This window comes from Glandiceps talaboti, chromosome 13 (assembly GCF_964340395.1).
Source record: "Glandiceps talaboti chromosome 13, keGlaTala1.1, whole genome shotgun sequence".
NCBI classification, from domain to species: Eukaryota; Metazoa; Hemichordata; class Enteropneusta; family Spengelidae; genus Glandiceps; species Glandiceps talaboti.
The window spans coordinates 13,792,834-13,864,922 of NC_135561.1; the positions used below are offsets into that span (position 1 = coordinate 13,792,834).

Sequence of the window (72,089 nt, forward strand, 5' to 3'; positions counted from 1 at the left end):
CCAATGATAACAAAGAGCACATTTATTACAATTTTTGACAGTATTAAATTATTTGCATAATTAATTAACGATGTTTGACCATATCTTAGAATGCAAGTTTTCATTTCTGTTTCATATATCTGGTAAATCATAAATCAAACATAACAAAGAACACATGTACCATAAAGCTCTTTGGTGTAAATTGTAGTTTTAATGACAAGTTGCATAATTAATGATTTTAGGTAATTAGGCAAAACTTCAAATTTCCTATAATATAGTGCATTCGTCAATCTTAACAAAGCACACGTGTTTCATGTAGGTTGTATGGAGTTTTTAACTATGGCTGTTTAATTTGCATATTAACACAATCTATTTTGATAATTAGGCAATATCTTTAATAGAACGCAGCCTTTAAATTTCAGGTAATTTAGTAGATACTTCGGGTAATTTAGTAGATACAATGATGGTAAGTGCATGTGTCCTTTAAAGTACTATTGATGTACCTTATAATCTTAATGGTTCTTCGATAATTTGGCAATATCTTAGGTATATATAGGGTCAAATTAATTTTCCAATTAAGGGGTATACCATGTATGATACCTATAACACAGAATTTGTCATTCCGAAAATGTGTGTAGGACCAAATATCTATGGTTTGCCCTTACAGGAGGCATTTTATATCAACTTTGAGTTACCTAACTTTTAGCCAATACATGGACCCCAAGTTCAACTTTTATTGCAAATTGGTAAAGTACACACATTTCATTTTTCAGGACAAAAGTATAAAAAAGAAAATGATGGTAGAAATTATACTATATAACTACCTTAAACAGTCTTCCATTGTGTTGCTTTCAGATAAGTAATGACAATAAGTGTTATTTAGATTTATTCTAAGTTATTCGTTCGTTTGTTCGTTCGTTCGTTCAATTGGTTGTTCGTCCATTCATTCATTCCTCCAAAATGAATACCCATTCTTACCCATATAACCACTTTACACTAACTGAAATTGATTGATTTATAAAGTATGGAGGTAAGTGGTGTGTTGTCTGCCTTAAACTTTAATACTGGTTTAACTTGAAATAATTCAATTCATTAAATTCTGTTCTGTTCAAATACTTAATTGGACTACTTTGACCTACTTTGATTATTCCCGCCCTGCTGACCCAAGCATCGAGCACTCTATTCTACGAGTTTGATACTATTTACTATATATATATATATAGTTTTGGTAGTACTGGAACTCTTTCTTGGGTGTAACTCGGAGTTTCACGCATATTGCGATCATCAGACACTCTGAGTGTCTGATGATCGCAATATGCGTGAAACTCCGAGTTACACCCAAGAAAGAGTTCCAGTACTACCAAAACTATTACGCTCTGCCACTGCGGTATAGAGCACTGTCTTAGCAGATTGATACTCACCGAGTTATATATATATATATATATATATATATATATATATATATATATATATATATATATATATATATATATATATATATATATATATATATAGGTGTGTGTGTATGTATAAATAAGGAAGTAAGGAAATAAGTAAGGAAACGCAGATACTATATTCCATTCTACCCCTGATGAGTGAGGACTACGCACCTCACGAAACAGTTCTGTAGGGTCTATAGCATATAATTTGGTTCAAATTTTCAAAACCTGTATATATATATATATATATATATATATATATATATATATATATATATATATATATATATATATATATATATATATATATATATATATATATATATACGCTACAAGGAGACGAAGTGCGGAAATGCCTTGGAAAGTCCTATATAAACATGTTTTCATGTCTTACACAGCCTGCTTTGTACATTGATGTATCAATGAATTATGAAAAAAGGTTCCAATTATTCATTTTACCATCTCTGGTGAAAATATCGAAAATGTAAATAAATTATAATGTAAATTAAATCCTTGCGAAAATTACTTTTACCTTAAATAAGAATATATTGTTCCTTTGATAAAGAGCACCAGCCATGGGTTCTTCTTGTTAGGTAAAATATGTTATGCAATATCATTCTTAAGCTTGATGTAATGCCAAACGGAAAACATCGTATACCAAGCCACCGTCCACGGAAAACAAACAAAAGTATATATCGGTCTAACAGAGAACAACTTCAAACAGAGATACGCCAACCACAAACAGTCATTCAAACATGAAAAACACGAAAACAGCACAGAACTATCAAAACACATTTGGAAACTGAAAAGAAACAATGAGCCTTTTTCCGTATCCTGGTCCATCAGCAAGAAAGCCCAAGCATACACCAATAAAACAAAACGATGCAACCTGTGTTTAACCGAAAAACTAACTATTATTAAAGCAGACAAAAGCTCCACACTAAACAAAAGAACTGAGTTGATATCCAAATGCCGACACGAGAATAAGTTTTATTTGTCCAACTTCAATAGAGCATCTATCACCTAAACTAAACCCGTTAACTAACGGAACATCAAAGCCCAACATGTAACAACCCGCCAACACTTACTTGTCCGCACCCAATAACCCACACAATAACAACCAACACCTCCACACATACAACACCTACCCACCGACACAGACAATAGTGATGGTATTTCTATTGTCTACACTCTATATATACAGCACACCCAGAGAGTAGGCCTCAGAGTGTCTGATGATCGCAATATGCGTGAAACTCCGAGTTACACCCAAAAAAGAGTTCCAGTACTACCAAAACTATTACGCTCTGCCACTGCGGTATAGAGCACTGTCTTAGCAGATTGATACTCACAGAGTTATATATATATATATATATATATATATATATATATATATATATATATATATATATATATATATATACTCACATATATATATACTCACATATATATAAGTGTGTATTTATTTATTCCTACTATTAGTATTTAGCCATAATATTGCGATCTTCAAACGACTATAATTAAATTGGGATATATGGAGCTTCAGGCAATTGCTGCTGAGTGGACACAAAACGATACACAGCATGGCATTGATAAATTCTGATAGTTAAGAAAATTCCTGTGCTCAAATTCCCTTTGATGTCATTTATAGAAATAGGCATACAACAAAATCGCTCTGAATCTATTATAGAGGACCTCTCTGTATTGCACCACAAAATGGCTAAATCTAGATTATTAAAACCTATTCATATTGAGTACTAAGATAGCGTACGCAATGGTTACTTGTCGGCCAATGTTTGTGGGCTGAAGATATTGTGTGATACCCAAACTTCCCTTAAAACAATTTAAACTAAAATCTAGCTGTAGCAATGCAATAGTGGATATGTTTTATACTGATATGTGTGTGTGTGTGTGTGTGCGTGTGTGCGTGTGTGTGTGTGATGAAATTTAAAACATTTCGTATTTGATTTTTGTAATTTCTTCAAGGTTGGATTTTCTTTTTTCTTTTAAATATAATAGATATATGGTTATCTATTAGGTCTTCTTTATGATAACAACGCAAGTGGTAAAGTGCACAACATGGGAACATTCCCTGATGAGACAGGGGCAACATTTCTTTCACTGCGGTTAAAAGATCATTAGCTGTTTGTACCAGTCGCGCGCATAGTCGAATAGACGGTATTCACATGACGTCACTATTAGACGGCCGCCATCTTGTGGGGCAACGGCATGCACACGTGATACTTAGACCCGGGAATCCCCGCATACATTACACATGCTAATCTAAGTCATTAATAATTAACATGGTAAATACGTGTTCCGTTGTTGGCTGCCATAGTCGTGGTGGTGGTACGAAGCTTTCTCGGAGTCTCTCCTTTTACTCTATACCCAAAGTCATTCAAAATCAGGGTGATTTAACTGAAGAATTAACTAAAAGGAGACGGAACTTATGGCTGGCACAAATCGGTCGGAAGGAATGGACGCCTTCGGTGTATTCGAAAGTTTGCGCCGATCATTTCGTAACGGGTAAATATTGTCTTCGTATTTTATTCTTAGCTCCATTTGCTTGATTTGATTTCAGGTTTTACGGTAGTGATATTTTTTTTGCGTTTCTGTGATAATTATTGCAAGCAAAGTGAAAATATGTGTAGTATATTGAAACTAACCTGATGCTGATGCAGTAATAAACCACTCCTTCAAAGTACAAGCTCAACTGTGTTGTGATAGAGTTTAATAATAATACGCTACGATAATATAACTAGTACATGTCTAAAGCCTCGAAATGTTGACCTCGTGACTCTGACACTGACTTGCCTATCACAAAATCGTGTGTACTTTCGTGGAGCGATTGAACTTTACAAATCATGTGACCTTTGATTAGGAAAATTAATTAACGCCGCCTAGAGTTTGCATGGAGACAACCTCATCAAACAACTTGTAAGTTGTAACGATCCCAAACATGAAAGTAATAATTTAGTAGCATAGTACATAACTAACGTTGATTTCCTTTGAAAATATTGATAGTATTTTTCTTTTCAACCTCAAACTAGCAAGTTTACTTGCATGTTTTTCAAACATAATTCTGCTGTTACATGTACATTAGTAATATATTATATATCTATGTGCCTACCTTTCACCTAGGAAAACCAGCAAAGTTGTATGATGACACTCATCCTGATTGGGCCCCGTCCTTAAAATTAGGTTATGACCAGTTCATTAATACAGATGAACATGGAGGAACTAAGAGTGCTTCGATGGAAAGGTAAGAATGGGTATTATTTATTTTCATAATAATATTTTTGTTACTTTACTTGGAAATTAAAAAATGTTGAATGATATTTTAGTATTTTGCTGGCATGTTGTAGTATTAAAAAATATAGACAGTATTACGGTACATGTAGAATAGGTGGAGTAGGTAGATTTCTTATTTTCTTATCATTATGATAATATATATATATATATATATATATATATATATATATATATATATATATATATATATTAATAATAATAGTACAGTATCAAGTAAGATACACAGAAGCCATTACACAATGTTTCATGCTTTCACAATCATCAGACGACTAAAAATACAGTCAGTGATGTTCTCCTATCAAAAATTATAAGATTCAATTTCACATGATATGGGTGCCAAAGTGGAAGTTGGTCAATACATATCTATTTTGATGTCGGCACTTTGATATTAATTACGGATCATTTGTTTAATAAATTGGATTTGTCAGCGTAGATGATACATAGCTTTTCTGCCAGACAGAGATCACATCGCTTTGAAACATTAGAATAGGATGGTGCGCGTGTGATGACAGACCAGTCGATGGTATACTCTTGACCTTTCCTTTACAAGTTCCAGATATGTTTTGATAGCTCAGTACAGCTGTGATATCTCTCATTGGTGATGATCGTTTGTGGTTTGCATGTCAGAGTTTGAAACTGTTATAACATCACTGACTGTATCGTTAGTCGTCTGATGATTGCAAAAGCATGAAACACTGTGTAACGGCTCCTGTGTATCTTTCCACATTTCACACAATGTATACTGTATATCAATATAATGTTGTTTTTTTGTGTGATTTGTGTATAATGTTAAGGTATTTTTTCAGGGTCTGTGGTAACTCTGGAAATGCGTTGAGTGTATGTTAGAGGTAAAATTAGTCTTCCTTCATGCTTATTGATTCGTTTTGATGTAGATCTTGTCTGTTCAAGTTGTATATTATAAATATAGTACAAATCTACCCTTTATACCGACCTTATACTCTTATCTATGCTTTTTTTCAGATATTGCAGGAAACATGACAGAAGACAGATTAAGAATGAGGATAACCCACCTTTACCTCAGGAAGGAGAATCCCTTGAAACACGTAGTGATCCATCTTTTAGCCAACCTCTGTTTGAGCAGTTACAAAGTGAATGTAAACAACTTAGAAAGGAAAATGAACAATTACGTTGTGAATGCCAACAACTAAGAGAGGAAAACAGACTGATCAAACGGAAGTTGGACAATTACTTAATTTCAGAGGAGTCGTTCAAAAATGATGAAAACAAAGTCAAATACTACACAGGACTGCCAAATTTTATGACTGTTGTGACCCTTTTAAATTTTTTAGAACCTTATATTTCAGTTAGTAACAGGATTTTACTCACAAAATTTCAAAAACTAATGATAGTGTTGATGAAGTTGAGGCTTAATTTACCTGTTCAAGATTTAGCTTACAGGTTTGGTGTTTCTCAAGCAACAGTATCAAGAACATTTCTCTGTGTCCTACATGTAATGTTTGTTCGTCTCAAAAAGTTTATTTTCTGGCCAACAAGAGAAGTTCTTCGTATGACAATGCCAATAGAATTCCGTACACATTTTGGTGTCAAAGTAGCAGTTATTATTGATTGTTTTGAGATCTTCATAGAAAGACCTTCGAATCTCCTTGCTAGAGCTCTTACATGGTCTTCATATAAACACCATAACACCGTGAAATTTCTTATTGGTATAGCACCTCAGGGTGCTATTACGTTTCTGTCAAAAGCTTGGGGGGGGGGGAGGGCTAGTGACAAATGTATAACAGAGAACAGCGGACTACTGAACAATCTGCTTCCAGGGGATATAGTATTAGCTGATAGAGGATTTGATATTGGCGAAAGTGTTGGGCTCATGTGTGCTCAGGTTAAAATACCAAGCTTCACAAAGGGGAAATCACAGTTACACCCACTAGAAATTGAGAGTACAAGAAAGATTGCGCATGTTAGAATACACGTTGAGAGGGTTATAGGTCTAGTTCGAAACAAGTATTCTATTTTATCAGGAATAATGCCAATCGATTATTTAATCAGCGAACCAAATGATGTCCCTACTATTGATAAAATAGTTACAGTGTGTTGTTGTTTGACAAATATCTGTGATTCGGTCGTTCCGTTTGATTAAACAACATCCAGGTAAAATCGCCTCAGTAAAACCAAACTACGGATAACCAGAGAACATCAATAGGCATGTTGGGTTGTTGACAATCTCTAAATCTGTTTGCAATATCAACTGTAATAGGATTATAAAAGTTGTAACAGCTGATAACGTCCCTTGACTCAAACGATTCACTCCTTGAAAGTAACCTTGCAGTTGGAACTACAGTTTTTCTCGTTCCATAGTTAGTTAAATAATTTTTTGAAAAATTAATCACAGAGATACTTAAATAGAAAATTCTCAATCTTTCTAGTACTCTCAATTTCTAGTGGGTGTAACTGTGATGTCCATATACCACATGTAACATCGTCATTGTACGATGCACGATGTATCCTAATGTTATGATCGCGATCGGATCGTGACCTTTCACCAAAGCCAGTTGTGCCTCGCGGCGGAGTAACACACTCACTAGTACTTGCACACATTCGTTCGACAGCATTTCAGTCTTGACCTAGTACCTGTAACAGCAACGTCTCCGAAGTACGGCAGCGTTCAATCTTGCATTTGACTTTCCCCATATCTCGTTCACGTTTCTGATGACTTTCTAAATTCATCGTTTCATCTAGTATGGCCAGTTTCACATTAATGTTGACTCAGGCTTATCAGATGTAATTACAAAAAGCAAACACTTAGCTAAATCTTGAACAGGTAGATTAAGTCTCAAGCTGATAAGGATTGATAAGAAAATGCAAGAATTGCACTTTGCTGGTAAAGGCAATGTTCCCCTCATGATAATATTCATTTGATACTGCTTTTTTGACTGTTAGGACTGCACTGATCTGCAAATGTCAAACGAGGACTCCGCCTCCAGTTAGTTTTTAAACTAAAATAACGTGGGGAAGCCACAACGTCAACATGTTTTTATGAACACGAATGGGGGCAAAACAGAATTCTGTGTTCAAACAATCGTCATGACTAAACTGTGTTAAAGTAATGAAGTTTTTAAAAAGTAATTTACTGTACCAGTTTAGAATTCTAGATTATGTTTTTCTTGAAATGATAGCCTTTACTACATATTGGGATCCAAAATAAACTTTGGAGAAAACTCGGATATTGTTGGTGTATAAATTAATTACACTATATATGCCACCAAGATATTCATGTACTGTACTTAGTGACCTTCACATGACCATTCCACTCGACATGCTAAAAATGTACGACTACTATAGCTCATCTGTATAATAAAACCTCAGTAAATATTATACAAACTAAATGTGATGCTTTGGTGAATTCTATATTGAGTGAAAAGTGGTACAGTTATAGTGCTGTGACCTAATACACACATGCATATTTACCTCTCCAGCTGTTTAAGATTTACAACTTGTATCCAATATGTTGTACATCTCAAACAGCAAGAGAGGTGTTATCAGCAAAACAAAGACACACTGCAGTATGGGTCTTCATGAGTTTATTATTTGTTTCATACTTGTTCACTCTACAATAACATATGTACTAAACTTTCTTTTTTGATACATGTCCCTTATTTTTTAAATTAACTTTCCTGCATGTGGGACACAACCAATTACCCTTTGGCACTCGTCTGATGTTAACACAGCTAAAATGAAACCACATGTATGGACAGTTTTCATTGTCACATCCAATGACAGATTCTCCATGTACATCATATACACTTTGACATGTACATATGACCATGTTTTCTTTATCTTTACTTGTTACAGCAGTTGTGTCTGTGCAGGTAGGTTTCGAGTTGGTGGGAATAGCAACTGCCAATGGTCTTGAAAATAATTTTCCGACTAACTCAGGCAAAATTACATCAATAAAAAAAAGTTTGGACTTGTTAACCATTTCTGAACAAAATTCAACATCTATACTAATTCTCTCTACATGAAAATCATTATTTGTCCACACAACAAAGTCACAAAACTCTTTTTCACAAATTAACATTTGGCACTGAACCTGATAATAATACTGATGTGACCTTTTAAGTCTCAAATTACCATTGTACATCTCTAAACAGGATCTGTTATCAAGTGTTGTTTCAAGCTTTGAGTCTCTTGAGCAATATGGGCACTTGGCTTCGAAGCACAATTCACCGCAACAGTCACACACACTTATACCATCTGGTGATGCACCCATGAATGGATACTTTGGATTCATTACAAATCCAACATCCTTTAAAAAAAAGTTATCATGACTTTCTTGCATCTTTTTAATGTATTCCAACTTTGCTTCTTTTTCGTGTTGGCAACCCCACTGTGTTGCTTTGGAACCAAATTTCTTTAGGCTGGGGTAGCACATACCTTTAACTAAACTTACTGAGGGATTGATTGGTGATGTATGACAAACAGCTTTTGCTTTTGAAGCAGTAATGCGTCCAAGTCGAAAAGAATACCACTGTCTACATTCAGATTGAGTCCTAGTTGCTTTTTCCACATTTTCCACTTCCTCAGCAGTAACACTGATATTTTCAAATAATTGTTTACAGTGTTCTTGTAATTCTTCTTTCTCAGAGTTAATGTAATTTTCATCCCTTAATTCAGATAAAACTTGTGGGAATTTAGTGTTCATTACTTTGGGTTCATAGAATTGGGCATACTCATACTGGAGAGAGAGCATGGCTGGTTTGGTACCCGGAATTTGGTGTAATTCTCTGAACACTCCACATACTTCTTCATCACTAGGTGTTGGTACGTCAGGAAGCAACGATTTTTTTAATTTTGTTGGAGTTGGGGAGATCAGGTTACATGTATCTAACTTTCTCTTTTTTGCCTTGGCTGAAGTGAAGTCAATGTCTTCGATTGGGGTACCTGTAACTTTTTTGATTGCCGATGGCAATACCCAACTGGATTTTGCCTCAGTTACTGTTTTAGAACGTTCTAATTTTACAGCTGCCTCAACAAAGAAAAGCACAGCTGCAACATGGCTACAACATTCTCCGAGGCCAGCCATGCAATTGCAATGAGCTGCACGTATTGTGCCATCTTCATCTGCGATAACCCATGGGTGTAAGGGAGTGTCATTCATGCGCTGGGAATGTTTGACACGGCCTGACATAACACATTTACCATTCACACGAACTTCACCAACCTGTTGTACCCAACCACTGATAAAATAATTATAGGCATCTAGTGATTTGTATGCTTTCAGTTCTGTCAATGTGTACGGACTTACGGTGTTAATAAGGTAGTTGACGATATCAGGGTACGTTATGTCTGGCCATTTACCAACATCCTGGCGCCAATCTTTTTTCAGCACTTTGTACGGATCAACGTTGCCGATTATGGATATTTTTTGGGCATATCGTTGCTGGCAGGTAACGTCAAGACAATCGCCACGGTCCATGGTACAAGTAAATGTAAACAATGATGAAATTGAGTTCAGAGGTTACAACATACAGTTCATAAGTTCACCAGTTCACTGACCGTTACGCGTGTAAACTGTCTACATACACATTCAAATGAGATTTAAATTTTGCCCCACAAGATGGCGCCCGCCCACAAAAGCCCGGATGTAATGACGTAAGTGAATACTATCTATACGCATGTTGCGTGTCGCTGTCATGACTTGCCGGTCTCCCATCAAACCATATACGGTGTAGGTTTATTATGAAAGAATTATTTGCAAATTTATGCGATTGACCCATATATTACAAAACGTAGACTCTGACACACACACACACACACACACACACACACACACACACACACTCTCTCTCTCTCTCTCTCTCTCTCTCTCACACACACACAGACAGACAGACAGACACACACACACACGCATTTCAATTTCTCATGAACATTCCATACGAATAAAAACGTTTACATAACCATGATAACAATCACATTGACGTCCATGTTCTAGTACACACAGTGTTGACTATTGTTCAATGATGAAGGCGTCCTTGAAATCCCAATGCCTGTGTATACGTATCTGATAAACAATGTACACGTGTGCCATCAAAGATATCACATTAACATAACCTCGTTGTCAAGATGACCAGGGATCACGCGATCAACCTGCCGTCCAAACTACGTATCCAGCCAACCTGGACTTTACTTTGGGGAGGATCGTCGACAGCAACTGGAAATGTAACAAAGATGATCGGCTTTGTGAAAATCATCGTATTTGCCGTTTTCTACGTTATTTTGATGGGATTAACGTCAAACAATGGGGCGCCACTGATAGGCATATCCAGTGTACCACGTGCAAGTGATTCTTCCACTGTCACTTTTCAGGGAGAGCTTTCAAGCGCTCCGTCATGGTTGACTTGTGACCTATGTAAATTCGGTATAACTTTGGTTCAAGCCAAACTGGCAAAAAATGCTTCAATAGACGAGATAGCAGGAATAGTTGTTAAGATCTGTACCGATTTACACCTGGAAGACGATCGAGTATGCAAGTATGCCGTACAGGAGTACAAGGTAATGATTGTGTACATACATACATACATACACTGTGCATACATACATACATACATACATACATACATACATACATATGTTTATTGCATTAGTTCAACTGACCCAGGAGCTTACAAGTCAAGAATAAATAGACAATAACTATATATTGGTTACATAACTTAGTAAAGAAGATACAAATTTGTGATTACATGTGCATACATACATACATACATAATAATAATAATAATAATAATAATGTTTATTTTCGCCAGAAAAAAAGACAATATCTCGTACAAAGAGCTCGACATTACAAATAAATTTACAGAGCTTAATGTTATAAATTATTCAGATTAGAAAACACACACACACACACACACACACACACACACACACACACACACATGTAAGGTGAACATTTCTGGCGGGGATCACAAATAGTTCATTCGAACTAGTCTGAATGTGACCCTCAGACACAATGCGAAAAATACTTTTAAAGGTGAACGTCTGTGAAAGATGGTCGAACGGTATAAGAAGTATAACAGCTGTATATGCCGATGGGTAGATTAATTAACAGTAAATGATATCTACATAACATAACAGTGGAATAGCACTGAAAAGAGACATACATACATACATACATACATAAATAAATAGAGATAGAGATAGACAAGTATGATCGAACATACACATTCAAATTGTTACAGACAGATGAGATATAGTACTGACTTTCCGTTAATAATAAACAATTACCGAGATTAGAATTAGATATTTTGTGAGTCCTGGCGGCAACGTTTTGCTATTCCTTCTTGAGTTGCCACCCCCATTAACCTGTTGTTGTTTTTTAATTCCATCGTAGAACTGACGTATCTGTGTAAGATACCGACCTGTATCTTCCCTATATATGTGCCAATCAAACTTGTTCGTGCTATCTTTTGTATTATCAGTGTATGTTGGAACTAGTACATACATGTTAATCCCTGTAACTGCGTTGAACATACACGAATGGTAAAATTACACTGATTGTCTGTCTATCATACATTGTATGCGTTTTATTTACTTATTTCCTTTTTGCCAAAAAACGGCTAATGTTCATGAATTATTTTTGTTTTATATGGTTCTAGATTTATTTTTACAATTTCTAATTAATCATTTTAATGTGTAGATTTATTTCAGATAATTTATACAAATTTATAGTGATTTTATTCGTCAAATCATGGATTCACGTCGATCTGAGGACATTTCTCTCGGTCTCCGTTTATATATTTATCATTTATTTGTTTCGTTCCTCAAGCCTGTTCCTCTGTGAATGGGATACAATACAGTACGACAGCATAAACCACGATTTTTAGCTTTAGTAAGTTGGATAGGCACAGATTAAACCATATGATACCCACTCTTTTGTGGACTTCCTTTGTTTACATTATCGTGATTCCGAGGGGATGGGGGTTATATCCGCTATCGCCGGACTCTGTAATCTACCACTGACATCAAAGAACAATAATTTCTGTTTGTGTCAATATAAATATGTTATTAATTTGAAAAGCATAGTTTTACTGTGGGTGTGTTGTCGGATGTGTCGTAACTATATATGACGGCTTAAGCTGCTTCCTTAAACTCAAGTTTCAATTTGTGGTTATTTTACTCATCACATATTTACAAATGTCGACATCAGACTGTGGACGAACAGTACCTGTTACAAACAAACAAACGAAGAAGGTAAACAAATGATTTGGATTAATAACACTTTACACAACACTTGGAAGTACAACTACTTGTATTACATCCCCTCATTTGGTAACAGTCTTATGGCCACTTTACATAATAGTTAACTTCACACAAAAATTTCCAGTTTGTAATATAAATGTCTGCTGTTCCAACCTACTGTACCAATTGTTATTAATGCAGTTTATTTGTTTACTGTCCCTGTTTGTAACATATTCTTTTTGTCCACGGTCTGATGTCGACTGTTGTACTTCATCACTTCTTTTTGAATCACTCTTAAATTTATTTTGTAAATATGATTCGATGAAACAGGAATGGGTTATAACGGTGGTTGACAACTTGATCTTCGGACCCGATGAATTCTGCGGACTTATGCTTGGTCCTACCTGTGCCAAGCCGTACGATCCGATGTCAGACTGGAATATAACCCTACCTGATACACCCAAACCCCCGGTTGTAACACCAAAGCCACCAAGGGTAAGGTTAGACTCTCTCACAGCTTCGCTACTTTTGCTAGCCTATTTACGGCGCTGGTGGTACTCCGTATATCTCACACACCCGTATGTTATGAGAGGTAAAATCAGTACCACTAGCGCCGTAAACAGGTTATACTTTCGCTAAGGCCTGATAAAAAAATTGTGTGGTGTGCAACGATTTGACAACAACATTTGTCAATGCCGCATGTATAGCCGTGTGACGTCATGCACTTCGTCTATTTGATAAAATACAGGGACTGTTTCACACGTCATGACGTTGGGTCGTCGATCACTGTTAGTTATCAATCCGTATCAACTGCTCGAAATAAAGGACGGGTTAACGAACTCTACAGTAAACACAGAAACCTGTTCTTCTGTACCACAACAAAATTGAACTTTGAATCTTGAACCAAATGTTGACAATTTGAAATGATAGAAAAGAGAAACATTGAGCAACATTAATTTTGCAAAAATTGTCGTCAGGCAAAATGTAATGAATTGTGTTAGACATTCATTCATATCTTACAGACAAGAAAAAACAGATTACTCACTCACTCACTCACTCACTCACTCACTCACTCACTCACTCACTCACTCACTCGCCAAAACACCCGTACCACCGTTCCTCAATCATTGAAGAATACGGCATTTGAATGATTAATAATTGGATGTATATATGCCACTAGGAATACTTACAACATGCATAAAAATATCGAATTGCACAAACTAATTTTTCCTCATGTTTTTATCGTTAGCCAAGAGCTCCTACAGAAACAGTTCTACATATATCGGATATCCACTTTGATAAGTACTACTCCGCAGGTTCGAATGCAGAATGTGGCGAACCTATATGTTGTCGTAAAAACGATGGGGAACCAGGTAGGAGAGTTTCAAGTCTTTTCCAATGTTAAATTCAATTTTAGATATTCTCTCTGTGCATTTAAATTCAAATGACCCTTTAATAGGGTTTGAAAATTAGCGTATTTAGCGCGACAGTATGTGAATATGACACGATATTAACGGGTCTATTTTCTACAGCAAGCATAATTACACTATCACGTACAACACCGTCACAACTATAAGGGGCGATCGCACAATGTTACACCAGCTCAATAAGCGAGCTTCGCGTCAATTCGCGATTCTGAACTTCATTTTCACACTTCTAACCAAATTTCGACTTTAACCTTTGCCTCCTTCAATGATAACAGCTTTTTATTTACTACTGAGATGTTGATAAGTTGAAAATTTACTTGAAATATGAGATATGGTGCTGGGTTTCTGGTAGTATTTTTATCATTTATCTGTAATATATGCAATCGTCCCTAACACAGCGAAACGAGTTGGTTCTAATCAATTCTTCAACATTCATTCTTCAATACAAGACGCTATAATACGCATAGTGAACATTAGACAACATATTGTTACAACGTATGCATTCTGCATGTACATGTATATTACCGGAGACTTTGATCCACTCTTTGCAAATGACAAAATGTTCATCACTTGAGGTTATATACGAGCCATCTTTTCCTGTGTCGCTATTAAAGAGGGCTGGTGGTTTCAATGATGATCGACCATCGCCAATAAAAGTATGACATGACATGTTACATGACACAAGCTGCTACAGTATTGTCCGTCATTTTTTTCTCATTTTGATAAAATTTATACCATTTTTCTATGCGATTTTGTAATCAGGCCTAAAAAATTGCGCGGTTCCGATTACACTCAATTTTAGAATAGGTGGGTTAAGTAGATTTTTTATTTTATTTTATTTTCAAGTGTGAGTGTCTAGTTCAGGTAGTTACGTGTTCCGTTGTTTTCCATATAGTCTCTGTGTTAGTGGTTTCTTCTCACCAGATGTACAGCCATTACAGATTGGAAGAACAGTTTTATATTGTCTTTTTAGGATGATGTCAGTTTCAGCACACACTATTTCTCGCGAGACTTCACGATTTTCGCAATTTTATTATTTTTTCTCAAATACATAAAAAATAAGTTTATGGTCGGCAGTGAAAAAACTAGGTGGGGTCGGGTAACAGAAACCAAACAATTTGTATCGGCCTCACCCCACATGGTATTTTAATACATGTATTCGCTTATTACGATCACTGTTGGGGCCAATGAAACACAATAAGTGTATAACACCATACCACAATGGTAGAAATGTCGCCCCTCGGCCCTGCACTGGCGTATACGTACCCATTTGTCAGTTGACCTATTTTGATGTCATAGTTCCAGGTCACGAAGGTGCAGGAAAATACGGCGATTACAGGAATTGCGACGCCTCCCACTTACTGTTGGATCACTTGTTCAGACATCTGGGTGAGAAAGAGGTAACTACAATTAAAACCACGAAACCTGAAACAAAATGTTTTCTGGTTTGACAAAAATCTTACATTTAGAGATATTTAACGAGCAAGACGATATGTACAAAGTAGAGTTAGTGAGATTTTAGTTCAGAAAGCTCATAAGATTTAACAATTTTTAAAAGATTTTGTTGAGCCAGGAGATAAAATGTGGCACTGTCACTGAGATTTTTGTCAAACCAGTTTTGTTTTCAGGCTTTGTGATTTTAATTGTTAATACACGTATGAACTATCGTAGACGCTATGAATGCGCGTCATTTTAGCCCTATTAGATTTCTCAAACCACAGTGGCATGACACATCGTATTCACATGTGCATCTTACGTCATAGGACTACCATATCCATGATACAACTTACAAACTTAATGTTATTAGTACTCGTGAGTCTACCAGTTGAGTTTACATCAGTGTACGTACAAGCTTAATATATAATATACCACATTCGAATATTATAATGTAGCTATCATCACCCATCATTTGACAAACTAAAAATCAGATGTGGGTCTGAAGGGCCGCGCCCTCTGTAGTCCATCATTATAGACTAGCGGCACTAGCTTTTATTAATTTTTTCCCTATTTTGGTTGATATTTATATCATTAGCTTCATAGTGATGTACTTAATTTTCATGGAATATTAGAGCGAGGTAGGTGTGATTTTAGTGGCACAGCGTTTTAGTACAACAAAAACGAAAGCAACGTTGTAGGTATATGATATGTAGGCACATCTCATTTGGGTATGCGTTGGTTTGGATTCACTACTGTCAATAAAGACGCACTCATTGCATTGCAACTCGAACATATAATAGTTTGTCCCAGTGTTTTTAATTCAAGACTTTGATCATTGTTTATCAAGTTCGACTACGCATTTTTGACTGGTGACCTACCTGCCCATGACGTATGGAACCAAACTGAAGACAACCAACTTGAAGCACTCCGAACTGTGACACGGCATGTGAAGAAATACCTTCCAAAGACTCCAATCTTTCCAGCCGTTGGAAATCACGAAAGCGCTCCTGCTGATAAGTAAGAAATTCCATTTTCCAAAACTGTCTATTAATCACTTGAAAAATTAATGTGCAACAATGTTGCTGTTTTATCGTAATTTCGAGATGTTAATCAGTAAAACAGGCAGAAGTAATAGATAGTCAACGAGTTCGGGATGGTTATCTACCAATGGACGAGGGGGGCGTAGCCCCCGAGTTTTTGGCACATAACCCTACCGAACGAGTTGGCTATCTTACTTAAACTACGGCGTGATTGGCTCAAACGATTTTTTTTCAAAATTTTGTGTAATTTGTTGCATGCAAATTGAGTGCTGGGCGTAATTTGATTTAGGTCACACTGCTAAGAAAGAGTGGGCTATTGCTCCATAACCCTCCCGAACTCGTTGACTATCTATTACGAAATTACGGAAAGCCAACCTTGGGCGAGACAATATTTGTAACAGTTTAAATGTTGAAAATGTGGTTGTATTTATCTCTCCGGATTGCATAGGGCTTTGCCTGTGTCGACGGGTATGTGTCACTACTACCAAACCATAAAGACTATAGAGTTTCAATCAGTCGACGCCATGTTTATGTTATTGTTACATCTTGCACAGCATTTGTTGTTGTTACAAATTACACAAATAAAGACAGACACTGATAGCGGGCAGACAAATAAATTGTTACATTTTACCTCACTTTTGTCCATGGTTTTGTGTTTAAATCTTTGATTCCTTGTTCCACACGTCAGTAATGTTGAGGTAAAATGTGTCATTTCATATGCTTGCGCACTATCAGTGTCTGTACACTGTCGTTGAACAACAAAAAACTTAAGACGTAAAAAAAATATACTGCCTAACTCTATAGTCACTCAGGTTTCTTAGTAACTTTGATAATGCATTTATGTTATTCAGATCTGTAAAAAAAGTCTTACATGTTTATGCCAAGTACACATCCATGTCATTATTATCGTGTTATATTTAGCTTTCCACAGCCCTTTGTTGATGAAAAGTTTTCCATTCGATGGTTGTACGAAGCATTAGCAGATACTTGGATTTATAAAATGGATTGGTTACCAGAGAGAACAAGAGACACCATCGAAAAGTAAGAAACAGTTTGTTGAAAGTGAAATATTAAATGTGTGACTCAGTTAGTGAGGATAGTCACTTGTTTACAAAACAACAATTCTTTGAGTTGTTACATATCATGTTATTTCACAATTTAATAGTAAGTTGTACACAAATAGCTTTCAGCAAGGTGTCAACTGTGAACAATGTGTACTAAGTGTTATTTCTGTTTTCCAATCATGGCAGTACTACATAACCTTAACATTGATACCCTAATACTGACATGCGCAATTGTGTTATATAACAATTGCAAATCATATTTGACTTGGAACTTGGAACGTTGCCTAATCTGTACATGTGACCTCACTCCAGTACATTTCTGTTCAGTATTTCTTTTTTCAACACCCCACGCCCTCCATTTATATTAAGTTGTCTGTTCTCTCTCTTTTATCAGAGGAGGGTACTACACAACGATGATCAAGCCTGGCCTACGAGTCGTGTCAATGAATACTATGTTTTGTTACAATCTAAATTTGTAAGTCTTACAAATCAATGCATTCCATATAACCCTATCTATCTGTATATCATGATAATTAGATGCCATTCCCCAATAGTTTCTTTCTTTCAGCCAATGAAATTACAAGTGACCTAAGGGCCATTGTCACTACGAGTCGCTAGACGAGTAGTGACAACCCTTAGTTAATGCGTACTTTCCGGCTGATTGAAGAAAAATATTGGGAAATGATTATATAATTATACCATCACCAGTAATATTTTTTTTTAAATCGGGGGCAAGTAATGGCAATTTTGAGCGTTTTGACTCATATTTCGAACACAGCTGAATAAATTACGTAGACACACGTTGTCGTGACGTAGAACAACCAGAGTATACTGTATATATTCTATATACTTTTTGAACCTGGCTCGTGCATGGTATAAGGATCATTATACTATACTCAAACCAAGTTATTGTTGTTGAACAGAAAATATGTAGTATATGCCCGGTCGTTCTACATCACGACAACCCGTGTCTACGTCTGTTTTTGAGGTGTTCGAAATATGAGTCAAAACCTTCCAAATCGCTATTTGTGAAGTATCGAGGACAATGACAATTATATATCGGTTCTATTTTAGGAAGTATTTTTATGGTCGTTTAAATATATATTTACATGCTTTAAATACATGTTGAGATGCACTGTTTTGTTCTATAGCATAGCATACAGCACGTTGCAGGTTAGTGTCCACTCTCTTTGTTCGATACCCTCACTCAGAAATCAATGAGAAACTGCACACTCTACATTGTAAGACAGCGAGAACACAATTTCTTGCTACATTTCATTTAGTCTGATATGAATGAAATCAACCATTCAAACATATAACAACTATGTACTTCAACTAGAGGCAGACACGCGGGCGCCAATGTTTTGATCTGCACATTTTAGCACATTAATTCATTCATTTAGATACAATGTAGCAAGAAACTGGTCCAGTATATCCTGCTATCTTATTAAAGTGTTGCCTGTACTACAATTTCTTAATGCTTGTATGAAACAGGGCGAGTGAACATTAACATGCACATTGCTGTACATGTAATGGTGTTTGGTTAGGCTATTGTCAACTGAAAGCTAGTCACGTTCAGAGATGTTATTTTCTCCTTTTCTTCCCTCTTCAATTACTTTCAACTCTTCAAATTTTGTACAAACCGACAAGTTGGTTATATTTGAACACAACTGACCCAGCTGACCAGCTGCAATGGTTAATATCCGTTCTCCAATCCGCTGAAGATAACGAAGAGAAAGTATATATAATTGGACACATACCCCCTGGTATAGGTGACTGTTTGAAAAGATGGAGCTGGAACTATTACACGATTATTAATAGGTATGGGATTGTAACCACCATTACCACCTACACCGTCATCAATGTCGTCGTCTCCCTCATCCTCCCCTCCTCCTCATCGTCATCATCATCATCACCGTCACCGTCACCATCATCATCATCATCATCATCATCCTCATTATCATCATCATCATCATCATCATCATCATCATCATCATCATCATCATCATCATCATCATCATCATCATCACGATTATCATCATCATCACCACCACCACCACCACCACCACCACCACCACCACCACCATCATCATCATCATAACCATCATCATTGCGTAAATTCATGGGCCTGGTGTATCCTGACGCAAACATTGGTAAAATTCACATTTGCTCTGTACGTTGTATTTGTATATATGATTCGATTCCTTGTTAACCTGTCGTTTTCCCTTCAATATAGGTATGAGAGTACCGTAGCCGGTCAGTTCTTTGGTCATACCCATACAGACTCCTTTGAGATATTCTACGATGAAGACACATTTAGCAGACCATTATCAGTTGCTTACATAGCAGGAAGTGTTACTACACAACCGACCATGAACCCTGCATACCGTGTATATGACATCGATGGTGACTATGCTGGTAGCTCCAGGGTAGGTCAAAGAGATTTGTCAATGTGGTTAAATTATTTTCAGCTATATATTCTGTTCAGTCATCAAGTTTCTCTACCGATAAGCAACCCCTGATCTTTACATTATACCTATATCTTCCATTTGCAACCACGTAATGATTTACTTCTCTCTCTCTCTCTCTCTCTCTCTCTCTCTCTCTCTCTCTCTCTCTCTCTCTCTCTCTCTCTCTCTCTCTCTCTCTCTCTCTCTCTCTCCCCCCCCCTCTCTCTCTCTCTCCCCCCCCCCTCTCTCTCTCTCTCTCTCTCTCTCTCTCTCTCTCTCTCTCTCTCTCTCTCTCTCTCTCTCTCTCTCTCTCTCTCTCTCTCTCTCTCTCTCTCTCTCTCTCTCTCTCATGCTTCACCCCCTCGCATTGCTGCTCCCCCCCTGCACTTATCCCGTTTGTTTTCTAAAGGGACGACCTATAGCCTTAGGCGTCTAGATTTTACCATTGACTAATTATTTCAAACTTGACTTCTTTGTGTAGATGGTTATCGACCACCACACTCATATCATGAACATATCACATGCCAATCTACATGACAAACCAAGATGGACCAAAGAATACAGTGCAAGGGTAAGTATAATTAACGCTGTTTTCGTGAGGACATTGTGTGTTTGAACTATAAAAAAATGTGCGTTTCCAATAACCCGATCGACCCTAGTTTAAGCTGCCAACTCAAAACATTTTTGTTATACATTTAAAACAAAAACATGAGAAAGTCGTTGTGTTCACCTTGATATATGTCTGTTTTCATTTCCCCAGTCATGTCTGTTCATCAAACTATATCACAGAAGGAGTATTCTGACCAAATTTCGTTAAAAAAATGTTTGGTCAAAGTAATATTTTTTTTTTAAATAGAAGCAAATAAATGAAATACTTTAAAAAGGAAATTCCGACCTACCTGCCCTATTTTCTGAAGCCATGTTATCGGACACACACAGTTATATTTTGTTGCCTAGCAACCAGACCCTTTATTTGTCTTGCACCAAACACTCTCAAATTAGACACAACCTCTCTCTTGCGAACCAGATGTTTTCCAGCTGACAATCACGTAACATCTTGATGCCGTAAAGAGGCCTATGGGTTTTGCGACGATAACATACCAGTAACCTTAGTATTTACGACTGCGTTATCTGAATAATTGGTATCATACCTGAGAAATCCTTAATATCGTCGGTCAATCAGATATAAATGATATCGCGGAGTGTACATATATAGTGCAGTTAATAATTATCTTATGTAACGTAGAGCTGGTACGTTACACGATGCCTTTTTTCTGGCAAAAAGTCACAACTTTAAGGTTTCCAAGTTCTGATGTAATAACGTGTAACGATGTATACCTCCTCACGTATAGTCAAAGACGTTACTCGTGCTCTTATACACTGTTTACGTCACTCTAATAGGTGGGGTTCGCTGATTGGGTGAACAGATTTTTGTTCTGATTGAGGGGCTTTGACCAGACGTGGGTTAGTTAGAGACCACGTTGGCATAGCCAGACTAAGTAACTTACAACCCGAGGAGGGCATTGAAGCTAATATGTATATTGTAGTGCTAGCACTAGTAATTTTTAATTAAAAGTATATATTATTTACATTGCATTGTTTTTCGATACAGGATGCCTACGACATGAAGTGGTTATTTCCAAGTGATTGGCATGCCATGGTTCAGAGGCTTAAGAAAGATGACGCATTGTTTGATAAATATTACACGTAAGATATATCAAATTTTTTCTTAAATAAGTTTTCAATGAATGTAGTGTGTGTGTGTGTATATATATATATATATATATATATATATATATATATATATATATATATATATATATATATATATATATATATATACACACACACACTCTGTGTCTGTCTGTTCGTCTGTGTCTGTTTTTTTCTGTGTGTGAACTCTGACTCGTACACAGCTATGCAATGTACATACATACATACATACATACATACATACATACATACATACATACATACATACATACATACATACATACATACATACATACATACAAACACACACACACACACACACACATACATACATACATACATACATACATACATACATACATACATACATACATACATACATTACTCCGTTTTTAATAATATTCTTTTATTTTTATATTGTCAGTTATTTCTACAAGAGCTACGTGACTAAAAAGTGTGATGCCAACTGCAAAGCTGGTATGATCTGTGATTTGCAAAGCGGTCGGTCATATGACCCTAGCTTGTGTGATATTACGTCACCAATGACCAATAGCATCGACAGCACCTGTTGACACGTGACTAATAACAGTTATGGACCAACCTAGATCTTGCCATCTACATAAATATAATTTCTTCGACTTCCCTAAGACGTGCACATGAATGTTACAACACGTGGACAGACATGTATAGAGAGACATACAGATATTCACGTCAATACGGAACAAATCGAAAGACAGCCGACTTACTCCTATAATTTTTTGGAATGAACATTGACAAAGCACATAAGTTTGAGAGTTGAGATTTACCCCGGCAATATTGGCCATTGAAATCATCGTGAACATAACAGTAGCGTGTGAAACATAGATTGATTTCAACGACCAGGTGTTTCCTGTTTAAAATGCAAATTTAAAGTTGTCTATACGATCTTACTCAATATATGATAGGGTTTTGTTTTGCAAGACTACCAAACGCAGCGGTGACCTTTTGCAAACAAATTGCATATTTTGTTATATACTAGTGTTGTGATACACCAGTCACATAATTTCAGTTTTGTATCATCCATAGTTTTATTCAAAATAATATATTATGAATTTTATTGTAACCAAATATCGATGAATAAAAATGAGCTTCCGATTTTGATATTAAATATTAAATAAAAATCGTTTCAATTTTAGTCCATTATGTTTGTTTTGTAAACTTTGATATAATAAATAAATTTTTATTGAGAATTTTTTGAAGATAACAGAAAAATAAAATAAATAAAACTTAATAAAATCTGACTCGGATGTTATGTATGAATCATTTCAGAAAATTAGACGATATATGAGAGCCATATTGTATTAGTAGAGGAATTCGATAACTTAAAATCTTGATAGAATAAAATATATTTTTAAGTATATGTTAACGTTGGGACAAAGTATATGGGGATCATCAGTGCCATGGGAACACATCTTGGTGCTGCATTGGAGTCACTCGTGCATTTACAAGTAGTTTAGAGAGTTTCATTAATACATTGTAAATATGAGGTTTTTCGTTTGATTTTTTAAATAACAGATGTCCAAATATTGTACCTATTTATCCATAGTATTTTTAATGTAAAATTGATATTTCATTTTGCATGGGGGAGGTGAGGGTAGTATCCTACGTTGTTTTATGAGCAAATTCAGTGGCCCTTATAGTAGCTGCACAAACAAATGCAGGGTGCATATAATGGTGAATTTGTTTCACTACATTGACCTTTCACCTTGACAGCCTACCTCCAATAATCCATTTTATGCTGTGCATATACTCCTCAGTACTTTCGAATTTTATAAACTTTTCTTGGGTTTTATTATTATTATTATTATTATTATTATTATTATTATTATTATTATTATTATTATTATTATTATTATTATTCATTATTTACTATTTTATTAATCGATTACAAACAGTATTCAGTAGCGTAAGCACAATTTTGACAACTTTTCTTGACCATGCATCGTTACCATGGAAATAATTCCGGTGATCCCAGTTTTTTTATGTAAATCATCCTGAAGTATAAATGCGGAAGAATTTATTGTTGCACAGTTCTGTGCAATTGACATGATTTTGAAAAGGGTAAGCTTACATGTTCCGAATTGCACTAATAATTTGAAGACCCGGCGATTTTTTCCAATGTGTGCTGTTAACAAATTTAAAGTCTTGAAAGTGTACGATCATGATCGAGGCATGTACGTTCAGCAACAGAAGCATCTACATGGACTGAGAAGTTTGACAGATCGTCCTAAGGTTGGTCAATCATCGACAGTGGAGGGAAGTTCAAGATTAAAGTTATCAATAAGTCCATTGGATAGCAAATGCTAAGCTCATATTACTGAGGCCTATACGTGGCACGCTTAGCTCATTTCAAAAGAAGAAGAAGAACGTAAATTGATCATGAAGGCCTAGCACTTCTTCTAGACATAACTTACTTGTTGGTATTTTATACGTTATTTATTGATACACGTGTTCAGGAAAATATTATGTGAAATAGCTTTAGGCAAGCCTTCATCTATTTATTAATACATTTCAGTCGCATAACACTATTTTCAAGGAGAGGGGGTGAAAATATAAATTCTTTGGCGGAACCATGCGTGATTTTGGTCATCATGAAGTGCGCCCCCATATGACTTGACTTGTTAGTAGGTCATCTTGAGGTCAACGAGTCTGTACAAAATGGCTTCCCATGTACCGAGCAATCACCGGTGTTGGACGGGATATGAAAGCTAGTGCGAATAAACCCATATAAAGGTTCCAGTGGGTAGACTTACAGGTACATAAGTATGTAATGTCCATCGCTGATGGCTGCTTGCGCTGGTGCATCTTCGATTCCTCCGTTGAGGGAGCTCTTCCTTGACCTTGACGGTGAACTATCGGAGCAGGAAGTTAAAAAGATAAAAGGTGTTTTGATGGGAAATCAACTCCCAAAACGAAAACTGGAAGACTTAGAAAATGCTAACGACATTTTCCTCGAACTTGAGCAGCGAGGTGTAATTTCGGAGTCCAACTTACAATTGTTACTCGTGGTCTTTCGCTGTTTAAAGCGAAGACCACTGAAGGATAAAATATTAACTTTCTTGGAAGAACATGGTCACCGTACACCGCGACAAAGAGGTATGTGCATGTAAGCGTAATGTAAACTTTACTTCAATTAGCTGGGATATTTGGGAAGGAGTGTTAATAATATAGTTTAATACGATAGAAGTGTGGATAGGCTGGAAAGTATTTCTGGGAAATCAAGAACCATTCTTTCACCAACACTCAACAGTCATTGACCAATGGAATATTAACCTGTCAGACTTTTTTATATCATCAACATCTGTGAACCATTTCAAGTACAACTATAAGCCGATGTGTGAGGGCGCCCCGTCACGGCGTACCTTACAGACTAGAAAACTGCATGAAGGAAGAGAGGGATACACACACACACACACACACACACACACACATATACATGCATACATACATACATGCACACACATACATACATACATACATACATACATACATACATACATACACACACCCTCACACACACACACACGCACGCACGCACGCACGCACGCACGCACGCACACATGCACACACACACACACACACACACACACACACACACACACATACATACATACATACATACATACATACATACATACAATTATTGCCCTTCCAAACCACACAAAAAGTACCCACCTCTAAGTTTTGGGCGTTCATGGTTTGTTGACAGTGTATAAAGTTTGATTCAAACATGGAAGTGTTGGTTATACTTCCATGACTCAAGGATTGTCATATATGTACTTTTAAAGAGAGTGGGGCTAAAGGTGGATATGTTTCTTCAAAGTGGTCATATAGATCACAAATGGTTATTTACTTTGGACTTGCATTTTTATAAAATAAAGAAAATACAACTTTTTAAAAATAAAAAAAATGACACAATATAGACTAAGTCAAAAAAAACTTTTAAAAGAATTTAAAACATTTGAAAAGATTTTTCAAAAAGTGATTTTGTGTAAATAACCTTGGCAGACAAAACTAATCACTATTCCATGTCTACTCTACATGCCTGTAGGCTCATATTCATGTATTCATGCATAATGATGTATCCTTTACATTATGTTGAAGATACAAATCCATGCAGAGAGACTGGATGTAACTTAGTGATTACTCATTTTACCTAGCTTATGTATGAATCACTTCCTGTATATTGTTTAATGCATTTTTAAATTTTTTAACAATAAGGCCTAGATGAAGAAAAAATAGTTTGTCCCGATTACCCAACACCACCCTTTTCATGCCAACCCTGAACCTTTTTAAAAAGTATTCAAGAAAAAATAATACAATTGCGAAAATAGTAAAGTCTCGCAAGAAATAACTGGATGCGGAAACTAACATCAACTTAAAAAGACAATTTATAAAACTGTTCTTGCAATCTGTAATGTCTGTACATCTGAGGAGAAGAAACCAATAAACTACATGTAAGCTTATGCCCAGTATTGATTGCCCTAACTTAATTGTCATCTTAGAAATATTTAATAACTTTATTTTGTCCATTTCACTTTGAACAGCTGAGGTGGCAATAACAGTTGACTTTGGTGATGATTTCAAACTGCAAGTAACAAAAAAGATGTCAAAAGAAGAGGCCATGGCAGTCATTGGATCAGTTATGCAATCCAGTGTGAAAAGCTGGACTGATGTTCCAGAAGCAAAGTCCTATATTGAGCAAATGAATGGTGTTACATGTGAAAGAGTCCAACATTCATGCCTGGAATTCTTTGTACGGTGTACTACTGAAGAAGGCCTTCAACAGTTATGGGCTGAGTATGTGAATGGAAAACTACAAACTGTATTTCAGAATGCTATCATCAATGCTAAGCTACTGAAGGCTACAGGAACTTCTGAAATTCCAATTGTTCTAGCTATGTCTGATCATGACTATCTTGAGGCCAAGTGTGAAATCAGTGATATTGAAACTAGAGTCGCTATGCTTGAAATCGGTGAAGTTAAACCTGGAGCACATTCTATAGGAATTGAGTTAGGCCAAAGTAAGCACTTTTCTGTTTAAATGCATCTAACAGGGTACTTTCAAGGCAACCATCTATAATTTTGTCCATGGCAAGGCTGAGCAAAAATAAACATAAGTTTAAATCATAATTAATTCATGTACACATTGCACCTTGCCACAATGTCCTATCTCCAGTATGGCCAGTGATCCATTTTTGCCAGGAGGATTTTACTATTGATTACAAACGTATTTTTAAGTTACATATAGTTATGTTCAAAGAACTACCAATCTATATTCCTTAGCTCATTGACCAGCTCATCTGTAAATGATGTATGTGTCATGAAATGGAGTATGGTCCTAGGCTTTACCTACTGTTAGTTTTGCCTTGTAGTTGTTCATTGAAACTGAAAAAGACCTCTTTTGGGGTAAGGATTATGTCCCCCCCCCCCCCAACACATACACTTACAAATTCACAATGTGTATTGAAGTGTTAATATAAATATGAGGATGTCATTGTGTCCTCATGTGAGATACTTTCACATCCCAGTAATTAGTAATTAGTAATTGTATATGTGTATGTGTGACACATGATACAGATACAGATACATGTACATATACACATACACTACACATACACATACACATACACATACACACTTAGTCTACTAGTTACCATACATATAATCAGTTGCTACCATCTCTCCATGTATAGTCAAACAGACTAATTTTGCAAAAAAATCTAGATAAATCTCCCACTGAGGAAAGGGTGAACAGTGCATGTCAGTAGTTGTAATTGGTTCCTTCATTCAGTTTACAACAAACTCAACCTCCAGCTTGAAAGTAAGTCATGTGAGGACGTAAGAACATCATCAGGTTTATACTAACACTCCATTAGTATTAAACTACTGCTGTCGGTGGTAAGAATTATTGAATGCTATGATAGAAAAATATATTTGACTATATGGTGGAGATGATCATAACGCATACAGATACTAGATTTAATACTTAGTTATTAGTATTCATAGTTACCAGCATACCTGTCTGCTTAGAATAAAATTCACCTCTTGTGAAGGAAATTTCTTGGTAATTGCTCTTCCACTGATATTTACAAAGAAAATTGTTTTATATAGCAAACTGATTCACTGATTGCTCCTGCCAATCTTAGATGTTTTAACGAAACCACAGACTCTTTTGTGATTGCAATGTTTTTCATTGTATTTTACAGTTGGTGATGAGTTGGATGAGAGGCCATTGGATATGGAGATGTTGCATAAAATATCTCATTCTATAACAAGACATGATGCAAGACGTTTGGCCCGTATCCTAGGAATTAAAGCCGTTCAAACCGATACAATGTTTGTGGACTCTCTCTTTATGACTGTAGACTTTACTTACAATATGCTAAAACACTGGATTTTAAGAGAAGGAAAAAGAGCAACTCGAAAAGCACTAGCTGAAGCATTGCAAAAAGCAAGATTGTATCATTTGCTTGAAATACTTTAAGTTAATCTTGGTTAAAATTGAAATAGATCAATATGTACTTATTACTGGCATGTAGTACTTGTCACTTGCATTGATGGTCTCAGAGTTTTTATTCTAAAACTTATTAAATTTGGGTTTGTCATTTCTTTTGAGAGATAATATAAGCTTGAAATGATTATACTTCCATTTGTAGCAGTGATTAGAGATGTTTGTGATCAGAACTTCATTTATATATAGTGGTCAATTAAAATCACAAAACATCACCTGGCTCAACAAAAATCTTATTGAACACTGGTACATTTATCATCTGGCGCAACAACAGCTGTATTAATATTACTACATTTTGTCATCTTGCTTGACAAATGTCATATAGTAAGATTTTTGTTGATCTTGTATTTGTGGTATATTTTCTGTAATGCATTTCATTACATTAGGATAGACTGGCTCTTTAGCTGTCTAACCTTAACCTCAGTGTTCAATGAAGAGTGATCACTCTTTACGTTAAGCCAATTCAACTTCTTGGTAAACTTTACCTACTTTTCTACACCGGTTCTCCAGGGTGTTTAGCTGGTAGTGTTGACCCAACTTCACCTCTTACCCTTGCTTCTATCATTTTTGTATATCGTACTTTCATTTTATCTCATTTTAAAACAAATAGATGATATGATAGTGACAGTTTGTCAAAAATAATCAGGTGATTGGTTTTATATGTATATTGTGTTATCTTTCACTAGACAACTTTTGTTTAAGGGGTAAAAATGCAAGATTGATTTTATCTTAGCTGCATCTTGTTATGCTTATGGGAACCATAAAAAGCAATTTTAAACAACCCTGCATCTCAAATCCTCTCTAAAATAGAGTATTGACATAGGCAACTCTGGTTAAGAAGAATTCTGTTGTACACTAGCAATGGGGCAGGGCATTGTGGGAAATAAGCAAAGTCAGGAGCTTCACATAACACTCCAAATAATGTTCACACAATGCTTAGGGTAGGTCAGTTGCCAGAACAAAGGAGAAGTCCCTAAGGCTAAATAAAAAAAGAATTGTTTCTGGTCAGTGCACAAATAAATATTATCACGTCGATCTTTCTTGTGTGTTTGTCCAGCCCATGCAGTCTGTAGATCCGAGGGGAAACACAAAAATAACCCTCCCCAGTTCAGTGAAGACAATTGCAGAGCCAATCATCAACAAGCAAATGACAACCTGCCCCACATACTAACTGCTCTAAAGTAATAAATAAAAAGAAAAGTAACTGTCATAAATAGTACATTTTGTGATAGGTTTGTTGAGAGTAAAAAGAAAATCACATCACACCACTTTAGACAAAATGGCCAGACCAGAAACAGTTTTTTTTGGTCTTACATTGTTTTCCCCCTTACTTTTCACTCCAGTCTGATAGACCTCATCTAAGCCAGCTTTACCTGTTTCGAAAACTTCATTTAGAAAGGTTGCACTCTGCAGGGCTGGTAAAATGGCATTTTTGTCTGAGTCCAAAAGCATAAGGAAATGAAACTAAGATAAAATTGACCCACCATGTTCCCTTTTACAAAATAGCAACACCTTCATTTAGCTTTCCAAGAAACAAACATTATTACCTGTACAAAGTAATGAAATATTTGAAATTTAAAATGGTGCAGTATCCTGCAAGTCTTTTTACTGCTCTTGGAAGAAATATCTTTGTGAGTATTTTAAATTGAAGCACAATTTTGAGACATGAAATGCTTAAAAGTGTGTGTGTGTGTGTGTGTGTGTGTGTGTGTGTGTGTGTGTGTGTGAGAGAGAAATAGTTCTGGCCTAAATGCAATGATACAATATATGAAAGGCCAAACTAAACTGACCCTAGTATAAGGGCCCCCAACCCTAAACATTTTTTAAAAGCAAAAAGGTAAAATGGTAACGATTTAAGTGATTGACTTTAAATAGTTTGTTGCTGTTATCACTTTTACTGAATGGCAGCCATATTTGTAGTTAAAAATCAACATTTACTGCACAACTCAAAAACTGTAATACACAAAGTAGAAACTTGAATGGAGTATTCAAGTTTGTACCCCATAATATCAGATGCAAGCTATCTTGTGAGACCTTGCCCTTTTGACCTTGACGTTCAGGGTCAATTATCAAAATCAAGCAAATTCCTGTTGCCTATCACAGACTCATTCTAGTATTTATATTGTCAATTTTTATAAATAATATTTACAAATACAAGTAATATGCCTTGACCTGGATCTCCAGGTTCAATCACCGTAATTCGGCAATGTCCTACATTATCACAGACACAGTAGTAGGTATTTGTTGCCACCATTTTTTTTAAAACCGTGTCTCCCATCAGTGACATAGAAGTAAATATATTGGGGGGGGGGGGGCATGTCTTCTACGAAGGCTTGTTTCAACTTTAGTACACACTGTCTCAGACATTGTTAACATTCTGTGCAATACCCTCAGAAAAAACTGAAAAAAAACATCATCAACCCATTGGTGGTCCCAACATAATTTCCGGAGGCTTTTTTCAAGATGCACTGATAGTAATTTCGCAGATGACGTAGTTCAAAATTATACCCTTATATTGATGACACAGTATCGGGGGGGGGGGCAACTCTGTGTCAAATGACATCGGAAGGCTCCATTAACTGATTCCTCCAAACCCCAAAAAATGTTGTCATACCACACACACCAATAAAGGTGACACTTTGTCATACAAACTGCATTGCACAAAATAGATACTCTACAAGTCTACAACTTGAATAGATGAAGACAGCAGTTGAATTGCATGATGGGGACATAGCTACCTGATCCAAAATAATTGCTTTTGAGAAGTAAAATATTACTTTCAATAATTGTAAGAATTGTTTTGAAAATGATGGAAATTTTAACGTAAAATTGAATTAAAATCTATCTACGCATGTGACGCACCATCCCTCAAACAACAGCACGGGGTGGGAGGGGGGAGACACAAATGCTACTATATCGACGACCGTCATATTGGGAGGTCCGCTGGAAGGCAGGGTATATATACTTTTTCATGCCGGGAAATTCTGGAAAACCCAGCCAGCCCAACTGGACAATCGCTAGAAGAGAATTGACGGTAAAAACTTTGTCCTACACAGACAACCACAACCGTAATCAATTTTCAGCGAATGTGTTTACCTTAAAAGTCAGTTTGATCCTTTTCTGTCAATATTCTAATAAATCAAAATTACTTATGATAACAGAAATTGAACAAAACAATGAAAATATCAAGATTCAAGAGCAATCCTGTTCGTAAAGACCTGTATTATAAAACACATCTGCATGATCTGCGCCTATCCCAATCGAATCATATCCTGTAAAGGTCATCCAGGTCAACAAATGAGTCATGTGACATTATATGTAAGTCAGGTGACCGATGGTGTGATCTCGATACGTTCGTCATCACAAAACACCGGGTGCACGCCTATGCAATAGCAACGTGTTTGCAAATCCACATCTCTCCGAAGTTACTGCACTTTTAATTACGTATTCCGTGGTATATCGATGCAGGTACACTTTTAAACTGTCGCCCAAGTGCAAGTGTTGAACGACGAACAAGAGACAAGACCAGTAGCCGCAAATACATAAGAACGAAGGACGCCTCCCAGACTCAACAAGGAACGCTGAGCTGAGTACCAAATCGCCGTTGTAACAGTACACAGTGTCGACTTTGCGTGGTGCTAGGTTACTCAGGAAATACTTCCACTGCACAGCACTATTTGGAGAAGTGAAACATAGACGTGTTCCGTGGATAACATTTGAATTGATAGTGTTTTACAGAAACAAAATTAACCATGGTAGCAGTGAGAGAGTGCACATTTCTTTTAGTATGTCTTGTCGCCAACTTCGCTTTTTTCAGCTGTTACCCTCTGCACTCGTCTGATACAGAGAGCGCACATATGAAGAAACTTAGAGAAATTTCATACCAAAAATGGTCTAAGTTTGAGTCTTCCCGTCAAACCAGTGCCAGGGTGAAAGGAATTATTGGTAGTTTAGAATGCAGCCTGTGTAAGTTTGGTATTGGGTTGTTGCAAAGACTTATGCTGATGAACGCCACAGTAGAGGAAATAGTTACTATAGCAACAGATGTCTGCGTTTTTGCCAAGTATGAAACTGAAAGAATATGCCAGTACATTGTGCCCGAATTCAAGGTGAGAAACACAAGTTTTTAAAAAAACAACCACACATGTAGAACTTCCATTTGTCAAAAGAAATTAATGTCAAATTGATAGATGTTGCTTTTGATGTTCAGTTAATTATTAAAAATTGGTGTTCCCCTATCTCTTACTATGTGGTGACTTGCAAGAAATGCCAGGTTTTATCATTTTGAATCACATCCACAAAATTTGGCTATCATTAGAGGACACACTGCTCCTATCCCAAAGTTATTTTCAGGTCATACATCATACATTGTACATGTACCTACAATGTACCCATGATCATGTTAATTCCTTGTAACCACATGTGTAAGTTCATGAATTCGTACATGTATATCATACAGTACTATTGGTATAAATGGCTTTGATTTCTAATTTTGAAATTCTACTATGTTGAAGTTGTCATCTATAAGTTGATCATACAGGGAAAATCTGAATTAAGAGGGTTAAGAACTTTCAACTAACTGACTGATGGAAAAAAAATAATTTAAAAAATTTATAGAGAAAAGTCTGACTACATGTACATTCATTTTAACAGGTATATAGGGTAACCAGATTTTGCCTCTAGCTTTCATTCTAGTTTTATATCAAAGAAGGAATTTAAAAGAGTTTGAAGTATTGTATTAGCTTCTGTGAAAGCTAGGTGAAGTAATAAATGTTATTCGTTTATTCTGCTAGGATGAAGTCCTATATGTGGTAGATAAACTGGTGTTGTCTCCTGAAGAAGCCTGTGGTGTTTTGTTTGGTAGCTCCTGTGGTCATCCGTTCGATCCACACTTTTTCTGGAATCTTACACTTCCGGACATTCCAAAGCCACCAGTAAATCCACCCAAACCACCAAAGGTAAGCAAGCTGCAAAGACTAATTCATTGTTTTTTGCCAGATTTATAACCATACTGAGAGGTTTGATACTAATGTAATCACAAGTTATGTAGGGGGAGGTTCCCATTTGACATTAAAAAAGGGGTGGTTCTTGGGTGTATTGGTTTGTTGACTGCCGAATGACTGTTGACACCGTCTGTGTGTGTACCATTTTGCACCAGGATAATGACAAAGTGGTTGAAAACCACCACCCCCACTCTCTCAGCCCTACCTCTTTCCCTTGAGGAAACTTAATCGAGCAAATTTTGGAGTATGTAATGCTGTCACTGTGTCTAAAATATTGTGAAGCAGAGTAACAAAAGTCTATATAAATACAACACACTGTGCTCTTGAGTGCTAGCTGTTTGACGTATTACAGTGTACAATGTAGTTGAAGAACAAAATATACAAATATTAGGAGAAATTGTATCAGAAATCTTAACTGCCCTTTGGTGGCTTCTTTTTAGTGTCATAATTTTTATTCTGACTTTTTTCTGCTGATGCAACAAAAATGATGTATCTTGTTCCGTGCCACAATGAGGGCTGTGGTTTTAAATTGAAAATTCAATTTCTGTACATTATTACATCACGTTCTTGAGTGTGATTCTAGTAAAACTGGAAAGACATATTATAGATTAATTGTATTACAAAAACTTGAAATTAATCTCAGACTGTCTTTTCTTGTTGACAGGCAGGGTCACCTGTTTCTCGTGTACTTCAACTATCTGATCTTCACTATGATAGACAGTACAAGGTAGGGGCTAAAGCTGACTGTGGAGAACCACTGTGTTGTAGGGATAATGATGGAAGTCCAGGTAAGGAAATGCTTTGTATGGTACATGTATATCACAGTTAGTGAAAAGCAAGTTTGAGTGTGAATACAGTCATGTACATCATTTTGTGTGCGCACAAGCTTGCAAGTTGTATGTATGTATGTATGTATGTATGTATGTATGTATGTATGTATGTATGTATGCACATATGTATGTATGTATGTATGTATGTATGTATGTATGTATGTATATATGTACATGTATGTATGTATGTATGTATGTATGTATGTATGTACATGTATGTATGTATGTATGTATGTATGTATGTATGTGTGTACATGTATGTATGTAAAACAGTATGTATGTATGTATGTATGTATGTATGTATGTATGTATGTATGTATGTGTGTGTATGTACATGTATTTATGTATGTATGTACATGTATGTATGTATGTAAATGGATGGATGGATGGATGTACTCCAGTGTAGTAGTACGTGATGTACATGTGTATATTTATGCAAGTATTTGAGTATTTGCTATGTGTGTATATACGAGTGTGTGTACATCTTTGTACATGTATGTATACATGTGTCTGTGTGCATTGCATTTGCCAGTAAGATATGTACATGTATAGGAACTATGGTACCTGTAGAATGTAGGTGTTATATTTTATAAAACTTCCATTAAGTGTTCCTTACCTTTTACCAAAAGTTTTGATGAGAAACTTAACCAAGGTAAATGTAAACTAAGATAGGTATTACTTTCAAAGTAAAGTTATACTATAGTACTACCCATAACAAAATCAATGAGTAATACATGTAGATGTCGATCCCCTCAAAAATCTACTGCACATATACTTGGTTAACAAAGCATTGACATCATATTTACAATATTTAACTTGTTCCTCTTTTTTCTATCCAGGACCGTCAAGTCAGGGTGCAGGCAAATATGGAGATTACAGGAACTGTGATTCACCAAAAATATTGTTGGAAAATTTATTTGACCACATCAGTAGTGAAGAAAAGGTAAACAAAATAATTTTCTGTAGAAAAGTATCTTTATCATAGTCCCCTGAATTTGGGACTATTGCAATGGGCTCATTCCATCCAAAGCTTCGGGATAAATTTTCAAAATCTAGCCATGGGAGGGATTGTTGTTAAAATGTATACCCTTCATCCATCTTATGAAGTGCTAATGAATAATTTGAAATCCATGAATGTACTCTTGTGAGAGTGTTAAGGAAAAGATATCATTGACTTTTGGCATACGTTTTCAGTACCCAAAGTTGGTATGAAATGTTTTCATTTTCATTTCCTTTCACAAGGAAGTCCTATAGGAATTATCAGTAATTGAGAAAGCAAAGTATGATTTATTTCAGCTTAATTCACTTGCAACAAATTGGTTACAGTCAATGTAAAAGCTGATCTGATAAATTGAATGAAATCCAGACATTGTGAAAAATTATTATTATATAATATAAAGACAAAAAATGCTATATAGCTTCCTAATCCTATAGAAACTAGCAAAATTAAGTTTTGTGAATAAGGCATAAGAAGCATAGTAAAAGTAGCATGCAATGTGCCCTAAGCCAATTTGATATGCCACTGATTCGAAAGCAATTTTTTGTGATGCACCAAAAGTTACTTTTCACCCATGTTTGTGGTGGGCCATATCATTTTTAGCCACACAAAAAAAGTGTTGTTCTTTCATAAAAGGATACACTGATAGTATGAAATTGAAACCAATTATTGTAAGTACTAACTCGCAGTAGTCTTGTTGTAGGCTTCCTGTAGAAAACCAATTGCATACGGTCGTTGTAATGGTGTTACATACAAAAAAATTGAAACTACGCCAAAAGTATTTGGAATCAGTTGAATTGTTACTGAAGTGTAGCGAGGACAACTCAGTCCCTTGACAGAAATGAACATTGTAAGTGATATCATGTGACTTGTTATTAGTATCACATGACAATAGTGTAAATCATGTGATTGAACTACAGTGTCAAATTAAATAGTAAAAACAAAGGAATGTCAATAGTTCAAATACTTGAAACGACTAGTCAAGGATAGACATTGTCAGATAAATCACACCACTTGCTAGCATGCAGTATGCCTGCAAGTTGATACATGTAAACTTAGATATTTTCGCCACCATAAAATGTCATCATTTTTACCATTTTGACAATTTTTTTTTACAAATTACCAGACTGACCAGTACATTGTGTTGCTGTACATGTATGTGAAGGCATTTTAGTTACTGCGCATTTTGTGCATTTTTGTTTTCCAGTGAAATAAGCAGAAGTACATGTACATGCAAGTCTTTAGCGAAAATTTAAGTGTTTATAGTGTTCATGTATATACATCAACACATGAATTGTAGTTCTAAAATGTCATGGATTCTATCCCAGGTTTACACATTAGCATTATCTGTAATTAGATCTTTGTAAATTGCCTATCTATGATAATTCCTGCCTATATAGGCTACCTTTGTCTGTACATTTTGTAGCTCCGTCAGACAACTGTTTTAACACCTACACATGTATCCCAATACAAACTTGTCTTTGATCAGTTTTCCATCTTATTTGGTCAGTTGTGAATTGTCTGCTATGAAATACTTTAGTCACTAAATTTCTGAACTGAAACTCTGAATATTTAACTGTGTTGAAAAGCCCAAATGTTTATCATAGTTGCCAAGATATTGATAAGTTTTGTAAACCTACAAAAAAATATATTTAGGGAGAGTGCCCTGTTTACTGAAACAACCCTACATACATGTAGATGACATGCATCCAGTTACATGTATGTCATTTCCATATAGCATTTAATGTCTATGGAACTAGATAATATAGATCCAAAGAGATTCATCATCTTGGTTTCATGGTATATGTAAAAGTTATTTTATCACAAGCAGGAAATGTTTCCATGTCCAAATATTTCGTCAAGATTTGATCGACTTCTTCAGTGGACTGAATGTGGGAGTAAGTTCAAACATCAAAATTCTGATGTTTGATGAATAATAGCCTTTCTATTTCAATAATTTTAACTTTGTGTGATACATCATTATTCAGCTTCCAACATACAAATGTATTATAATGTACATATGTATATCATATGTTAGTGTTACAAGGACAAAGACTGTAACTATTTTCACAATGTCCCAGCAATTTAGGTCACGCATTGTTCAAATAACACTCTGTGTTATATGTTTGTGAAAAGAGGACATAGTATCTTTTCAAATAATACCACAGAGGTCAAACTTACAAAGGATGAAACATACAAAGGGTCACATAAATGGCATGTATACACACAGACATATAAACATCATTTTGGTTTAACCCCCCCCCCCCCTCTCTCTCTCTCTCTCTCTCTCTCTCTCTCTCTCTCTCTCTCTCTCTCTCTCTCTCTCTCTCTCTCTCTCTCTCTCTCTCTCTCTCTCTCTCTCTCTCTCTCTCTCTCTCTCTCTCTCTCTCTCTCTCTCTCTCTCTCTCTCTCTCTCTCTCTCTCTCTCTCTCTCTCTCTCTCGCTCTCATATACAAAAAGTTATGTAAAATGACTTCATAGAATCACACACACAGTCTTTCTCATTTTGTTCCCCCTACCGACACCCCACCACTCCCTTGCAAGAGAGAGGTGCCATTTTTTCCTGACCAAGAACTACATTTTTGCACTATGGACCAGGATCGTCGATTAAACCAACCCCTTGAGTGGTTAAACCTGATAAAATGTATGTAGTCTCTCTGAGGGCAAGGGGTGTGTGGAGACCCTGAACTTTGAAACTGTACACAACCATTTAAGGATAATCATTTTTAAGTAACTGCAATAAATGACACAATTGTCAGTGTGCAAGGACATGCGTGTATTCATTCTCATTTCTCAAGCAAACTTTGAAGGAAAAAAAATGGAAAATGTTTTGTATTAAAATAACCACAAAGAATACTTGCGATTCCAAACATTGTAAGCTTTAAAAAAAAACAAAAAAAAAAACAATATCTTCTGGAGTTTTTTGTTTTTGTTTTCTGTGTTGTTTTATTTTCTTTTGATCTGTTTTGTTTTGCTCCAGTTCTTTTATTTTGTTGTGATGATAAAATAGAATTGAGATTATTTTTAAGTACTAGTATGTTATTGTGAGAGAAATTACTTAATATACATATGGTGAATTGATATGTCACATGACACTTCAATTATTGTTGTTGTCGTTGAATTCCTGTCAGACTTTATGAATTGTACAAGCTGTTAGCAGCTTACAATTTGTGTTGCATTTGTCAGATTTTTATTGACTGTGGTAGAATCTACCTGAATTCTTCGGGTATTTATGTCAAATAAAATTCTACTGTGACGCCTGATATGGTTGCTAAGCTGAAATAAGTCATACTGCATTGGGTAATTTTATAAGCATTTTCACCTTCAAGTGAATTGTTTATACCAGTACACTTAAAGTAGCTACTTTACAAGGACATCAAAACTAGGTAAAACTTTATTGAAAGTACTTCTGGTTTTCCAAGGACAAACAGTTACATGGCTAGTGGGGAATATTTGTATTTTGTGTGTTACTGTGTGATATGAACATTTACATAATCTGATAATGTATGTGGAGGCATGTATTATTAGCAAGGTTACAAAATGTAAAATGACTGGACTATCTTGTTGGCTGACTCTCTCTATCAGTATTTTCTTTCTGATTAACTGAATAACTATCTAATATGTGAATACTATTTGAACTGTGTTTTTGTCCAAAATAAAACCCATTACTTGAGGTTTTGCTAAGATTTAGGAACTCCATGAACAGAAAGGGGTTAAACTTGGATGGATTTCTGTATCATCTACAATACAGATTTCGGCAGAAGACTGTATATAACATATACATTTAGTGATCAATGTAAATGATTTGGCAAATTGATTTTGTGTTACTCTAGACAAGGGTACCTTTATTGCTGAAAACAGCAGGATTGTGACTGAAAAGTTTTGTTTATTTATGTTCACTCAACTTATTATAGCTGCCCTCAATAGTAATCATGCTGTGTTCAGAATTAAAATAGTGTTATTTATCAAGTATAACATCAACTTCACCTTGCAAAATGATCAACTTTGATTGTCATTTTATATATTATGTATAGTCTTCTGGCAAACTCTGCCTGTTTTAGCTGTAATTGTGGTTTGAAACAATCTTTTGTGTTTTGTTTTGTTGCAGTTTGATTACATCTTCTTGACTGGAGATTTACCAGCACATGATGTGTGGAACCAATCTCGATCTGATCAACTTGAGATTCTTGATGAAATCACAGAAATGTTTTCGAAGTATTTCCCAGGAGTCAAAGTCTACCCTGCTGTAGGAAATCATGAGAGTGCTCCAGTCAACAGGTAAACCACAAACACAGACTACTATGGACCGGGCTATATAAACTTCATTTGGATCACAAATTTTCACATCTGAATGTCAAGTTAGCATATACATACATGTACATGTGCCTGCAACTTACAAATATATTTTAGCATGTATTTAGTTTGTTGTTGTTAACTTAACTTGTCTGCAGTACACTTTCCATAGGAATACTTCAGTCTTCAACTTCAAGCCACGATACAGAATGGATCATAGTAACTTCCTGCTATACAGGAAGTACTTGAAAACCATATGGTATTTGATATGATGAGATACATGTAGCTACACAGTATAGTTGTGGTGTGGCTATACAGCTATGATAAGATTCGATATTGTCAATATAATAGTGTAATATGAATGTAACAAAACCATAAACATAAGGTTCTTAAATATGAATATATGTATTTGATTATAAACACTGTTGTGTATAGTAGTAACCAGGATTTCTAGCTTCTTCTTTTTTTTGATTTTTAATTTTTCTTGTCCTGACCAACTATTAAATTTTATTTTTTTGTTTCATTTTTTTATTTGTTTTGTTCAAATTTGTTATAAACTGTCATATACATGTAAAATATGACAAAATTGCTCCTCACTTACAATTCCTGAATTCCCCCATTTTCGTTGATTTTACAAAACAACATCACTTACATGTAGTGCTAGCATAATATTACAATGGCAGAATTTCATCATGGTATTGCTTCTATTACTTGTAGTTTTCCTCCAGAGTACATCACTGGTAAATATTCAATATCATGGTTATATGATGGATTTGTAGACCAATGGGTAAACAAGACAGGGTGGCTGCCAGACAGTACAATAGATACCCTCAAAAAGTAAGTAAAATGCAGACAGGTTTGAATATTTATAGATGCACAAGCTAACTTAGTCTGAAAGGGCCAGCTGTTGGCCCACTTGTGTAACCACTCAGTACCTGTAGAGACCACATTAAAGAAGGAGAAGCAAAAACAATGCCTGGATCTTTCAGGGACTGACTTGATTCATTGTTAAGGTCTAATTTAACTTCAGATCAAAAATTCAAATTTTGTTTCTGGTGTATTCTAATTAGTGAACCATGTTTAGCCTATTATACTACTGAGTTGACTGGGGCACAATTGTGGTTCATATCTTGCCCAAGGACTTTATCCATTCAGAAACTAATGGCAATTGCAGAATGCAAATTCAAAGCCAGCCATTCTAACCATTTGACCATCATGACTCTAAAAAATAACATTTGATCTACATAGTTGTTTAGAACATTGAGAAGTAATACAGATTCTTTGTTGTTAATTTGTTTTTCATCGTGCGTACATTACAGGGGTGGCTACTACACAGTCCTGTTGGCACCACATTTCCGATTGGTGTCTCTAAACATGCAAATGTGTAACGATCAAAATTATTGGTTGTTGCTGAATGCGACTGACCCAACAGGTGAACTGAAATGGTTAATTGATGTACTACAGGCCGCTGAAATTAATGAAGAGAAAGTTCACATCATAGGTCACAACCATCCTAGTAGTTGTATGAAGGCGTGGGGTTGGAATTATTACAGAATTGTTGACAGGTTTGTGTTCTTATTCAATGTTTTTTAAGATCAGTTTCTAGTTGTAACTTGAGTAGTATTTTTTCAATCAGAAAAAAAAAACACCATTGTTCACTGAAAATTGTTAAAATCCTAAATATATAGCTATTGTACATCATGCAAATTAGAGTTTGGTTTTATATTCAGAACTTACCAGACCTTATTTTGGCACTAGTAAATGTCTCGTACCATGAGGGATGTTATGTAGCAACCATTTTCCAAGGCCCTCAGCCTCGGATTAGACATAGTTGCCACATAATAGTCCCTGGGGTAGTATGGCATCTATACTCATGCCCAACTAAAGCTAGACAATAAGTGTTTTATAATATAACACCACATTCCTAGGCAGATTATTCTTTCCATAGTCAAAGGAAATCTCCAATAAGACTTCTGTGTTACATGAATATTGCCCTTGGGAAAATAGACTGCAACTAGTGCCCCTATATTTAAATTGAGGTCACTATGGGTCAATAGTCCATACCACATGATATTATCTGAGCCAATCACTGGAATGATGTGTCATACATGTACATCTAATTATTATATGTTATATTTTACAACTACAGGTATGAGAGCACTATTCTGGGTCAATTCTTTGGACACTCACACGATGATTTCTTTGAGATGTTTTATGATGAAAAGACTTTAAGCAGACCAACAAGTGTAGCATATGTATCTGGAAGTGTGACACCGTTTCAGTCTCTAAATCCAAGCTATCGAATCTATGATGTAGATGGAAATTATACAAAGTCTACAAGGGTAGGTCTTTCATTATTATTTCTTTTTGACAAAATCAACATGTATCTATCAATGAATCCATAAGAGCCCCAGCAGTTTTTGGCAGGAAGAGTAAACTTCAGAGTCAATCTATATTTATGTATGGTTCATATGTTGATTGTATTACCTGCATTGTTTCTTGTGTATACATTGATACATGTACAGTAATTTCCCCTTGTGAGTGTGTGTGTATGTGTGTGTGTGTACATATGTATCTAAGTATCTATGTAGTATGTGTGTGTGTGATATGAACAGCAAGCTGTACATGTAATGTATATGTGTACACACATAATACTCACATTCCATATACACATACATACATATGCATGCACGCACGCACATACATACATACATACATACATACATACATACATACATACATACATACATACATACATACATACATATATACATACATACATACATACATACATTCAATAATGGCAATTCTAGATCATAATAACATAACATGTTGTCTTATCTCTTTCATCTTACAGGCAATTCTAGATCATCATAACTATGTGTTGAACCTGACAGATGCCAACCTAACTAACAAACCAAAATGGTTCCATGAGTATTCAGCTAAGGTGAGTGTACAATGGTTATCTTGCCTGTTTAACCTTTAGTCTTAGTTCAAGTTTGAGGTTAAAATTTGTTAAAATTTTGGCTTGTTCAAAACATATTTTCCTGGTGTGTGACTTTGATTGTTTGTTTTTCTTTTTATGATTATCTCTTACAGCAGGATAACTTTGTTCCCATTGCAATCGTCATCTGTTTGCTTCAATATCTTTATAACTTTTTGCGATATAGTCTTCTATGTTTATGATAAATAGTTGAGACTTAACATGATTATATATAGAGCCAAGCATTGGTATTTGATATCGTTTTTTTTTTTGTGGATTATTATTTATAATTACAATTGTATCATCAAACCAATATCTTTGTTATACCATTGCAGTCGGCATACAACATGAAGGCACTGCAACCATCTGATTGGCAGAAGGTGATTGAAAACTTAAAGACAAATGATACAATGTTTAATAATTTTAGCAGGTAAGAACCATGCTTTAACTTAACATCAAGTTTGAAATTCGCTGACAATTTTTTCCTCTTCAGGTAATTTTAACAGATTTGCAGATTTTTTCAAATATTTTTTTTTATATGCTTCTTTTCTAGTTATAACAAAAAACTCCATGTTACAAGCCCATGCACTGGGGCATGCAAAGAAGCAATGATTTGTGAACTAGAAACTGCAAGAACTGATGATCCTGATCTGTGCAAAGATAAATTCTACACCAAGTTGACACAAAAGTACCAGTCGGATTTTAGGAGTATAAACAAGAAATGTTAACTTTTCAATTATATAAAATCAAAAACGGAAAAATCAGTGTTATTTTGTACATCTGGAAACCTGTTATTTGAAGTGCTATGAACATTGCAATCATAGCTACCTGAAAGTTTCCAAAATGGCCGCCAATCTTGTTCATGCCCATCAAGATAGGTGGTTGGTAATGTAACAAAAATATATGTACATTGATCTAGGGAGTATAAACTTCCCTCCTTAGCCGGATTTCAATGGCAGCTCCTGATGTAAATAATCCCATCTGTAATCTGCATTTAATGTAGTAAATGCTATAAATTTCGCTCCTCTATTAAATGTCACCTGTGTGTGTTATGTAATCAGAAATTGCATAAATTGTTATGTGCAACCAAAGTGTGCCTTATTTGATAAAATGTTAGCACACAAATATATTAATAATAGAAAAAAACAACAATGAAAACAATTGTTATATGCAACTGAGTTCTACAAATTCAATGAAAAAGTGAGTAAACTCGAACAGTACAATATAGTTAATGTACAAAAGTACAATACAGTTCTACCAAGCTTGTCTTTCTGAGGCTGTGCTAAAATTACCAACTTGTCATGAGTTCCTTAGTTTAAGGATGAGATAAACAAGTGTATTTCAGTAATCACCGTAAAGACAAACCTTTAGAGAGCTAAATTTTGCTATCATTACGCACTCACACATCATGTCTTGTGACCAGTTCCTGTCTTATCCATCCCAAAGCGTGTACAATCGGCCAATCAGATATTCAATTCAGCCAGCGGGTCACAGGTTATAAGCACATTTGTTGTTGAATCAGTCCTGACTTCCTGTCTAAATTACCATGTCTGGTATCATGGTAACATTACGTAGAACATTACAAGAACACAGTTCAGTTTTCGATGAAGTTGTTAGCTTACTTCATGAGTGCGTGAAATATATGTGGTATCAGCCTTATCAATAATTTATGAAAGATTCCAAATGATAGTTGTAACACAGCTTGAGACAGACAAACTCGTAAGGTTGATAATAACTAATATACAAATTGTGACAGTATTGTCGAAGAGTTGTCGACGAGTACAACTATTAATTACAGTGTAGAAATGGTAAGCATTATATTCAGTACACATAGCTTGCATTTACATGTATATATGGTTAAGTCGCATGTGCAAAAAAACAACTTTTTTTTCTTTGAATGTTCTATCAACGATTGTTGATTTTGAACACGTATGGCAGCATTTAGATTTTAGGGGAAATTTTATCTTCGTTAAATCAGTGTTCCAATGTACTAGAAGCTTTCACTAGAGACTTATTGTTTTGCTTTATTTTGTTGGAAAACAAAAATGTGACTAAGTTCTAACATGTCTTGTGGATAAACACACAGTGTGCAACAGGTGTAGAAATTTGTAAATATTAGTCTTTGGGAACTAGTTGAAGACTGTAAAATCACACAATTTTCTAGTGGCGAAAATATCTAGGTTAACTGTATGTTACAAAATGTACTTTGAAAAGTTTGTACTGTACTGATGGGAGCACCTAATATACCTCATTTGAACCATAGACCCTCTATGTTGGAACTGACAAAATATACTTTTTGATAGTTTGTCCTAATTCTTGTCAATATAATGCTCAACATAAAGGCCTTTGAATTTTCCTCCCTAATGGCAACAATTGATTATCATTAAATTGTAATAGAGCAAACTCAAATGTACATAATTAAATACTAAGTTGCATCCGATTGTGCAGTGGATATGTATATAGACTATACAGTGCACAATCTGAGGAGTGTGAATATTTCCATTGATAACTGGTGATTATCATTAACTTACAAAAAACCAGTATGATATTCATTGACATAATTCAGAAAAATATGAATGCCAAGTATTCTTACGTGTGTACATGTACCAGTGATTACTTGCACTGGTGCACATGCAAACTTGTGATATTTTCAGTGAAGAGCAATACCATATGCAAATATACAAGAAAGCATGTGATTGTATTGTATCATTCTGCTTCAGATAAACATATAATAAAAACAGAGCTGCATGCTGTGTGAGTGCCAGTGGGGTGGGGTATTTGCACTCTCACTTGCTATGCCCATGGAAGTACATGTATGTCTACAGGGAACCCAACTATGCGACACTTGCACTTGTACGTCATTGGGTTCTGTCATGTTATCAGGTTGTTCACTACATAAGACAAAATACAAAGTGCCCAATTTGGGGCATTGATAGGGAGATTCTCAAGGTGATTCTTATCTAATTTGAATACAGGAAGTAATATCAATTGAAATCATTAACATAAAGCAATACTCACCAGCCTTTACTTGTGCAATAGATGTTCTTACAATCTATCAATGCAAACTAACTACTTCATAGTTTTATTCGGAGGCTGAATATCTTTGATAAGTGACATGTACATTCAAGACTTTTTCATTGTTGCAAAATTTGATGAACTTGATCTTTGCAACTTACATGTATCAGTGAGATTAATATTGATGTTGTCGAAATATACATTAAAGTCTGGTTTACATGATGGCATTTTCAAATTAAAACCCAACTCTTTTCTTTCATTTGCACCTACCGTTTACATGGAGGTACTAAAAATACATGGAAATGTAACAATTTGAAAACATCAGTGATCGTTTAAAAAATGATCCATTTTCATTCTAAAATAGAGTCTGTGTAAACAACTAAAATTGGAGAAATTTGAAAAATACAGCAGTGTACATGTAATGTACTGAAAACACAACAACTCAAAATTTGACCTCAGGATTGACTCCCTTTCACTCCATTCCCATCAATGATGTACTATTCCCATCAATGATGGGAATCACGCTTGTACATGTGCAATAGTTTTTTGATATGTTTCATCTTTGATGTTTTCCATGCAAACAGTCAAAAACGTACGTGTGTCATCATGTCAACGCATTATAAAACAAAAACACTATTGTTGATTATTAGCATTTTGAATATATCATTGTGTAAACTCGGCCTTAGAGTGTTATTAACTCTACATAGTTTAGGGGTACCTGTGTGTCTTTTTGAGATGTTTTTTTTTAATTATTTCAACTACTGTAAGATGTGAAATCATGGTGCAGAGAGGGATTGGGGGAAACATTTGTAGTAATTTACCAATACCTAAGGAACCACGTCTCGTAACTTCATATGTGGGGGAAATTTTTTTTTGTAATTTTGTTGACAGTGCAGTATGAAATGCAGTTTATAATACATGCAGTATGAAATTAGTATAATAACTCATTAGCTCCATTAAACTTAAACAGTTTGAAATTTTATTTTCAAAAGTAGAAAATGATTTATTTCTAGCATATATTTTGTAGTTTTATCATTTTCATATTTTCAGGTTAATCGATCCATAGGATTTAAAATGATAGTTCACTTTCTCAGGTGAGCCATATAAAAACCAAGAAAGTTAAAAATTATTTCTATCTTGCCAGATAAATTCATATCTGATTAAACGGCTGCTCAGAGTTACAAGAAGTTATATTTTATCAGGGAGCTCAATTATGGCTTGTGTATTTGTTTATTTTTTTTCCATGTATTTGTGTAATTGCATAAATAATTAGATATTACATTCCCAACATTTTTCTTCATTCAGCCAAGAAAATACGAGTGACCAAAGGGGCCTTTGTCACTATGAGTCGCTAGATGAGTAGTGACAACCAACCCTTAGGTCACGAGCATTTTCCGGTTGAAGAAAGACAAATATTTGGCTTAAATATAATTAAATCATCGCCAGTAATCAAGGAAAGTAATGTCAATTTTGAGCATTTTTCAAATTTCGAACACAGCAGAACCAGTGACATAGACATGCATTGTCATGATAGACTTAGAAACATGTTGTCATGACATAGAATGACCAGAATATATGTTCCATATCTGTTGTTGAACCTGGCTCATGCATATTGTAATATACAATGTAGTATCCTTAAAAAGTTCGAGATGTTGTTAGAATTAATATATATATATATATTGTGATTAGTGCCATGGTGCATAATTAGATAAGAGTACAATACTAGAATTTTACAACTCACAAAAAAAACCCTGATTCGTTTGTTTGAATAGATACAGACAACAAGATAACTGATACAAAAACATCAATGGATGTCTCTGATATAGGTTGATAGGATGCTTTCATCTTGTTTTGTTTATATCTGTGAAAGTTAGTCAGTTGACGTGTTGATAATGTACTAGTACCAGGTAGTGTATTTTGAATTCAACGGTGACAGTCACACTTTATTGTGATGAAAGAGTACCATTCTAATCAACAAACAGTTATGGGATCGGGATCTCATGGTATTTATACTTTGACAAGTTACCGACACTAACTACATGGTATGTCTTTTTCATGAACCTCGTCTCAATCCTGATTGCCAGAAGCAAAGAAGCGCACCAGATTTTATTTGTGGGTTGTATCATAGAAAATTTCGATTTGCCGATTGTTCACTTTAAAAAAGTGACATACAATTGCTTGTTAATGTGTTATTCCAGTACTTTTGAAGTAAAATAAGTCTGATTTGTTAAGTTTTATGAGTCTAAGTATTAGCAGGAATGTAATCTGATTAAAATCTGATTTGAGAATACATCAATATACAAAGAAAATAAAAGTAAATATGACACTGGTAATCCAGCCTTTGGTTTACTAACATAAACACAAACTAATAAATCTATTGTTCTTCAATGTGGTAGATTACACAAGTGTGTGATAGCGGTTCCTCTGTTGTACGATTTCTAATCACCCTGTGATCAAGATAGTGTAAACATTGGAAGTCCCAAAACAGCACACTGCAAGTTCATGAATTCTAAATAAACTAGTTTTCAGAGATTCCTCCCTACTGAGACTGTAATTAAACCAACGTCCATTCAATAGATTATCACTGTTGTATCAACATATTTTGACGATAGTTTTAGTTTGTGTCTATCTTAGAAAACCGAAGACGCTATTACCAATGCAATAATTGAAATCTAGCCGTATTTTTTACTACATTAGATTTTGATCTGTTAACAGCAACATAGCTTTCATAGCGAAATCGATGTAGCTAAAACTTTGACCATGATGAAGTAATGTTAACTTGTCTTCACTCAGTACTGAAGATCAGGTCAATGACCAAGGGCATTTGTGACCCAAGATGTGTTTCAGAATGTAATAAACTGTCAATATTATAAATGTGTACGGCCAAACATACATAAAAGGGAAAAGAGTAATATCGGACTGCATTATACCACTAATTGCAATACAAAGAACCAGTTGTATTATGTCGCTATGGAAACAGAGACCTGTGTATGTTGTATTCGTTTCACTTTTATTGACCATATACCTCAACAATTTTGACAATTTGTTGCATTCTAAAACAGATCTCGGGTCACAGGTATCTCAAGAAATGGAGTGTCTATCAATGCAAAACGTTTATAATTAGCAGTTTACATTTATCTGGTACTACTTGTTTTTACAGATACTTTCTTTCGTTTACCAAATACCAAACTTGTAGCAATTTTCAGATTCTATGCCATAACATTCAGTATTAAGTATAGAATAAGATGGCTGTCCAGAGGTTAAAGGTCAAATGGAATGAAGTTCAAACATTCGCATCACCTGATTTCTTCTGTGATCTTAAAAGATGTTGAAATTGTTTTGGATTGAAATCATTTTGAAATAAACACAAGATTTGTTACTTTATGGTCTGTTATTTACCTGTGTATGTTTTCATTATATATTTTGGTATGTCGAATACCATGATAGAAACTTACAGCTTCTTAAAATATGTCGGGTAGTACTATATTCATTGTTACTATGCTTGCTGATTGGTTGGTGAAAGTGCAAATCGGTTTTCAGTGCTTTTAGTCCAAGGTTAGGCTCCAAAAAAGGAAGAATTGTTTCCGGTCAGGACATGTTGTCTAAAGTGGTGCGACGACGCGTGCGTGTTTTTTTTTTTACAACAAACTTGTTGCTTAGTCTACTACTTACTGTTCTTTTTATGTAGTTCAAAGTATGTATGTGGGGCAGATGTCATTTGCTTGTTCATGATTGGCTCTACAGTTGTCTTCACTGAAGTAGCAATTAATGTAGGGAGGGTTATTTTTGTGTCTTCACCCAGATCTGCAGACTGCGTGGACTGGACAATCATTGAAAAAAAAAAGATCAACGTTTTGGTATTTAAGTTAAAGGCGCACTTACCAGAAACAATTCTTTCTTTTTTTCTAATTTTTTTTTGCCTTCTAGATACATGATTGGTTGGTGAAAGTGCAAATCAATTTTGTTGAAGAATAAGATTAGATATTGAATACTCGTGACTGCTACGTGTTTATAGTATAAGTTTACCACCATGAATATTAAGTGTCCATCTAATACATATTTATATGTATTTCTGCTAATTCCCGTAAACATGCAATGGTGGACCACCATCAGAACAATGGAGATGAAAACGAGTTTCAATGTGGTGTTTCCGATGTAGGTAATCATGCGAAATTCATGTGATGTGAACTAATGAAATGACTCTATAACTCAAAGTTTATGACAATACATGTCCTAGGGTTTCCCGTTTTTGGCCAAGCAAAACAAGACTGTTTGGTTCAGATTTTGTGAGCCGACCCTAAACTTGTTCATGCAGTTTGAGAATATATATTTTGAAGACGAAAATTTAATACCGCCCCCTACTTAAATAACTTTAAAATGTTGAAAGGTGTGTATACTATGAAACATCACTATCACACGTACACTTTATAACGTGTGGGCTAAGGCGCAAAAAAATGTAGGCCTCAAAGGATTTTTCTGCTCATGAAATATTCTCAGTTAAAATTTAAATCGTATTTTTTGGAGTTGTTTTAACAATAATCGAAAGACACATACATAAATATCTGAACTCAACCCAGCTTTGCCATAGTACGATAAAGGGCTGGCGAGGGCTATGGGATTGAAGCAGTAAATTCGTGCGCACAGTACAGGCCCAAACGGTAGGGCGCCACCTATCGGTAATGTATTGTATTATAGGCGTGTATATTTTGATCGTAGAAGTTTTTTTCATTTGTTCCTTTCGCATTCTACATACATCTTTTCAAGCGCTAACTTAATCAGTTATTCTAGTAATCACACGTTAAACATGTACTAGCTGCAACTGGGATATGTTTCCATTAAATAACCACAGATATATCACTAGAATACTAGAAATTGGTCTATTACTTATAAAAGACATTATTACAGCTCTTAATTAGTAGTCTTAACTTGCTGCTAGACCTTCGGGCTTTCTTCCGATATGATGTGACCTTCGATTTATCGTGTATAACTTGAAAAAATACATTTAACCAGTAGTCTATATTAGCCATAATGATAGGCAGTACAGAAACTGGTTAAAATCGCGATCGCCGTTGAGGGCGCTGATTTTCGGTTGCGGACCCCAAAATCAATTATATTTGATTTATCGTGTATAACTTGAAAAAAAATACATTTATCCACAGGTGATGAGATGCTGTTTATAATGTACGATATTACGGATAGTTTATTTCACCAAATTTATTTCCACTTACTTTCACCATAAGCTTTCACGGTCAAGTAATTACCGTCAGCGAGCAAAGGGATTTTTTTCATTCGTTTATTTCGCAGGCGTGAGTTGTTTTCTGTAATGGTCTGAGTTGCTGTACCGGACACTGGACTAAAAATAAGTCTCGTGGACAGTATTGGACCCTGGGCTCGCATCGCGATCATATAGGTTAGAGCTCCACGAGATGTACAAGTACATTACGTGTTCAAGCAATGTGCAACTATGAAGACAGAACAGAAAATACTATAGTGTTATGGACATATTGTGATTTTATGGCCACGGAATATGTGTGTTGTTGTTGTTGTTGTTGTTGTTGTTGTTGTTGTTGTTGTTGTTGTTGTTGTTGTCCGGGATTGTTGACAACTTTCCTCGGGGTAAGTGGTAGTTATTTGAGTCCCCCGTCTATACTACACACCAAAGTGGATAAAAATGAAAAAGGAGATACGTTATTTGAAGTATGTGGTAATTAACCGAAAACCATGTTAGTACGAGCCTATAATTCATTTGAGATGCGTCGCATACACACCGTGAACCAAAACGAAGATGATATACACTGATTGACTGTCATCAAAACATCGATATCGTCTGGTAAATCACGCCACAATCTTCTGAAAGACTACCTGGTATAAATACAAGATTTTTTCAAGTATGTGCTGACTAACAACCCAGCATTGAACAATTAGCCATCGACGGGTCATTTAATACCGTACTACACCACTAAAGTCTAGCTGTCACTCAATCTGATTAAAATCTACAATGTGGTGAAAGCGGCTAAATGCTTTATTTACCTCTATTTCCATCGTTTTGTGCCGGTTCTTTTTTATTCCAAGTGATATCCTTAGGAGGCAACATTTTTGGGGCAATTAATTGCAGTTATGGACCACATTTTAGACCAAGGGAAATCAAAAAATAGTGCGAAGTGGATCCCATTTTAGACTCTTCAGCTCGAAAAAAACAGACCCCATTTTAGACAAAAGGGCTAGAAAACGCATCCCAAAAAGGCATATATACATATACTCATCAAATAAGGGGAGTACCCCCCCCCCCCCGGTTTTATTCCTAGCTATACATTTAGTTTGTTGTTACAGTTATTAAGGCTCAGACAACTCAGCGGTGTGAGCTTTTGGGATAATCGTGTGAACGACCAAACGATCGGAAAAAGTCGTGAGTGCGTGGGTATTTTGAACTTTGAACTGATTGGAAGTACGATTGTATAATAAAAATAATGAAATAAAAAAAAAACTTGGGAAATGCGGGGGGGGGGTCTTAAAATCTAATTTGACATGCGGGTTTATCACATTAAAAACTATATAGATGTAAATGTTTACCGTGCATATCTGCTTGTGGACATGTATGGTAATAGTTGCAGCGGAGTATTTCGAACGACAACGTCCCTGTGCTATAGCTACTGTTATCATTTGACAAACTCTAGTCGAGTAGCCAACCTGCAGACTTGAGAACTGCTATCGCTACACTATTCCGCTGTCCTAACTGACATTTTAGGAACGGATCGCAAATTCGAATATTCAAAATGTCAGTTAGGATAGCGGAATGGTGTAGCGATAGCCGTTCTCAAGTCTACAGGTAGGCTACCAGTAGAGTAGAGTAGAGTATATGTAGAAAGGGTAACTTTTGGCGGAAGCTTCGGTAAACCTTTGCGTTCCTCTCAATACAGGCTATATGGCGATTAAAAAATTTATGTTTTCTTCCTTTCATGGACGAAAAGGTAAAAACTCGTTAAATTTTACGACTCATATTGCTCCCGGTTGCTCAATACGTGAGACTGACGGGACAACAGGCATGCCATGAACCACTATAGTATATGTATCACGAAAGTGTACTTTCAATAATGCTTTGGTCTGAAACCAAAGACCTTACACAACCGATTCTGTGTTAGTAATAAATTAAAGCAACTATTGACTTCTTGGAGTGGGGTACACTCCGGGTCTACGCACATCAAATTTGCGTCTGACTAGTCTAAGCTTCAAAATGCAAACTCATCGAAAAACTGTAAAGAAAGAAAATAGACTTGCCCGAGCCATAAATTCGGATTCGTTTTCTCTACTGAGCTTTTCAACATTGCCCCTCTGCCTGTTAAGTACAAAGGTGCTGAGTGGAAAATAAGACATAAGCTGAACAAACTCTTCCAGTTGTAAGACTCGGTGGGCTGATTTTGAAAGTGAAGACTACATGATACAATGTACAATGTACAAGGCTTGCCAATTGACCACTAGCCTTGTTGATGATTCATAGTTTGTAGTGCACGACGTACAGATGTACTTCAGAACGTCTCTAGATCGAATTTGATCGATGGGTTATTTCGAATCTCAATACGTGCCATGGTTAACATTACAACCTTTTGAGTGTACACTTTACTTCTCTGCTTGTTTTTCAAAATTCCGTACATACGTGTTTACTTCTCCTCTTTCGCTTGAAAGTCTTTGTTTCGCTTCTTTCTTTTTTTAAAGTTAATAGTTAGACATACACATAGCTACTTCGGATCCATGACAGGCTAAAACTCTTTGAAATGGAGTATTTACACATAATTGTATTAAGGTTTCGCTATGACCTCTCGTACCCTCATCAGGTCAACAGTCCAATGGCAAATCAGTGATCAGATTCGATCCATGTTTCATGAATTTGTAATTACTGTTTGAATTTGTGATTAAAGAAAATATTTCAGGCCGAATTACGGACCCCCGGATTTCAAACATGGCGTGGTTTTTTGTGTGTTTTTTTTTGTTTTTGTTTTTTACATGTATCCGAACATCTAGTTAAGGAAATTAATATAGTTATTGCAATAGCTCACATAGGTGTCGAGACAATACGTACTATTTCCGAAGTCTAGAGAATAAGTTATTCAAATTCGAGTGTCCTTTGCTACATGGTCGAGGACGCTCATAATTAGCCATGGCGTCTACCTATATTATATATATATATATATATATATATATATATATATATATATATATATATATATATATATATATATATATATATATATATATATATATGATATAGGTAGACGCCATGGCTAATATATATATATTATATATATATATATATATATATATATATATATATATATATATATATATATATATATATATATATATATATATATATATATATATATATATATATATATATATATATGATATAGGTAGACGCCATGGCTAATTATGAGCGTCCTCGACCATGTAGCAAAGGACACTTATATATATATATATATATATATATATATATATATATATATATATATATATATATCTTATGACGCTCACTTAGGAAAAAATAATTAACTGTGTGTGCCGTTAACATGACCTCAGAAAATAGGAAGGTAAAGACAATGGGAAAGTAAACAATGAACAACAAAGAAATATTTGTAAACAAATATGGTCAATCCCAATCCCCAGCCCCTGTGTTCCAATGTGAAGTAAAAGTTACCACACAAAATATGAAACGCAGACCCAAACACAAACGAATGTCGGTCAGTCGGCATTTCAAGGATGATTTCCGAGGCTCTGTGTATAATCATTTTCTTACTTGTTTGTGATATAATGTGAACACTCTATGGTGGTGACGCTAAATAACTTTTCAGTATGCACAATGAATGTTAATGTATCATATAACCCCGAGTTCAACAGACTCTGAAAAACGGTGTCACAATAAGAGACTGTAGGTGTAGAATACGATTGTGATAGTATGCACTCCTGAACAATACATGTTATTCAGAGTTCAATTCGGTGTATATATGCAATCGTTTGTGTTCCATCTCGTCAAATGACGCCAATTCACGAGTAACAAATAAAGTTTTCAGATATATTAGCGTCTACCAAGAGACTAGTTAGTAGTAATCACATGATCCTAAACATGTCTAGATCTTACCCCAGTCTTCTCATCCCATTAGTTTACGCTTGTGAATAAATTAGAAATCAAAATCTGAATTGCGGCTGTCAATCTTTTTTCAAACCTGAGTTCATGCGGGTCACCTTCACAACCAAAAGAGATTCCAAAAAGGAGATTCACCCTGCCCTCAACAAAATGGAGTTGACATAAATTTTTGGGCATCCTGAGGACATTTTATGCCAGCATTCATAAACTTAATACAAAATGGAGAAATTAAAACTATCCTCAGCTGGCAACATGCAAAGAATCTGTCATTTGATCATTTAATATTGTAACAGGCCCGCACAAAGAATCCAGTCCCAACTTCGACCTGTACGGCCCTTTTTTTTAATTATATTGATTTGCATATGAAACATAAACGTTTACGATTGGTCAATAGGTTTCTGTCACTTTCAATAAACGGGGACTCGTTTGTCTGGATTTACGTATAAAACACTCTCACCTCAGACTACAGAGGTCATTATAGACGTCAGAGTTAGCATAACGATCAACAAACATTCTTAACTCTTGGGTGTGCCGGTAACGAACCATTCCTTACCTGACAGTCCAAACGGAATCACTCCTGTCCCCATCTGTGCGTAGCTTTAGTTTTCATTTTTTTTCTCCGAAGAAGTCAAGTTCAACATGGGAAAGTTTTGGGACGCCAAGGATCTAGGTACGCTCGAATTTTGGCGGGCTGTGATCGGAGAGGCTTTGGCAACTTTTCTTTTCGTTTTCATCATATGTGCATCGGCGCTACCTTGGGTTTCGAACGTCACCAATGAAGCGAAAATCATACAGATTGCTATGACCGGTGGTATAGCCATAGCAACTCTCGTACAGTGCTTCGGAGATTCAACTGGTGGTCACATCAACCCAGCTGTAACGATTGGGATGCTTTTTACGTTCAAAACAGGTATCTTCAGAGCTGTGTTGTATATTGGTGCGCAATGTGCGGGAGCCATTGGTGGAGCAGCGCTTATTTCAGTGTAAGTTATATTGTGTTATATATTATAATATGCATCGACCATCTCAAAAACATTTTAGTAATGACCGCCTTATACATAAAATCGACATTGCAATGTAGACGTATTTCACCATCAGCAGCAAGTTTGATAATATAATGGCAATGCATTTCCGTTACAATATGTGGAGACGTAAAAATCGTAAGTATATTCTCATAAAAAGTCACAGATTCAAGGTTACTTTGTAAACCGTCTACGCCCCGGAAAAGCTGACGAAGTAAACCACGAACCGTTGATAATGAAATATGCATAGTATGAATCATTATCAAGGTATAGGCCGTGGTCAAAATCTGTTAAATGTGTTATTACTTTTCAAGTAAAAACAGATACAATGACACAGTTTGCAAAGAACGAACTTTGGAGAAAGCATATTATATAGTCGTACACAGTGGTGACCCAAACACGCCCAATTGAACAAATAGGTAGTTAATATCACCGAGTGTGTTGACGCCACACCGTGAAGTGGTAGTAATTTTTCTGAAACTGTGGAGCGTAAGGATTTTTACGTCTTAAGGGGTCGTTTACCGCACAAACGTTGTTTTGTACTTGTAGTTTGCAACCCTCGACACTAATAACACCTGTGTTGCACTCTTATTGATCGCGTGGAACTTTACAACTCGGCTGAAGTGGATACATGTATATAAACATCAAAAGGAATGTACCAACTATCGTGTACACTCTCGTTGTTTAATAACCTGTACACATATACATATGTAGCCATTTTCAAACATGAACTGAGTGTAGAGAATCTTAAATTTAGTACACACATATATACTATAGACGAATGTCATTATTTATCTGTTGATGCAATAAAGCGTAAAGTGGCCATATGGATAAAGATTTAGCATTTATTTGATAAAAAGCAGAAAAATGTGCAAACAAGATTTCAAACATTTATTAATCTTTCGCCATTTATTGAGTTACAAACAGACTTTGTCAACTTTTGTTTCTCATTGAAGGAGGAAGACCGAATGATAAAATTATTAAATAGATTAAAATTCAAAATTAATACCCCAATCCTCATCCATATATGGTCACTCATAATGTCAAATTTCAATCCATTTCTAAATCGTTAATCCAGAAATCCGGAATGCCTTCAACACTTCCCTGCACGAATATTGATGGCGTCCAAAGTCTACATTGTTCTGTAAATCATGCAACTAAAGCACATAACACACACATGTGTGTTGGTAACGCCCTAGTCTTCACGACAACTTATTATACAATACAATAACTCATAATTATGCACCGATAATGAGCGCCCTAGTAACGCCTTGGTAACGCCCTAGTCTTCATGATAACTTATTATACAATACAAGAACTCATAATTATGTACCGATAATGAGCGCCTAGGAATTACAATAGGTCTTCCAGTGCATCTATAGAATGTTTGTTTTCAATTCAGTTAATTTTCTCTCTGTTTTGAGAAGAAAAGGCGGCATTTAGGTTTATGTTACGTCTTTTTAGTGACAGTCAAAATGTCCTGATTAATAGTGTTTTACCTGTGATAACTGATGTACGGTTTGTTGGGCTTGAGTCAGGCCGAATGGCTTAAGCTTTTACATTGATGTTTTTTTTTTCATTTAAAATAATACCTTTTGTAATATGTGTATGTGTTTGTGTTTGTGTTTGTGTTTGTTTGTGTTTGTTTGTGTGTATGTGTATGTTTGTGTTTGTGTTTGTGTTTGTGTTTGTGTTTGTCTGTTATGTAATATCGAAGCTGTCTAAACTTGTGGTATGTTTTTGTTCTTCTCTGGACTGTGCGTCAGCAATAAAATTTAAATAACAATAGTAGTAATAATAATACCTATGCATACAAAGTGGCGTCTGAGGACATGAAACAAAAGGACGCTATAAATTAAAGAAATCACGTGTCTAGACACAAAAGAGAGATTCATTTCTTGAACTATATTTGGCGGGAACACTCACGTAAAGATATGAGACGATAGTACTTGTATAGCCTGGCGAGTACTGAGCTATTTTTCGTTGACATTTGTAATAATTTATTCATTATATGAAATACGAGCGCTGTCTAATAAAGGTGCTATACTTTCACTCGTTAAATTTAATGGTCACCTGATTTATTTTCTCTGGGTTGTATGCATTGAGACCTGTGCTATTCCTACTGAACAGTCTTTCAAAAACAAGCCTGAATATCACAACTTTATAGGAAACTGCAGTAGACTAATACTAATAATAGAACTTTAAAGATCTACACATGATAGCTATAAGGTGCGGTGATGTTTCCATGGTTTCATCGCTTCGCAAGGGTCTAGATATGATCATGAAGTATACCTCCATGATGTGATTAAACCAGCCCAAAAAAACCCTAACACATAATGTGATTAACCAGTATCATCACCATTCATGTTATGTCATCGTCGTTGTAAACTTTGTCATTGCCGATTTGAAGTTCACGGGCAGTGCGTAAATATATATACATGTATATTGCTTATTTCAAGTGAAAACTCTACCCTGGACACCTAAAGTGGGAGCTGGACCGTTTATGTAGTAAACATAATTATGTTTAAGCTTAAGCTTGTTCAGTTGTGTGACGGATATATATGTAGGAGGGTCACGACCTGAAAGTATGTAATCAGATATTCTTGCACTGTACAAAGAGATTCCACCCCAAAACAGCAGTAGCAGTCAGGTAGAACGACCTGACTGAGGGCGTTGGCAATAAAATGGACAATTCGAGGTATTTCTGGTACATATATAATCGTGAATCAATCTCGTACACGTACATGACTGACCTTAAATAAGCGGATATTCACTAGCGTTGAACGAATTTACTGCGTTCTTATCGCGCATAATTTTACAGGCAATGTCAGCGCTAAAAACCCAGAATTTGAGAAACATAATGAATAAAATATCCCCTGGTATTTGTATAATTATGGAGAATGTGGATAGGTTCTTGTCTGTGGTTTGGTGTGATGTTGTTTTGTATGGAAATTTTACTTTGTACGAAATGCAGGCTGTTGCATTACATGAGCTATTTTTGAAAATGCTACAAATACTTCGGTAAATGACATCAAGTGAACCCATCTATTTGCGCGTTGTATCGTATGCAGCGCTTTTATTTTGTATACCTATATACAACAAGTTAATAAGTTTGGGGTCGTCTGTCTTCGATATACTAAACGTACCATGCGATGTTGTTAACAAAGTTCTTGTGTATTTCCATGAATACACCAACGCCCAAATTCTATACACGAATAGGAACAGATGCAATAATTATATAAACTCATACTGGGGGACATTTATCCTTTTCTTTGTCATGTGACACGTTGGTCCCCAATTTATAAAGTGTATTTCAAGTATTACCATCATAGAATGTTTACTTCCAAAGTCGACAACTTTCAATTACTTCAAAGTTTCAGTAGAAGAACAAACTACTTCAAGCGAATACATCATAAGACATACCTCAGACCAATGAATATATGTTAGTAGTGTGATGAGGGCACACACGACAGACACTTGACTATTAGTATTAGTCTAATAACAAGGTTTACTTTTTGTTTAGACCGTCACAATAAAGACTCGTCGATTCCCTTTCATGAGAGGGCAAGGTGTGTTCTGAATACACTCCATGTCTATTTTCCGTTGAAATAATTCTCAATAGATCTAGAGCCTCTATATGTAACTGGGCTGACGGAATGTCCAATAAGACACCGACTCTCCCCTTCATAATTGACCTTAATTAAGGTACTACACATTCCATGCATTGATGCAGCCATGCGTATCAACATTGTACATTTATTTAGTCGTAAAGTTGGCCTTTACTTTTATGTATACCATGGGTCCTTGGACTTAAATATAAAAATTAAAAAAAAAAAACCTTACAATATGCTCCAGGTTTGCTTATGGCAACCTAATTAGTGTCTCTATATTTGTCGCAATTATGACTATGAACTTGAACTCATAGGGTGCCAACAAATCACGACCCTTCCCCTAATGTGTGCCTGCTAAAAAATTAAGTCGATCCGAAGTAGCTAATGAATCGATGTTTCAACTCTGATTTCAACAACACCACAATTTGGATTGCCATAAATTTTCGACCAAAAAATATTTTTTTTTTAAATACTTGTCTGTCGTTATTTGCTGTTATATACATTGGCTAGTTCTACTGTAGCTACATACCTCTATTGTAAGCCACTCATGCATAAACTAATTACCCATGAAAGTATATTGATGCTTCGTGAGTGACCAACCCATGTCAGGACGAGTCACACAGTCTTTACAAAGTTAAGGTTGTTTCATTGTACATGTCGTGAACCACAAGCGTCTTTACTGAAAAGTCCAAGACGCACCCAAAGTTTTTTCATTGATTAATAAGCAGACGAATATACGCATGTACTATGGTTTAGGAGAATGGGGGCCATTCAAATTCCGTCCCTGACCGGCACTGACGAAGAGTAGTTGAAGATTTGGACCAGTGAGAATCTAGTATCCCCTTTTAAAGTACACTTGGATTGCGTTTTTATTTCTATATGACAGACATGCAGAAGAATTCCATAAGAGCTCGCCTAGTTTCAAACTTATAGATCACATTGGGGTGAAATTTGATATCACGTGACAAAAAATGACCCGGCTTTAGGGACAAGCTTGTCTGAAAATCAAATTACATTACACATGTAGATTGAACCACACCATAGATTTGTCAGAAGGCTTGTTTCTAGTTCCTTTGAAATCATTGCAAAAAGTTGATTGTTCACGATCTTCATTTTAAGGAAATTGTCAACATATTTTCCAGTAGACTTACCACTGTGACAGTGTTTCTTTTCAAGTGATCCCTATTTTTACGTTCCGTACGTTATGCTTCTGTCTGTCTGTCTGTCTGTCTGTCTGTCTGTCTGTCTGTCTGTCTGTCTGTCTGTCTGTCTGTCCGTCCGTCCGTTAGCCTGTGGGACACGATATCTCAAAAACTTCTGCATCAGTTCTAATCAATTAGCAACACACTCTCCTTATGCTAAGACCGGACTCATTTTTTGTACACACTCTGTGAATATTAAATAGTCATTTGCATAATTAAAGATTTTCAGTGATTAGGCTTCATCTTATGGGATTGATATGGTTTTCTTGAACAATGTAGCCGTTAAAGTTTTATATTATTATTTCCACATAACGTTAATTTACAGCTACAATGGTGTAGGCTTGGTGTTTCACGCATTTGACATAACATTTAATACACACCCTCAGGCAACTTACAGCTAAAATGGTGTAGGCTTGGTGGTTCACTCATGTGACATGACATTTAATTTATTGCACACCCTCAGACAACTTATAATGCAAAAGAAACAATTACATAGGTGTTGCGCACAGTGGGGATGCAGAAGCAGTCATGTTGAAATGTTGATTATCAGTTAGAAAGTAAACAATTGCAGCCATCAAAATCATCAAGTCCATGTGTAATGTTTTCATTAGAAGCCTGTTTTACTGCACTGTGAAAGAGTAGCAATGCCTATCAGTGTCCAATGTGATTGGGCAAAGGATCCTGCTGTGTTTATTGTGTCTCTGTTATTGTTAGTCTAGAAATATGTCTAGCTCTGTGTCAAAAATATATAATGTCCCATGAGTGAAACACCAAGCCTACATCATTTTAGCTATATCTATCTATCTATCTATCTATCTATCTATCTATCTATCTATCTATCTATCTATCTATCTATCTATCTATCTATCTATCTATCTATCTATCTATCTATCTATCTATCTATCTATCTATCTATCCAGCTATCTATCTATCTATCTATCTATCTATCTATCTATTTATCTATCTATCTATCTATCTATCTATCTATCTATCTATCTATCTATCTATCTATCTATCTATCTATCTATCTATCTATCTATCTATCTATCTATCTATCTATCTATCTATCTATGTAATTGCGTGTTCTGTTCATTAGTTAACGATGTCCTCAACGGTCCCATGTTAACGGAACTGGTCACGTGGATTAATAATACCTATCTTTTATGGCATTTCTAGTATTAGGGTACATACGTAGGGACAAAGTCATTAAATGGTACCCCGTCACACTCATCGTAGATGGCGCTGCACATGAAAACTGCAGACGGTCACGCACGGTATGGCATGGGACGCAAGCAATGAAGCAAACGCTGAGGGCAGGGGATGACAAGTCTCATGTTGGAAAATGTAGTCTTCTGCTCAAGTATGCGGGAGGGGGAGCAAGATATTATAATATAAAGTCAGTTTTTTCTCAACACTGGTGGCGGAGAAGGAGCCTCAATACGTGCATATTGGCATTCCTAATGTAGTCATTATACATATTCTAATACCCTGCGAACCACTACCCAATACTTGGAGGTTTTTTTAAAGGATATACACGACGCTGTGTCATTGACTAGTCAGTATAGAATCCAACAGGTTATTTTCTAGTTGACTGAAAAGATACGCCGCGCCGTGTTGTTCTGCCGTAACAAGTTTGGCAGATAGGCGTGGCACAGCAACCCACTGTATCTTACAGGCCGCTAACTTTCTAGCCAGTACTGTGCTTCAACGTGAAGAAGTTTGAGCGGAAAACAGACACTGCATAAAGTACTGAAACCAGCACGACACGACATTCGTGTCACGCTATAAAGCCAACACTCACCAGAGGCTGAACAACACGATATACCTTACACAGGCTATAAGTAGTGTGTCGCTCTACATTGGAAAACAAATAAATTCAATATTGTCATTGCTACATTATTGTATTTTCGAATTGAACCATGATGTCGTAAAAAACAAGTAGCTGGATGCTGTTTACGCGTCTATGATTTACGGTCAGTTTTTACGTTTCACTTGTCAGGTCGGCCAGACATGTGCATACATATACTTTTGTAACCTCGAGAATCGAAACATAAAGGACCTTCCTGTTTGACCTTGATACATACCATCAATGTCAAGTAGGTAAATGACATATTCTTATGGCAGTCTCAAAATGTCATTTGACTGTAACCTAATTATACAAAACACTGTATACTATTTAGTTACTTACCGAAGAGATAAAAACTAATAATAGTAATATAACATTTTCAACGTTCCGGTCAACGACAGTCTCTGATTTTTTTGTAAGTACCCATTAATTAATTAATGAATTAATTAATTAATTAATCAATTAATTCAATTGTGTATGATTTTAGACTTATTACTAGTATTAATACTATACAAATGTTAAACTCATAAACTTCTCGTGACCAAACACAGACACTTCACACAGACACATAATTTCAATGGTCAATCCCTTGTATTATCACTCTCACTCGAGGCATGGAATGCTCGAGGTGAGGTGTGTCACCTCTCAACCTTGACCTTTGTTCATATGTTTGTTTTGTTCGTTTGTCTATTTGCCTGCCAGTTTGCTTGTCTGTCTGTCTGTCTGTCTGTCTGTCTGTCTGTCTGTCTGTCTGTCTGTTTGTTTGTTTGTTGCGTATCTATTGATAAAACAACCTTAGAAATTCCGTGAAGATTGTTCTTGTTAAGGTTCACCTTTCTGGATATCATTCATACTAAACTTTCACTTTGAGAAAATAAAATCATGGTTACCTTTATATGAATGTGTGTGTGTGTGTGTGTGTGTGTGTGTGTGTGTGTGTGTGTGTGTGTGTGTGTGCAAATGAATACTTGACAATCGCAACTTGACATTTTCGCTTCTCTGTTTGTGAGTAACTTGAACCGACTCAACTACCCTAAATTACACCACTAGGTAATTTAAGCTCGATCCAGGTTCTACCTTTGTTGCACACTAAGTTTTCAGAATTTTCACTCTCACTATCGTCCAATTCTTCCTTTTTTATTTTTAATTCTTAGTTTAGTCAGTTGTGATTACTAAACATGACTACAAGACTAATATTATACTGGATGGAGTTTTTGTTTTATCGGTGGGTTAAAATTATTGGGGTAGTGGTTAGTGGAAATTGTACACCCGCTTACTTACTAATAGGTGCATCTTACATGCCTATATACGGTGTAGGTGCTGGACACACCTTAGATTTTAGTACAGGTCACAACTGAATGTTGTCGTCGGGCCTACCTACGACAACTGTGAACTTATTCCTGTGTATAGTTTGATTTACACTTTACGATATCCCACCATGGGAAAGTTCTGGGACGCCGACTCGCTCACTCGTCTTGGTTTTTGGAGAGCCGTTTTAGCCGAAGCACTGGCAGCATTACTTTTCACCTTCGTTGTGTGTGCGTCGTATTTACCCTGGCATTCAAATACCACAGATGTGTTGAAGATCTTACAAATTGCATTTACCGCTGGATTTGCTTACGCTATACTCGTTCACGTCTTCGAACACGTCAGTGGTGGACACATCAACCCTGCCACAACACTAGGAATGCTCTTTGCTGGCAAAAGTGGTATATTTAAGACTATTCTGTACATGGGGTTCCAATGTGGGGGAGCCATTGGTGGAGCGGGGCTGGTATTTGCGTAAGTGATGATCAAAGTTTACTTTTACTCCCTGTAGCTTAATACGGGCTAAAGTAGCTGATATAACAACCGTCGAAATGTTAGCAGATCTTATTAGCGGTAATGCTATAAGGTTATCGGCAATTTGCAGAGACTCTACACGACTATCAAATTATTAAGATTTAGCAGCTTTCCCTTTCAAAAGGTAACGCCCTTCGTTCCCCACCAAGACTGCTTTATATGCTACCTGCATTGACCTTGGCCTCGAGTTCCGACCAAACAAAATGTGACTGTCCAGCCGTTAGAGTTCACGTGACCATATACATTCTTTCCAATGTCTAGGGTTTTCGTGTCCTAGCCAGACTACCTTTATCTATAAAATAACGCCATTCCGATAAACGCGGTTTCTTTACCGAGATACTGTGTATACTTCAACATCTTTATTTATTACACTGTTGACGTGTCCTTCGACGCGACTTGACGAAAGGTTATACAGCAGTTCACTGCGTGTTCTTTTGTTGAACTGACAATATTTATAGTACATAGGTGTGTTTGAATAATTAGCCTTAAGTGAATAATAAAGAAGTCCTTCCACTGGTTTCTACAGAGTATTGTTTGGAACGATTTAGTGATTGGACATGAAAAAAAAAGAGTTTTAATTGTGTCGCGTTCAACCACTCTAAGATTTAAGGTCATTCGTTTCAAAGTCGAAACAGTAAAAAGTTATTTTGGTGTATAGAGTCTTCTGGTTTCATTTCCAATCACTAAATCGGTTTAGTTTTGACCCATTAATGTTCTTTGAAGCTCACATACGCCCGTATGTTCCTCTTGTATAACCCAGCTTGACATTTATGATGCAGTGGCGAAATAATGATAGATGCTATATTAACCGTAACATAACATAGCAACGTCTCAGTGAAAAAAACAACTACTCGCTGGCGATCATACATGTAAAATACATATATACTAGTATCAATGACTTGTATGAAACACGTCACACATATGTATAAAGAGCTCTTGGACTCTGTTGGAGTCCACCTAGTACACTGACCTCGCAAAAGAGTGGGTCCTCGAGCGGCGTGAAACGCTACAATCTGGCTAAATTTCTTATAGCTACAATGATGTAGGCTTGGTGTTTTACTTATGGGACATTACGTTTTTGACACAGAGATAGACTAATAATAATAGAGGCACAATAAACACAGCACGATCCTTTGTGCAATCACACTGAACACTGATAGCATTGCTATTCTTTCACAGTGCAGTAAAAACAGGCTTCTAATGAAAACATTACACATGGACTTGATGATTTTAATTGCTGCAATTGTTTATTTTCTAACTGATAATCAAGATTTCAAGTTGACTATTTCTACATCCACACAGTGCATGGCACCTATGTAATTGTGTCTTTTGTATTAGAAGTTGTCTGAGGGTGTGTATGAAATGTCATGTTAAATGAGTGAAACACCAAGCCTACATCATTTTAGTTGTAAGTTGTCTGAGGGTGTGTATGAAATGTCATGTTAAATGAGTGAAACACCAAGCCTACATCATTTTAGTTGTAAGTTGTCTGAGGGTGTGTATGAAACGTCATGTTAAATGAGTGAAACACCAAGCCAAAATCAGTTATATGTTATATGTTAACAAAAATAAAAATAAAAGTTCTCACAATGCCACTCTTGTCCAGACAAATTTGCCTTCTGGCAATACAGATAGTACTATTGAAGGTGATTGATCAAAGATATGCCCTGGTTTAATGTGCCCTTACAACTTATGATATACAGAATGAATGAATGAATGGATGGAAGCATGTTTAAGCGTGTACTTCGATTCCCTCCGGGTATAATCTTCGTGTATCATTACGTCTCAATGATCAATTTAAACCAAATGATATCAACTGACTTTTTTTTTGACAACCCTGTCTTTTAAACATATAGTCTACAATAAGCCTCGAGATGTTTTACTATAAAGATACCGTTGTTGTACTGTGTACCGTATCATATCATTGCCACGGGTTTCAAATTCCTTCCTGTTGTCATATGAACAACAAAACTACAGTTCTTTCCAATAAGACCGTATAAGTGAAACGTTAAGTATTAAAAAAAAGTGTGAGCTTATAAACGCGCATCACATCAAATAGTACCCGTTTACATTATTACCCACCTGTTGATCTGTATGGTCGCTAGCGGGCGCTATTCAACCATCACACTAGCGATTGGTTCAAGTCTTTAGTATTATCTCACCACTGTGATTTCTATAATGGTCTGATGAAATGTTGTCCTTAGGCATTATTGAAACTCGATATATTGTTGAGCCAAACACTCTTCTCACAGTGTGTCGAGTTAAGGCAATGTACAGTATACATTTACATAAATATATACATTATACAATGACTGCCTCTTTAATCAACACGTCTTTTACTTAAATTTAAAAATATGTTCTACATTACCGCGAGACTTTTACGTTGTTTTCTCCCATGTGTATTGATTTACTTCTGAGAGCGAATGCATTCTTTCAACTGACTCTGATTGTGACTGAACTTGATAGCGTTGTATTTAATTGAATTGTATATTGCTGTTGTCATAAAACTTGTTATTTTACAAGTGAAACTGTTTTTTTTTTCCCAATGGTATTTACGATAACAATAGCTAGATTTACTGGATGTAGTGGTCTGATGACGAAAATAACCCTAAAATCTATACTATACAAAAAAATTCCAAATTTTATTTTTACTAAAAAAAAAATATGTATGTGTCTGTACTTTAGTTCTAATTATTCAAATGTAAACTTATGTATAATGTTGTTTTTTTTAATTTAATTTAATTTTATAGTATAACACCGGCGGCGAAACGTGGAGGGCTCGGAGTGACTACACCTGCTGTTGAAATTTCCGATGTGCAGGCATTTTCCATGGAGTTCATGTTGACGTTTATCTTGGTATTCACCGTATTTGCAACGACTGACACAAAACGAAACATCTCTGGAAGTCAACCACTCGCTATCGGATTATCAGTATTAGTTGACCATCTCATAGGGGTGAGTTCCATCAAAATTGTGGGGGGGGGGTTAGGGGGGGGGGTAATCCAGGGGTGTGGGGAGGGGTGGAGTGGGTGTAATCGTATGGAGCATATAACACAGAAGATCGACATGTTCACACCGGGTGACATTGCCGAGTAAAAGTGGTACTTTTCTGCATATGCATAGGAAGACATGGTGGGGGAGGGGGGGGGGGCTTGTTGCGCAAACAGTCTGTATTTTACAGTGAAAATTGGTGTCTGAATTATAGCTTCAGCTAATTTTTCTGCCAGTGGACAGTGACGATGGTAAACATCTATCATACCATTATGTGTATCGTATTGGAAATTTGCTTTGACGCATTATTTCAATGTCGAAATCGAACAGTTTCGTTGTTACGAAAGTCAGTCGCCGCGATGTCACTTTTAAACTATTTTGCTATGGCTGAAAACAAGTTGAAAGTCGGACAAGAAAACATAACATGGAAATTAGCACCTTGGTATTAATCCAATTACTGGTGATTGGGTTGTGATAATCCGACTTTCTTTGCAGTACTAAATCATACGTTTCGAAAGAATCAACCGTGTCATTCATTTAAATGTTTACAAAACTTGTTTTTCATTTCTCTTATTCAGATCAGTTATACTGGTGCCAGCATGAACCCTGCAAGAACTCTCGGCCCTGCTGTCATCATGGGTGTCTACGACTCATTCTGGGTTAGTACGCCCTCTAAGATCATGTAATGTGTTGTTTTTGTTTTTGTGTAATTACGAAAGATACGACCGACCTTTCTCAACGGAAAGTGAGACGTTGTAAATTACATGTCTCCAGAATAATACTGATATAAACTCCTTGCGAATATTCATCTCACTTTTTTCGATAATAACAGCATTTAACTGAGTGTATTTTATCCACCGATTCCAGGTTTATTGGGTTGGTCCATTAGGTGCGGGCGTCGTAGCGGGATGGTTGTACGTTTTTACCTTTGGAAGGCAACTACCAACGTCGAAGAGCAAAAAATACGAACAAGAACCAGACAAGAGGCGAACGATTATTGTGAGAGACCTCGAACAACAAGGCTCAACAAACCAGGCGTATGAAGACGTAGATACACAGACCCCGGGTACAACGAACGACGACTCATACACCACACCGTTGTGAGAATAAGTCGTCAAGCCTCTCAACGCAACGATAGTCACGTAAAACCTTACACACATTTTCTTCCTTTTTTTTTAAAATCTCATGACCTCTGTGTGACCCCATGGCGGTATGAGAAAAGTAGTCATTCCAAACGAAAATTTTCAATCTGAATATTTTAGCTCGCCTTGGAAGCAAATGAAAAGTGAGGCAATCAGGAACACAACTGTTGGACTGCATATTTACAATTCATTTTAATCGATTCAAAATAACACCTGACATACTCAGGGTCACAGAAAGGTCATGAAACTAGAGTCGACCGCTTCCAATTTCAAGGCAAAACAAAATTAAAATTACTTAAAATTTCCCTCAATTCACGTCTTCTCTTTCATGTTCGTGTTATCAGGCAACTATGGAGCATTTAAACACATAGCCCAGTGTTCAACTAATATAAATCTCCCAGGGATTTGCTCTCGGGCATTACTAACAAAAAAGTGCAGCAAAGTTTTTTGTCACCGATCTTCCTCAAATATCACAATGAATACTGTTCACTTCAAAAACAATTTTCTTACTGTAATAAGCAAGTACCTTCAGCTTCTTAGAGAAAATGTCGGTAGAACAGCACATTACAGCACGCATTCTTCTTCTTTTGCCACTCTATTGAACACTTTGCACTGGCATCGAGGAGTTTAGGTTTTAAAAAACCCCATATGTTTGATGAGGTAACAAATTACAACTAAGACAGTACAAATGTCAGACCAATAATTTTTAGAGGTGTAAGGTTAGCAATGTATACTTACACAGACAAGGAAGATTGTATCTCTAAGTATGCCTCCTTGTCTAAGTGACATCCTTTGTGACATCAACATGACATCTAGACATGCCTCATTTAATAAAAATCTAATTCAGGGGTATTTCTCGCTTTATTTCTAATCGACAGGAATGTACGATCAAAGCCAACAAAGCTGAGCGTATGGATATGATGTGCGACTTTATACAACGAGCCTCTAGAAAAATTATAACATTGTTTGTTTTTGAATCAATTGAATAAAAACTTGTCAAATCTATTGACGATACCCATGTATCGCAAAACAATATGAGTCATAAATTTTGCAATGTAATTTTTTTTAAACATTCAACTGTGACAACAGCTTTGGATGTTCTAATTCCTTGTGATGACGTCAGCTTTTCGATATAAATGCTAGTGTCGGCGATGAATATTTTTTTTAGTCCATTTTTTCGTTCGTTTATTCATTAATTTGATAATGTGTATTTGTTTTATTTACCAAAGTTGTGTAAACGGTAGTTTAGTCCTAATTTGCATACTTGTACAAAATGATATGTAAGTTTTCATGACAGAGAATTTGGAAGGATGTTCGATGAATTATCAACAATTTTAGGATAGTTGATATTATAGTGTACACGTTATTGTACACAATACTAAGAACCGTCGACTCTGTGAATATATTCCACGCAATCGTGTTGACGTAACTTTTTTGGACCAGGTTCTATCAAAACCAACAAGGACGATAAACACTGATTTACCCTATTTACCAGGTAAAATACTTCTGAATCAAAAGTGTAGTGAAAATAAAAGTACTCATCTCTGACGGTGGTGGCGCTCGAAGAATAAACATTTACAATTAATCACACTCACCAACGTATGACGTCATAATGAACTAATTACAATCTTTTGTAGCGAACTTCATTTTGTTTTCAGTGGCAACAGTTTCATGTTCTATAACCGATACTCGACTGAATATCTGGTGATAGGGGTGTATAATTGTTAACTTTAAAAAAACAAATATTTTGTATTATTTTACATTATGATGCGGTGCTCACTATTTGGATACTGAAGTCCACATTCAGGGCTGTACATTTTTGATCATGTATTTAACATATTTAACTTAGTATTCAATTTTTAATTAAGTTGTTCAATATAGATATAAGCTATCCAAGCATATATCTCACCCAGTCTGTAACCTATTCATATCTGATAACACACAAAAATATATTAATATTATGTATACATTTTATATAGTTAGAATTACTTACAAAATATTCGATTGGTTTGGGATGCAATGTTAATAGTTTTTATTCGTCATACAATATGATTAACACTGCACAGCTTATCATCGCATCTTTTGGTTCTTTTTTTTTTTATTATTCACAATAAAATCCAAAAATAAATCAGGTTTATTCAATTTATATAAAGGTTTTAATCATATATTGTAACTGAATGGTCATAAATACAGACTGATCTGCCATTTAGGCAAAGTTTTTTTCTACACAAGAAAGACATCCTTTAAATGGCCATATGGATGAGGATTGGGTGTTTATTGTGGATTTTTAATTTGTAAAATAATCTTATCATCATGGTTTCCTACTTGAAGGATAAATGTGAAGCAATATACGCCAAGTCTGTGTTTGTGCAAAAAGCTAAAAACAAACGTGTAAAAAAGTTTGTTATTGTACGTATAGTAACAAACTTATATTTATTAATCCTAAACAAGGACTTGACATCTCATGTTGTTTCACATTTATATTTACAATTTATAATATACCTAGTGATAATGCTGTACCATGATTCGCTAGAATCAGTCACGTGATAGGAAAATAGAATGACTATTTCCCTAGGGAAATAGTTCCATTAACTACTAGTATTACATGGTCACGTGACCACTGCGAGTTCACAGCAGGTCAAAATGGCAGTTTCTGACGATGTCGTCTGCCACCGCGAGTTCACAGGATGAGGTATATTATAAAACACATATTGCCCTCATGGCCAGGCAATATGTGTTCAATATCTAATATAAATACCCAATCCTCATCCATATGGCCACTTTAAAATGACAATTAATTGTAAATTTCGAACTGATTGGGGTTAAGAAAATGGGCGTATTCATCATTTTATTGTGTACGATTTTGGAATTCTCTTAAATTCATATTTTGTACAACCTTTTGTAAAATTCAAATATACATTTTTTTACCTTCTCTTTCAAAGGCAATAATAATGATATATTCTAGTTGCTATAATATTTCTGATTTTTTTCGTAAGAATAAATAACTGAACTAAAGCTGTGTTTTTGATATTTACTGGGATATAAGGGGCAAGATCAGAACCCCCCCCTCTCAATTCCCCTCCAACTTAATTGATAATTAATATTTTCAGACAGCACAATCAATTTCAAATCAATATGTAGTAGTCTGTCGTGATATGAATAAAAAGGCAGTATGTAGTGAGAAAAAAGCTCTTTATTGACACTTATTGGTCATTATAAAAAGCTGACAACAAACAACAACAAAACACCAACACCATAACCACCACCACCACCACCACCACAACAACAACAACAACAACAACAACAACAACAACAACAACAGTACACACAAGCATTTGAACAATGTGTAAATATTCGGCTATGATTCTCGATCATGGACGGCATCAAAAGGTACATTAATTCTATGGACGGCATCAAAAGTATACTGACAAACTTCCGTAATTTAAAAAGAAAACAAGAAGAAGGTTTTACAGAAGTGGTTGTGGATTTTGACCTCTTGCTCAGCATGTATTTTAGTGTTATGTTTTTACTATTTTAGCGAAATTCTT

At 35.7% G+C, this 72,089-nt stretch overlaps 4 protein-coding genes across 5 annotated transcripts; all 4 read left to right on the forward strand.

Moving 5' to 3' along the window:
* The first annotated feature begins 10,832 nt into the window (after window positions 1-10,832).
* LOC144444281 (sphingomyelin phosphodiesterase-like) lies at window positions 10,833-23,203 on the forward strand. The gene is made up of 12 exons (XM_078133694.1): window positions 10,833-11,261; window positions 13,275-13,439; window positions 14,194-14,317; window positions 15,671-15,771; window positions 16,656-16,825; window positions 17,770-17,889; window positions 18,307-18,387; window positions 19,563-19,733; window positions 20,149-20,341; window positions 20,844-20,933; window positions 21,975-22,069; window positions 22,500-23,203. The coding sequence occupies exons 1-12, from the start codon at window positions 10,833-10,835 to the stop codon at window positions 22,645-22,647; spliced, it is 1,887 nt and encodes a 628-aa protein (XP_077989820.1). The 3' UTR covers window positions 22,648-23,203.
* A 1,573-nt stretch (window positions 23,204-24,776) lies between these two features.
* On the forward strand, window positions 24,777-28,601 carry LOC144444282 (uncharacterized). The gene is made up of 3 exons (XM_078133695.1): window positions 24,777-25,210; window positions 26,662-27,138; window positions 28,324-28,601. The coding sequence occupies exons 1-3, from the start codon at window positions 24,898-24,900 to the stop codon at window positions 28,599-28,601; spliced, it is 1,068 nt and encodes a 355-aa protein (XP_077989821.1). The 5' UTR covers window positions 24,777-24,897.
* Window positions 28,602-32,035: 3,434 nt separating this feature from the next.
* LOC144444640 (sphingomyelin phosphodiesterase-like) lies at window positions 32,036-49,122 on the forward strand. Its single transcript, XM_078134134.1, has 11 exons — window positions 32,036-32,737; window positions 33,422-33,586; window positions 34,296-34,419; window positions 35,301-35,404; window positions 39,567-39,736; window positions 40,469-40,588; window positions 41,071-41,316; window positions 41,901-42,093; window positions 42,609-42,698; window positions 43,070-43,164; window positions 43,288-49,122. Exons 1-11 carry the CDS (start codon window positions 32,381-32,383, stop codon window positions 43,460-43,462), a joined length of 1,839 nt encoding a protein of 612 aa, XP_077990260.1. The 5' UTR covers window positions 32,036-32,380; the 3' UTR covers window positions 43,463-49,122.
* A 6,259-nt stretch (window positions 49,123-55,381) lies between these two features.
* On the forward strand, window positions 55,382-71,556 carry LOC144444590 (aquaporin AQPAn.G-like). 2 transcript variants are annotated; one of them, XM_078134071.1, is made up of 5 exons: window positions 55,382-55,868; window positions 67,159-67,363; window positions 67,978-68,058; window positions 68,267-68,541; window positions 69,420-71,556. In XM_078134071.1, the coding sequence occupies exons 1-4, from the start codon at window positions 55,525-55,527 to the stop codon at window positions 68,501-68,503; spliced, it is 867 nt and encodes a 288-aa protein (XP_077990197.1). In that variant the 5' UTR covers window positions 55,382-55,524; the 3' UTR covers window positions 68,504-68,541; window positions 69,420-71,556. The 2 variants fall into 2 exon arrangements, with proteins under 2 accessions (XP_077990197.1, XP_077990196.1); XM_078134070.1 differs by having other exon boundaries at window positions 68,267-71,556.
* Window positions 71,557-72,089: the final 533 nt, after the last annotated feature.

Coding starts and splice junctions, on each gene's coding strand:
- LOC144444281 (XM_078133694.1), top strand. CDS start 10,833: ATGACCAGGGATCACGCGATCAACCTGCCGTCCAAACTACGTATCCAG. Junction 16,826..17,769: donor GAAAGCGCTCCTGCTGATAA/GTAAGAAATTCC, acceptor TGTTATATTTAG/CTTTCCACAGCCCTTTGTTG. Junction 20,934..21,974: donor CCAAAGAATACAGTGCAAGG/GTAAGTATAATT, acceptor TTTTCGATACAG/GATGCCTACGACATGAAGTG.
- LOC144444282 (XM_078133695.1), top strand. CDS start 24,898: ATGGCTGCTTGCGCTGGTGCATCTTCGATTCCTCCGTTGAGGGAGCTC. Junction 25,211..26,661: donor CCGTACACCGCGACAAAGAG/GTATGTGCATGT, acceptor CACTTTGAACAG/CTGAGGTGGCAATAACAGTT. Junction 27,139..28,323: donor AGGAATTGAGTTAGGCCAAA/GTAAGCACTTTT, acceptor TGTATTTTACAG/TTGGTGATGAGTTGGATGAG.
- LOC144444640 (XM_078134134.1), top strand. CDS start 32,381: ATGGTAGCAGTGAGAGAGTGCACATTTCTTTTAGTATGTCTTGTCGCC. Junction 40,589..41,070: donor ACAATAGATACCCTCAAAAA/GTAAGTAAAATG, acceptor CGTACATTACAG/GGGTGGCTACTACACAGTCC. Junction 41,317..41,900: donor TATTACAGAATTGTTGACAG/GTTTGTGTTCTT, acceptor TTACAACTACAG/GTATGAGAGCACTATTCTGG.
- LOC144444590 (XM_078134070.1), top strand. CDS start 55,525: ATGGGAAAGTTTTGGGACGCCAAGGATCTAGGTACGCTCGAATTTTGG. Junction 67,364..67,977: donor TAGTTGACCATCTCATAGGG/GTGAGTTCCATC, acceptor TCTCTTATTCAG/ATCAGTTATACTGGTGCCAG. Junction 68,059..68,266: donor GTGTCTACGACTCATTCTGG/GTTAGTACGCCC, acceptor CACCGATTCCAG/GTTTATTGGGTTGGTCCATT.